The 72,089-nt window shown below is 39.9% G+C and overlaps 2 protein-coding genes across 2 annotated transcripts; both read left to right on the forward strand.

The window, feature by feature from the left end:
* The first annotated feature begins 881 nt into the window (after positions 1-881).
* Positions 882-13,264, forward strand: kcnj16a (potassium inwardly rectifying channel subfamily J member 16a). Its single transcript, XM_079846181.1, has 2 exons — positions 882-961; positions 11,473-13,264. Exon 2 carries the CDS (start codon positions 11,484-11,486, stop codon positions 12,645-12,647), a length of 1,164 nt encoding a protein of 387 aa, XP_079702307.1. The 5' UTR covers positions 882-961; positions 11,473-11,483; the 3' UTR covers positions 12,648-13,264.
* A 2,220-nt stretch (positions 13,265-15,484) lies between these two features.
* kcnj2a (potassium inwardly rectifying channel subfamily J member 2a) lies at positions 15,485-20,526 on the forward strand. Its single transcript, XM_079846171.1, has 2 exons — positions 15,485-15,677; positions 18,505-20,526. Exon 2 carries the CDS (start codon positions 18,754-18,756, stop codon positions 20,035-20,037), a length of 1,284 nt encoding a protein of 427 aa, XP_079702297.1. The 5' UTR covers positions 15,485-15,677; positions 18,505-18,753; the 3' UTR covers positions 20,038-20,526.
* Positions 20,527-72,089: the final 51,563 nt, after the last annotated feature.

The following is a 72,089-nucleotide window of genomic DNA, read 5'->3' on the forward strand; positions in this document are numbered from 1 at the left end:
TTCTGTATTTTGCAGAACATCTACAGTGCTCTTTTACATACAACAAAAAGTGGAAGCTGATTTATAGTGTCAAGCTCCAAAAAAAGCAACATATAATTAGTTTACACAATCCATTCACTACATTCCAAACTACGCAAGCAATATGATATGTGAGGAACATACCAAAAGTCATTTAAAAGTCCTCACCAACAGCTGATAATGTTTTGTTTATTATAAAAGCACATGACGCCGATATGTCCTCTACCACTTTAAATGCTGCAGCTCTTCAAAGTCAGACAGATTTTGATTGGCTGTCAATGTTTTTATTGTTTTCCACCAGCTGTAAAAATTAGAGTGTGATTCTAATGATATTGTTCCTCTGTTTTGTTTTCATTATAGAGGTGGTGTGGACTTCCCTATTCTCAAAGAATTAGAACTTTACAAAACGTTATAGTTATAGGTACAGATATCATCCTTGGTAGGAATGGCACTTTAGACTGCTTAGTAATTTAGCAAATCCTGCACAACATATTTGCTTAAAAGAAGTTATAATATGTGGAACTTGACTTTTTGATTAAGCGGGATCATGTGTTAATATTTATTTAGACAAAAATGTGAGCTTACTTGAACACTGATTTCCTATTGTAAGAAAGACAAGATTGTGCTGAAAGATAATTTATTACACTAATGTATAGATGACCACAAAGCATGGACTAAGAGCCACACTCTAATTTTTATAACACAGTGTCTTTGGTTATTGACGTCTACAACCCATCAGCAGTCACTATGGCTGCAAGCTGAACACATGCTCACACACACAGCGCATGTGAATTTTCTTGAGCATAGGTGCAGGTGGGCTGGTTCTCAATCACACACACTTACCCATTCCAGCCTCTACAGCCAGTGCAGTTTGTGTGCAGTCCTGCACTCAGGTGGAAACTTCAAAGCACACAACACTCTCACAGCAACAAACACAGAGCAGGTAGGCACCATCTGCATTCTTAGTCTGTTTATTTATTCACCAGAAATCAGTTGACCTGTGAGAAGAAATAACTAAAATTATCGTAAAACTTAAATTTGGTGAAAAACAGATCCAGAGTCTTGGTGTTAAATTTGCATGGGTGGTTTTTTAAAGTGCATGAGGTGGACAAAATGTTAGCGTAGTCCTAAAAGACCAGTCATCGTGACCCGAAAAGTGAATGCTATTCCTTGTTTCCTGTTGCTGTCAGACACAGATCAGAAAGAAGCATGTGAGAAGCGATAATTCTAGTCTGATACGTTTTTGGGGCGTTAGAGGAAGGGCTGAGTCAGGATATGGGTGACACTCGAGCTGCTTTAGGGAGGACAAGTCTCAAGCTTTAAATGGGAGCGAAAAATGTGCGTCTAAAAGAACATGCTGTAATCTAAGAAAACACTGGACTCGAATGACCCACAAGCACAAAAGCAGACAGCTGTTTTTAAGGGTGTATTTTTTCCATCTATTGCATTTCATACTTAAAAATAGATTTACATGTTATAAATTAACCATAAATATTATTAGTTAGTAATGTATGTATTGAGCAATTAAAAATTCGTACAAGCGATAATACATGCAGTTCAACTTTTAGACTGTAATAGGGAATTTTCTTGGAACATCTAAAAAGCTGACCAAGCATAAAACATAATGTTGCATAAACATTCCATGCTAATTTGTTTCTATTAATTGTAAACTAATACAATTCTGTTGTCACGTATTCCAGTGACATTAAAAATGTCAACATCTCTGTTTTCAATGTGTGCTTCGGGCAAAGATTAACGGAGCATGGCTAACAGTACTTATGCTAGTAATAAAGTGGCACTTTAAGCATATTGTAATGTGGAAAAGTCCTTACAAGGTGACCAAACAGCTTAGTCCTCATTTCAATTCCTCTACAATCTCTGGGATTTAACTAACATGATTGCAAATTAAATAGTGTACTACACCTGTAACCTGCACGTGCCATCTTCCAAGATCTTTGCTCTTATTATAGGTTTACGTAACATTAAACTTTAGGAGGTTGCGATGGAACTGGTAAAACTTTAGCTAAATAAAGTGCCTCTAACTTCCTGGGAACCGAGAAATTGAAGGTCATTATGGGTGAGACAAGGCCTAGGGCAAAGAAGTTCTGCTCCCCACATACAGGGTGGTTTCGTGCGACTGAACACTGTGTATCTGCATGGACGTTACTAGCTTTAAGTGGGCATGTAATAGTCTTGTAAAGCCCTCGAGCAGTGCAGGAAACATAGCGAAGGTAAGCTGTACTGGGACTCTGACATTTAGAACATTGCCATATGTCCCACATGAGCAGTTTATGCATATGACCTTCTCCCTTAGCTGATTGTGAGAGGATGAATCAATCTTGGATGATCGCACACAATAAGAAACCACACTTTAGACAAGTATCTTTTAGCGATGACATTGACTGTGGCTCTTATGATTGCTTCTAAAACCAGAGCAATGTGCTCCGTGACAATCAAAAATAGTTTGCAGACCAGACACACTAGCATGCAGCATTTCACTATTTTGTACACAGTGAAATTTATCTCTGAATTAATGTGGCAGTCGGGTCAAAACAGTAAACATAGCAGAGAAGGGGGCGGTTTACCTTTCAAAGACACTTACTGTATTACTTGTGCCACAATGATTTGATAAAACATTGGCATCCTTTACTTGACCACATGATCTGGTAGCAGTGTCTGTCATGAGAGACGGTCATCTGAAGGACAAAGCAGAATTACACAATTTTTAGTAAAATATTGTCTGAATCTTTGTGAATTTCCATTCACTGACACAAAAGTGGCCTGTATAGTAAACTGAGAAAATGTTTAGGGAAGTACAAGGTGCAGTTTTTGAGGAGCTGGTTCTGTCTTCTCAGCAGCTTGAAATAATGTAACTGTACATTAAGACAGCTAACCCTAAAAAGAAAAGTCTGTCATCATTTACTGACCCTTATGGCATTACAAAAACATATGACATTTAGATGTTGTTACACTGAACAAGGGCTGAAGCTTCAAGCTTTCTCACACATATTCACAAATATTCAAGCGTCAAGCTTTCTCACACATATTCAAGCTTAGAAAAGATGCAAAACACCACAAACGTGTGTGCTATACTTGTGTGATATATTGCATGTCACAAAACAGCCTTGTGTGAGAAACAGATAAAACATTAACTTCATTAATCACATAATCTCCAGCAGGCTGTTAAATGCTGCTCAAGTCCTGAACAAATTATGCATGGCAATTGGTGAACAAATTATAACAGCATTTGTGAACCATATAAACAAATTGATTCAAAATTGAGAATGATACATTCATGCATGGGACAACACTAATTTAGCAACCATGGAAAATGGTTCCCTGGTTCATTTCCTTTTACAGTTGTGGTCCCAATTATTGGCACCCCCAGTAAATATGACCAAAGATGGCTGTAAAAATAAATATGCATTGTTTATTCTTTTTGATCTTGCATTAAAAAAAAAAAATCTAACCTTTCATTGAAGTAAAAGAATTGAAAGTAGAGGGGGAATCACATTATGAAATAAATGTTTTTCTCTGAAACACGTTGGCCACAATTATTGGCACCCCAGAATTGTTTGTGAGTAAAATATCTCTGAAGTACAGTATATTACCATAAAAATGTACACTTTTTAGCACACCAGGGTGACTAGGAACACAAAATTATCCAGCCATGACTTCCTGTTTCACAGGAGTACAAATATGAGGAAACACAAAGACCAAATTCCCTTAATTATTCATCACAAAGAGTAAAACCAAAGAATATAGTTCTGATGTGCAGCAAAAGATTGTTGAGCTTCACAAAATAGATAGCGGCTGTAAGAAAATAGCAAAAACATTGACAATTCCCATGTTCACCATCAGGGCAATAATTAAGAAGATCAAATCAACTAAAGATGTTACGAATCTGCCTGGAAGAGGATGGGTGTCTATGTCGTCCTAATGCACGGTGAGGAGGAGAGTTTGAGTGGCCAAAGACTCTTCAAAGATCACCGATCGAGAATTGCAGAGAATAGTTGAGTCTTGGGGTCAGAAAGCCTAAAACGAATTATCAAACAGCACCTACATCATCAAGTTATTTCGGAGGGTTTCAAGAAAAATCCTCCTTGCTCATCCGAAAATAAACTCCAGCATATTCAGTTGTCAGACACAACTGGAACTTAAAACAGGACCTGGTTCTATGTAGGGTTGGGTACCGAACTCCGTACTTTTAAGGGCACCGACCGAATTACGCCAGTACTACCGAGTAACGATTCACATTAAATCAATCTGTACCAAATTTCGGTACCTAAGAACGCATCTGGTGACATAGACTAATGTCTGTGAATCTCAAACCACTAAAAGGACTATTTAAATACGAATCCATCGTGTCTCTGTGCGAATGAATGCCGTATACGCACGGTTTACCTCACTCACACACACTCACTATCGCGCGTGACGGTCATATGTTTCCATGCCGTCTCATATGAGGACATGAATGCACGGACGTCATCTCCAGAGCCACTGTGGGTCACTTCATCAGCATTTTACCGTCTTATTTGAGAAAAACTACCGTCATGTCATAAACACACAGAAACTCAAAGGTCTTCACGGAAACCCGTCAAAATAAAAGTTTGGCTAACTAGACATATACATTACTATTGTACAGTAGAATTTAGATACGTCTCAATGTAATAATAATACTAACACTAATGTAATAATAATAAATGATCAAAACTTTATTTTTTAAGTAATAAATAAAAAATGTTCTTCGTGTTTTCATGTTAACCATAAAAAGCTCAGTTGTGCAGCACTTTGTTTGACAAAAAAAAGTTTAATTAACTTAAAAGATCAATTAAATTAATGTCTTTAGTCTTCATTTGATTACCAGAAAATACACAACACATAATTTGTGGGAAATCTTTTCATAGAAATGAAAAAAAAAAAAATAATAATATGGTTGTTTTTATTAATTAAATGAAGTACCTAGTAGCCTACTATTTACTAGTAAATATTACAGTATACAAACATCACAGACAATGGCAGACAGAGACGAGGGCAGCTCTGGTATAATGTCAATAACACTTCTATAAACAACTTACAGGTACTTTACAGTTATTGATGTAAACATCCCTAAAGTACCGAAAAAATTTATCGTTGGGTACCGGTACCGATACCGGTTAAAATGTGAATGGTACCCCACCCTAGTTCTATAGTCAGATGAAACAAAACAAAAAAAGAGCTTTTTGACAGCAAACCCACCAGATGGGTTTGGTGCAAACAGGGAACAAAAGTACCCCATGCCCACATTTAAATATACTGCTGGATTTTTTTTATGTTGTGGGCCTATTTTTTTGCTGGAGGTCCTGGACATCTTGTTCAGATACATGGAATCATGGATTCTAGCAAATACCAAAATATAAAAACAATCAAAACCTGATGGCCTCTGCTAGAAATATTGTAATGGGCCTTGGTTAGATCTTCTATCAAGACAATGATCCAAAACAAACATCTAAATCATCACAAAAAATTACAGACATCTTTGATCACATTTACCAGGGGTTGCAATAATTCTGACCACAACTGTATGTTCTGCAGAAGAAAGAATGGTTAACAGCATCAGGGTGGGTTAATAATGACAGAATGTTTGAGGTGAGCTATTCCTTTAATACATTTTAGGGCCCTAAACTGTGAAAAATTACCCGGCAGTCCGTTCTAATTGAGCTATCTGAAGAGGCCATTGTAAATGTTGCTATTCTGAGACACTGTAAATGGTTTATGCACAACGATTGTCGTTAAGACATATTAGGCATGACGGAAAGTGATGATGTCTAATTCGGAATGTTTGTGATACAGAGACTGCTTTGTGACCAACTCTAGTGCTCTGAATGCCACAACACGACTGTAAATCTCACAGTTCAGTAGGTATGCTTTCAAGTTTACTATCAAATAAATCCATGTATCAATGCAATTATGTATTTAAAATGCTTTATTGTTGACAGTTTGGCCAAACCTACATTGAAAAATCTAAATGATCCATTTCAACTTGCTTTGGTGATGATTTTGTGGTTGTCATTTTTTTGAAGAACTGCAAAAATTATGCTGTGAAATTTATAATTTTTCTTGGTTAAAATACTTTCTACTTTCTCAGTTTAATATGTAGATATAGTAATTAACTAAGTATTTATTGGTAGGATGGTGCACAGAAATTACATGTTTCGCCCTTTAGGACTGACTGAATAATAGTAATAGTGGAAGTTTGCAGTTGTAATTTCATTAATTTAAGGCAATCTTAAAAAAAGGAGACAAAACCACAGGGCCTCTACTGTTTGTATCCCACAGCTCACAAGAGAAGATAATTGTCTTACATTTTGACTATTTCACATGATTACAGAAATATCAATCCATAATCTTAGTGGAACCTGCTGCCCAGTATGGCTGGGTGGAGGTAGCGATCAGTGCAGAGGATGCTCACAGTGGTTTGGCTGTAATAGATCAGTCCACTGCCAAAAGTTCTCCCAATGGGAAGCTTCCATTCCCTTTTCATTTACCTTCTCATGATGTTGCAGTTCAGAGATGCTTCCTTTAATGGTTAATGGAGAAAGCACAGGACTCCACCCAGATAACAGTCTCTTGCTTTCCTGGCTGAGTCCCCTTACCCTGCAGTAAGAAAACACCAAGCTTGTTATCAATATGGAAATCAGCGGGAGGAAAAAAAGAAAGAAAGAAAGAAAACAGAATACTTCACCCAAGCTGAAGACTAATTTACTTATCCTCAACGTTGGTCCAAACCGGTATGACTTTCCTACATCAGACAAATGGAGAAATTCTGAATAATATGGCGGTCACTGATTTTATTACAGTGAAGGTGGACTGGAGCATTTAAACCTTCAAAAAGGATGCAAAAGCAGCAAAGTATGCTATGCAAGTATCACAAATCTACAAATGTTCCACTATAGGCCTATTTCAAGTTGTCTGCTTCGTTGCTTCAGAAGTCTTAGAATACAGCGCAGAAGTCATATGTGCCACTAAGAGTTTCAACTTGTCTTTTTTGGGTTTGGGTGAATTATTCCATAAAGAAGAGTCAATTTAACCAAAATATAAATATCAGTTTGAACCACATTTTTCCCTGACAGAAATTATACAGGTATTACATTTTAAAACTCCATTTAAATGAACTGCTGAACAGATTTCTAGACATTCTAAGATGCTGAATGTTGGTAATGTGAAACGCCTTATAAAACCCATTTAATTCCATAACCTAAAGTATTTGTAAATGAAAGTAGATGTTCAGTGAGGAAAAAAAATTAGGGCAAGACTTTTTGTTATACATCAGGAACTGATTATATCTGGAAAAGTGGGTGTTACAGGACATATCAGAATGGGGTCAGGTGGTTGGAGGGCAAGGATTGAAATAAGAGGAATTGGTGACATCAACTGAAATAAAAAGTATTTTTCGATTCAGAACAAATTATTACATTTGGCTATTTTTATTTATTAACAAATACATTTTCATCATTTTAAATTACTTAATATAATTTTTACATAAAATTTCGGCACTCCATATGAGTCTCTTTTTCAACGCTTCAGTAGCAAATTACAAAATTTGTGGAGGTGAGACAACAGATCTGATGATGAATGAATTGCACAAGATTTAAATTACACTACGGTACTTAAATTACATAAACACATGAAAGAATTACTTAGCAACCAAAGCCAAACTTATGAAGAGAAAAGAACTAAAAAAGACAACCGAGAATAGAAGATATTCGATTTCTCTAAGCACAACTGCTACACAATGTGGTTACGTTTCTAAGAATCCCACAAACTGGAAAGATCACAATGGTTTGTTGCAATGAGGTTTGCATCTCCAGGCAACCAATCTATTATGATAAACTGTATTGACACTGGGCAAAGGGAAAGCTGAAAAAAAAAAAATTACCAAATGATAAACATTCCCAGATTGCCATCTTAAAATAGAACCGGGAAGCCCAAACGTACCAGTCAAACCAACATCCGTCAAAAATTCTGATGAAACACATGAATGAAGTTCTGACACAAAAATAAATCCACAACTGGAAAAATATAGAACTCTTTCTTTCTTTCTTTCTTTCTTTCTTAGTATAGGCCTAGCCTATTTGTCAGTTACATAGCATCAGTGATCATAGAAAAGTAAGAGAGACAAACACAAGTAAATGAATGCCATTGAACAGCAGGAGATTTTCAATTAATTATCTACTTTTCCATGTTAAACATAGACGTTTAATTTATGGTGTTGTGGAAAATGTCATAATTTTTGATGCATCTTTGTGGTTAGGTGTGCGAAAGTGAGTGAGAAAGCATGTGGTTGTTGTGTATGTGCAGAGAATTTTCTTCATCAAGGGCAAAGTTAGTCTGGTCATACTAGCAGATATGTATTTACATTGCCTCCCATTCATAAATGTAATGTGTGTGTTTTTTGTGCATGGGTGTTCGTGTTTACGCTCGTGCGTAAAACCGCAATCAAAAGTCTGTACATCATCCTACTCAAGAGGGGAAAGTCCACGGCGTGGTATTTCTGTTTAGCGTTGACACAAATGATGCTCAAAAACAGACATAAATGTCTACCGTTACACAGGCCATGAAGTGTCTAAATCTGTTCCAGAACATCTGTTTGCATAACTAAATTCTGTGCAAACATTTTAATAAGCTATAGCTAGTATGTCTTAACAACAAGGAAACATAGAGCACTTTGACTTGATGTAAAAGGGGAAGGCATCTGTCAGCTGCTGTCTCACAGAACTAGCCAACATGCATGTACATATGTATTGACACTAAGCCGTAAAGTCAGATTTTATCTTCTTAGTGAGATTTTTCCTCCCCCTTCTCTTTCTGACCCCCGATTTTAGACCCTTCAACAGGGTACAATGTGGATTATGTCAAAAGATCCGGTCTCTGTTCTACTCCAGCATTCCATATGGTGTCCTCAAGTTGAGCTTGTGTTAAGTCATCTCCATAAAATGGCCAAGCCACTGACCGCAACCCGTTTCTTGTTCCACACATCACCACCCAGCCTTAAAGTTGGCCCTAACACAAGTGCGCTTGGCGCTTATGACCAAGAGACAAAGTATGGTGGTGTTTAAAAAATATTTTCTCGTAAAAGTTTGCAAATACTACATTTAGCATTGTGTCCTAAACCCCAATACCACACTGTGGGCAAGTCTTATTTACTTCTTATATCAACAAAAACATCCAATTGAAGCCATATTTTAAAAGATAATATGATACAGTGTTTACTGATAAACCATGCAAACAAAAAGCCAACCTGCCACCTTATTAAGCCACCTGACAACTTTTGATTTTTACCTGTCCAAGACCCCCATCAAGATACATTGAATTTTCAGAGGCATGTTCGACTATATGGAACACAACATTTTAAACAAAAAGTCACCATGACAGTTACTATCACAAACAAAGATGAGTTTAGTGTAAATAAAAATTATTATTGCAAAAAGAATTGTTCACCGAGTGTGGCCAGCAACCATCAAATCATGTTTCATAACAGTGTTTTGTGTAAGCACTGTGAAGGCCCGTTCACACCAAGAATGATGACTATAAACAACTATAACGATAATGATATCAGTGTCCACACCAACATACGATATCGTTCTGTTTATTCTAAGCTCATGCTGCAGTTATGCCATCTGCCAGTTTTAAACACTCGAGCTCAATAAAGTCTTGTGGATTCTGATTGGCTATCATTACAAATCGTAAAAATTGTTGTGACAGTGATTTGAGTATCATTTCTTTTTTTGCCGTTTTCGTTGTGGTGTGGACTTTCAAATATTGAAATTATTTTTAGAACTATATCTTTATCATTAGTTATTGTCCTTGGTGTGAATGGGCCTTAAAACTTTTCGTACATCTATGTGGTCAAAAAGACTCTGAATCTGGAAAATCCCCTGAAGGCATCATTAAATTCTGTGTCAATATCTTTAATGCCTTGTATATTGATTTATCATTTTAGGATGAGATTTACAGATGCCCTGAGAGGCCATGCATTTTGTGTGTGTGTGTGTGTGTGTGTGTGTGTATTATTGTTTTCTGCCTTATTTTCTCAGCACAACAAAAGTTGTTTTCTCATGATCTCATGACAAAAAAAAAGTTTGTTCGACCATTTCTTTGGTCAGCCATAAACCATTTAATCGGCGTCTGTCAAACATCATTCTATAACCATGTAGACGTCTGATCCCTTAAGTTGGCTGGAAATGAAACTGAACACATGTTCAGAATCACTATTGCGTAAATAACGATAAAGCTGTAGCCCACTTCTCAAGTTTCGGACACTGATTTTTTTTACATTGATGAGATTGAATGATGTATCTACACTGATCAGGCATAACATTATTATTGTGTTGGTGCCCCTTTTGCTGCCCCCTTTTTGTATGGTCTGCAACAATGCTTAGGTTGGTGGTACGTGTCAAAGTAGCATCCACATGGATGGCAGGACCCAAGGTTTCCCAGCAGAACATTGCCCAAAGCATCACACTGCCTCCGCCGGCTTGCCTTCTTCCCATAGTCAGTGCATCCTGGTGCCATGTGATCCCTAGGTAAGCGACGCACCCGGGCATCCATTTGATGTAAAAGAAAATGTGATTCATCAGACCAAGCCACCTTCTTCCATGCCCACTGTTGGCGCTTTTGGCGGTGGACAGGGGTCAGCATGGGCACCCTGACTGGTCTGCGGCTGTGCAGCCCCATATGCAACAAATTGCAAAACACTGTGTATTCTGACACCTTTCTATCAGAACCAGTGTTAACTTCTTTAGCAATTTGTGCTACAGTAGCTTGTCTGTTTGATCGGACCACATGGGTCATGGGCCTTCACTCCCCACATGCATCAATGAGCCTTGGCCGCCCATGACTCGGTTGTCGGTTCACTACGGTTCCTTCCTTGGACCATTTTTGATAGATACTGGCCATTGCAAACCGGGAACACCCCACAAGAGCTGCAGTTTTGGAGATGCTCTAACCCAGTTGTCTAGCCATCATAATTTGGCCCTTGTTAAACTCGCCCAAATCCTTACGATTACCCATTTTTCCTGCTTCTAACACATCAACTTTAAGGACAAAATGTTCACTTGCAGCCAAATATATCCCACCCACTAACAGGTGCCGTGATGAAGAGATAATCAGTGTTATTCGCTTCACCTGTCAGTGATCATAATGTTATGCCTGATCAGTGTATCTAATCATACACACACACACACACACACACACACACACACACACACACACACACACACACACACACACACACACAAATCTCAAGTAGTGATCACAACAAAACAAGACAGACAAAATATATAAAAAAGCATGGCCACTCAGGGCTTCCGTAATGATGTGATCTGTATATGTTTGCATGATTCTTCTGGTTAATGTATGTGGAATGTTATGGGTATACCTGTGAATCTGACTTAGAATTTCTCTCATCTCTAGACTAAGGCAGCATGAACTCAAGCACGGTGCAGTATTCCGGAGTGAAGTGCAGTGACAACATTCCTAGTGTGCTCACCGATGACGGCTATTACACTAAGAAGAAACGATACGTAAGAAAAGATGGGAGCTGTAACATGGTTGTGCACCACATTCCAGAGGAGTGGCTTCTCTGGGTCACTGACATCTTCACCACCCTGGTGGAGATCCGCTGGAGGGTCATGTTCTTGACATTTGCCCTCTCCTACATATTATCATGGCTCTTTTTTGGAATTTTGTTCTGGATCATTGCACTGACCCACGGCGATATGAAAGACCCCAACAATGAGCCATGTGTTTATGAGGTGCGAAGTTTTACAGCTGCTTTTCTATTCTCATTAGAGACCCAGACCACCATTGGTTATGGCTTTCGGGGCATGTCGGAGAACTGCATGATCGCCATCATCGTTGTTACCATCCAAGATGTCATCAGTGTCTTCGTTGACACTTTTGTCATCGGCATTGCCGTCGCTAAGATGGCATCTGCCCGTAAGAGAGCCCAAACAGTTGGGTTCAGCAATTGTGCAGTGATCAACTTACGTGACGGTCACCTATGCCTGTCGTGGCGGGTCGGGGACTTCCGAAGGAACCACATGGTAGAAGGGACAGCTCATGCACAGCTGATACAGTACCTGGCACACATCACAGGGAAAGTTGATGTTACATACAAAGACCTCAACATTGAAGAGAACAACTTCATCCTGGCCACCCCAACAACCATAGTTCATAAAATCAGTCCTGGCAGTCCTCTCTACAAGGTGAGCTTGCAGGACCTGAGGAAGGAGAGCTTTGAGCTGGTGGTCTCTTTCACCTACACAGACGACTGCACGGGCATCCTTCACCAGACACGGACATCCTACACTCCAAGCGAGATTCTGTGGGGCCAGCACTTTCAGGAGATGATCAGGGTCACCCACAAGAACTACAGAGTGGACTACGCCCTGTTCAACCACACAGTTAAAGTCCTGGTCCCAGAATTAAGCGCAGAGGAGTATGACCTAAAGAAGCACTCTCAACAGCCAAAACACAAACCACTCCACACAAGTTCTCCAACGCCAGCTGTGGAATTGGTTAATGGGAATAGTCTTGAGACAGAAAAAGCATCCACTAGCAGTGCTGTCCAAGAACATGAGCTATAACAATGGCCTTGATACATCCTGACTCTGCTACAGCACTTTGAAACAGGGCTTCCTCAAAGGCATCACTAGTGTAAGAAATAGTGCACTTATAGTTAGATTTAGACTTGTGCTGTCAGTTAGCAGGAAGATCTTAAAAGGCCCTTCTAACAAAGATAGTATCCTGGGCAAGTACTGGAATATCACATTGAATTCCTGTAGGTACTTTGGCTTTGATGAGAAACCACTTAGAGCACTACTTTCAAAATAATATAAAAGCCATGTGTTTGAATAGTATTTTAATTATGTTCTATATATTGCATGTACTATTAAGCAGCCTTGCACAAAACTGCTAAGATATCTTTGTACACAATGCACATGTGCATTACAGACTCTTCTGTGACCTTGAAGGTTCTTTGATATCCAGAGAAAAAAAGACCTCCTTGATTAAATTATGACCCAAACCCTCAAACTACATAAGAGGCAATGTATCAATTATAATGACAGTGACGTTAACCTGACCAAACTGTGGTCAGTCAGTGTGTCTCTTTGGCATTAGCTGAGGAAGTGCAGAACATTGTTCCACCTTATTTTGCAAAGTGGTTAACCTTTCCGTCCAAACAACTAATAAAATCTTTTGGAAAAAGAGCCCCAGTGACAATTTTCAATATTTACACAGCATGCATCCACTTACCCAAAGGACAATCTGACGGATGATAAATGATCATTTAGCCCTCATTGTATAGTCTACAATGTATGACTGTTGAAAGACCTCCTCTCTCTCTTTCTATACATACTTTTTACACTGGTATATATATATATATATATATATATATATAAAAGTTTTATGTAACAACTATCAAAGATGACTAAGATTTTTAGAGAAAAAATTATTTGTTATGTAGTTTAGTTATATTGTTTTAACACTTTAGTATGGGGAACACCACATAGTCACTATTAACTATGACTTTTGCCTCAATTATCTCCTCATTTAATGCTTAGTAATAGTTAGTAAGGTAGTTTTTGTAGCGTTTAAGTTTAGGGATTGGGTAGGATTAAGGGATGTAGAATAAGGTCATGCAGCATAAGGCATTAATATGGGCTTTATAAGTACTAATAATATCCTAGTAATATGCATGCTAACAGGCAACTACTTAAAATAACCCTAAAATAAAGTGTTACCATAATTGTTAAGCCATACACTGATGTTATCACATTGACCACATACAATAATTTAGCATGACAGAAAAGCTCAAGATGTCCTCTTCAAGACAGACCAGGACTTTAAACAGTGGCATGTATGGTCTCAGAGATATTAACAAAAAACATATGTCTACTACAATGAATAAAATTGCTGGGTCTCTGGAGGTTTTCCTGAGAAAGTGAAGTCTCCAGCCCTCCACCTTGTGGTTGGATGCAGTGCTGTCCAAGCATCGCCCTAAATTAGGCTGAAAGGTAAACAGAGGCCGGACAGCTCACGTACCACGTTTCGCCTATAAATAGTCTGTATTATTTATAGACTTGAACAAGAAAGTAACTAAAATAAGCACTTTGCAACAGCTTCACAAATAAAAGTTTAACACGGCTCATTACTTATGACAAGTAAGCAGTGTGTGACACGCAGCAGCCAGGAGGGCAAAGGCCTGAGGAACACTTACTGCTGGGTTTTCATTGGACCACTTATAAAGAGATGAAGAAACATTCCTCTGATTAAACAATAAACGATCATTCATTTCTTTCACAATGGGCTGATTACCAACAATGCAATGTAAGAAGCTGGAAATTAAACAAAGCCAGAATAAAATCTGAGTAATGCTGTGGATATGCATACTATGAATCTTAGACTAACCATTTGTTGATCAAATTTTATAATAGCAAAACACAGAAAAACACATTTCAAAACTGGATGACCTCAATGTTTTGGTCAATGGCATAATATAGGCTAAAAGGCCACAATTGTCTTTCATGTTAAATTATTAATAGCACAAAACATTTGATTAGTGAAACAAGTGTCAAGAAGTGTTTGGCTTAAAGATAAATGGTCTCCATATTGCATTTGGTCTCACTATCAACAAATTGTATAAAGTGTGATTTCTATAGTAGGGCTATGTTTGTTGTGAAAAGAAGTAAGTTAGGCCTATGTTCCATAAAATCACAAACTAAACTGCAAGTCCCATTTTATTTCAGTAAATGGTCATTTACGTTTTTCCCAATGGCGATTTTTTAACACTAAATGTATTTCATAGTTAAATCTCGGAGGTCAATGTTGGAATTGCACAATGTTTTTTTTTTTTCAGAGGAGTTGATGTTAGTGTAATTTTCAAAGCTAAACCTGTCGACGTTTCTCCCGCCCAAACAATTTTGCCTGTTGTCGTCACGGGTCACTGACTGATGTTTTAGATCACATTTATGACTTGTAAAACAGATAATGACCGTGTGTTTTGTCAAAGTAACCCCAGACATTGAGAAAATAGTACTGTTGCTAATGATTACCTCAGACGAACTCGACTTGTGTTTGTCAACGTCTATTTACCGCATTCTGACTTTTAACTTAACTGTGGTGGTTACTGAAAGTATTGTTTGAAAACTCTGTTTAAACATATACTTCTGAAAGATCACATACTTTTTAGACACCCGCAGCCTTTTGTTTTGGCTTCCTTTGGGGGATTCAAGCCTTAGTTCGCACGCTGCTGTTCTCTATTTCTCTTGCTGTGTCTGTGTCTGTGTTGCAGTCTCTCTGAGTGGAACATTGTTTTATCCGCGCGTGAAACTCTCCCTCTCGTCGGATTGGTCGGCTTTCAGAGAGGGGGCGTGACTAGCCGGTGCGTGTTGGTTAAATGAGTTTGAAGCCTAGAAGAAACAGCACATGAGTTACCGCACGCCGCAAACAAGAAGAGAAACGTGGAGATTGATGTTCCTATACTTCATATCAAATGCTATTAATACATTACGTGGAGAGAAAAAGATCAACGAGAAGACAGTGTGGATAGTAAAATAACATTCGTTGGATATGTATATATGACAACTGTTTCGCGTTCATTTACAAATGACCAGGTAAGGTCATACATATATTTGCTGATATGTTGTTATTGTATGCAACTGTAAATAAATTCGGTCTATTTGACGATATGAAGTGTGTTGTGCTATACAATTTAACTTCATTTCGTTAGGAACGATCTCGCAGTCCTCAGTTATATTTGACTTTTGATAGCTGACAATATAAACATAGTTTGAGGACATTCTTGAGCTCTCTATTGAAAGTCTATAGGAGACATGATCTCAGAAGAAAAAGCAGAAGACTTAATAAAAAAGTTAAATGTTGCTGTCTAGCAGAAACTGCAAAGAGTTGTCACTTGTGGTCTTACTGGGATGGTGAGGGTTTGTTAATTAAAGTAAATTTCTGACCTTCAGGCACATGACACTACAATGAAAGATATAGGAGTGTGATTACTATTTGCTTTTTATTTTCTCTGAAGACAAATACACAAGGTGACGCATAATCTTAATTGTCTTACTACTTTTAGCACTTCTTATGTAGTCCTTTAAAAGAAAGAAACTGGGGAATAAGGTTTAGACTAGAGAATATATTTTCCTCGCACACCTGTTGACTTCTCCATATGACAGACTTTGCCTGCATGACAGATTTGCCTTATAAAAGTAACATACAGGGTTTAGTACTCCAATATGTGCATTGTTGCATGCAAACACATGAGTTTAATTGTTATATAGCCTAGTATTGTTTTTTAGCAGTATTCTACTGAGCTCACTGTTGCTAAGTGTGCATTTGTCTAATATATTTGGAGCACAGCTGCGCTCAGCAGTTGTCAGGCGTCAGTCGGCTGACAGACACGCAGATCCTCTTTTCTGCCTTAAACACTCAGGGACTTTCAACTGGCAGCTAAATTGGTGTTTAACTTGTTTGTCAGGACCATGCACACCACATAGTGTAAACTGTGTCAGCAATAATAGGGCAAAAGGAATTTCCCTAAAATATGCACCCATGTTTTAAAAATATTAGTCCTAGTTTGATCACTCAAAAGAATGTAGACTTTTATGTAACATTTTCCATTGGTCCTCACTGGTCCACGCCATCAAAATAAACATCTTTCCTGGATATAAACACTGTCATATTATGTTTCATGTAAGAAATAATGGCATCTATCAACCTGCTCCTTATCTGAATGTCTGTGGGGCCACAAGTGGAAAACAGTCTTTTGTAAAAAGACAAAATGTTAAACCGAAAGAAATAACTGTTTACTTTTGTTCTAGATGGTAGAAATGTCCTCGCTACTAAAAATACTGAAGTAATTTCTGTTTTAAATACAGATATATCCTTTTCTCATGCTCTCTCTCACTCTCATTGATTGATTGTGTCATTCGCTTGCTCTCTTTTTCTCTCTCAAATCCTTCTGCATTTTGTGCATCTGCTAAATAAGATAAAATAGGACCTTTCTTTTCAGTTATGGTTGCTAGGAACATTGAGGGCAGAATAGGAGCTTTAATGAGTAGTGTTTTAGTCCTCCTCGGAGAATTGTCACAGGGCTCTTATTATACTGCTGAGAGAGAAGATGAGGTCCCAGAGGACAAGCTCTCAAGTCAACAAGCCTTGTCTCAGTCCCTGCTCTGCACCCTACTGAAAACCAGTCTTAGCTTGTTTTTACCTTCGCTGATGTTTATGCAAAAGTTCAGCATGTTATGTACTTTGAGAAATTAATTAAGGATACATTTGATCAGAATGCATGATTTTTGCCACTGACTAAATGAGTCTTTCCCTTTTTAGAACACTTAATCTTTTAGGGAACAGGTCTTATTTTATAGCGCTGTTTTTTTAATGCAAAAGATCAGCAGTTGCGGCTTTTTATGTGGAATATTTGTGAAGACATCTTGCAAGACACAATTTAAAAGCATTTATTATTGTTCAATACTCTAAAAATATAAAACATTACATTTACAGAAGGTAGAGCTTTCAGGATGCCACTATTGGTTAGAAGAGTTTTTGCCAATTTAAATTAGTGCGTTGGTAAGAGACATACATGACTGAACAAAGCAATTTTTCCATTCACCCATACCCTGATTATCACAGTATGTGAAAACGGGTATTATTAATGGTCCTGTGGGCAATTACACTATATGGCAGAGCACATAAACAGACATTGGTAGGCATTGCATTGTCAAGTAATCTAGGGCACTGCTTGGTAAAATATTGTATTTAATAAAATAAAATACAAATTTACTTTTTTCCTTTAATTAACTTGATGAAACTGTTGGTGCAGATGGTAATTAATATTATCACATGATGTAAAAACATTGGATGTTGCCCAAGAAAAAATATGTGTCTTTCAATGTATCTTTGCCAACATCAATAAAACTGACGATCAGTAATACAATTTAGTTAAAAAAAAAACGGATGATCAAACAAAAAAAAACTTCACTATTTACTTCACAGCCTCACTGAGCAAATGATTTAGAGAAGTCCGTCTTGGGTTCTGTTGGCTAATACTGCTGTTTTTTTTTTCTTCTCAGTTTGAAAGGAATGGACAGGGTCCTCTTAAGTTTCAAAGTATGAGTTTTTGATTAAGCACATACCATGTATCAAAGTTAGTATTATTTGATGTGATACTAAATTCACAGGGAAATGTTAACATTATGATTTAATCAGGGTAGAAATTTATCAGTTCAAGCTGAGACCTGCATGAGAATGCGTGAAAATTATGTGCATCACGTTGGTCTCAGAGACATGTGCGCTGTTAGAGCCAAAGTCGATTTTTAGTGATTAAGTTAATTTAGCAACTGAGACTGAAACAGATCTGCAGTGAGAATGCTGAGTTTACAGTCTGTGCCAATTAACGTTAACGTGTATCTTGTTTCTTGTTTTTGATAGGACACTTGATTGATGATATCACCAGAGCAGATGAGAACGGAGTGATCGCCCCATCCTTGGCCCTTTCTGTCAATCAAAAGGTCCAACTGGAGCAAAGAGACGCCTCCTGCGTCCGGCTTTGAACAGCCCCACCTTTTTCTGCTTGTGTTGGTCCCCGTGAGTGTTTCAAAACTGTTTCTCCAACGCTTTTTCCAGAAACTAAGACTGTTTTCCAAAGCAGAAACAGCACAGACCTCCCAGACTGAGGTGATGGGAAGTGTGCGGGCCAACCGCTACAGCATTGTGTCATCAGAGGAGGACGGTATGAAGTTGGCCACTGCTGCGGTGCCAAATGGGTACGGTAACGGGAAGAGCAAAGTTCACACCCGTCACCAAACCCAGAGCAGGTTTGTCAAGAAAGATGGACACTGCAACGTGCAGTTCATCAACGTCAGTGAGAAGGGTCAGCGCTATCTGGCCGACATCTTCACCACGTGCGTGGACATTCGCTGGCGATGGATGTTCGTTATCTTCTGCTTGGCCTTTCTGCTGTCGTGGCTGTTTTTTGGATGTATCTTCTGGCTGGTCGCAATATTTCACGGAGACCTGGAGAACGGCAGTCCCAAATGTGTCTCCAACGTCAGCACCTTCACGGCTGCCTTTCTCTTCTCCATCGAGACGCAGACGACAATCGGCTATGGCTATCGCTATGTTACAGACGAGTGCCCCATCGCGGTGTTCATGGTGGTATTTCAGAGCATTGTCGGCTGCATCATTGACGCCTTCATCATCGGTGCGGTCATGGCTAAGATGGCAAAGCCCAAGAAGAGGAACGAGACGCTGGTGTTCAGCCACAACGCTACGGTGGCCATGAGGGACAATAAGCTGTGTCTGATGTGGAGGGTGGGCAACTTGCGCAAAAGCCACCTGGTCGAGGCCCACGTTCGGGCTCAGCTCCTCAAATCCCGCACCACAGCCGAGGGAGAGTTTATCCCTCTAGACCAGATGGACATCGACGTGGGCTTTGACAGTGGCATTGACCGCATCTTCTTGGTGTCACCGATCACCATCGTCCATGAGATCGACGAGGACAGCCCTTTCTATGACATGAGCAAACAAGAAATGGACAACTCTGACTTTGAAATCGTAGTCATCCTGGAGGGCATGGTGGAGGCTACGGCCATGACCACCCAGTGCCGCAGCTCCTACGTGGCGAGTGAGATCCTGTGGGGACACCGCTTTGAGCCTGTCCTCTTTGAGGAGAAAAACTATTACAAAGTAGACTACTCTCGCTTTCACAAGACCTACGAAGTGCCCAGCACCCCACTGTGCAGCGCGAGGGACCTTGCTGAGAAAAAATATATCCTATCCAACTCAAATTCTTTTTGCTATGAGAATGAGGTGGCCCTTTCAAACAAAGAGGAGAAAGAGGAAGTGAACGTGGACAGCTTGGGCCCTGGTGGGACAAACACGGACACTAGCTCAGACTCTGACCACAGCCAGGCCACCGTTCCCTTAGAACCGCGGCCTCTACGGCGGGAATCCGAAATATGACTGTGCAGAACTAACGGGAAGGTTTAATAGACACCTCTTCATACAGGCACATTGAGCTGAACTGAGCCCCTCGGCGAGGCAGACTCAAGCTAACGGTACAGTTACGAGGAGGAATCGACAGAGAAACTGTACAAGAGTGTTCTTACGAATATGCATGGTTAAATAACAGCATAGAGGCACTGCACAGCTAATGAAGAATGCAAGGGAGGAGAAGTGAGAGTTTCCCAATTAGGCAACACTACCTTTTTTTAGACCATTGCTTCTGAATGGCATGAAGCAGAGAAGATGTAACTGGTTGGCAAAACTTGAAAATGAGCAGGCATGTGTCCATGTGCAGTTGTCAAACGATGCAAGAACGATTCAGACCAATATAGTACACTCATGCTGCTACCAAAGTTGATAATATCATTATTTATCATGCAGATATTTAGTTCTGTAAATTTAATTAGGCGATTGATATAATAATAGTCAACTGAAATAACATTATACAAATGAGGAAAAAACACAGCCAAGAGTGTTAGTCAATGTCTTAAGTATCATTAACAAATCCTGTTCCTACCGTCTAGTTAATTATTCCATTATCCCCTCTTTTCCTTTTCTATTTGAGTCCGCTGGCCTTTGTGTGAGCCACGGGTATTTCTGGAACAGTCTTGCGGGGGGCTTAGGTGGGTGATCTCTATTTAAGAATATAGACAACTCGGTGTCTGTTCTTTTTTTAAAAAAGACACATTAAGTTGGAATCCCTCCGCAGCACATTTCAGATTATCTGAAAAGAAGAACGCACAGGAACATGCCTGTTTATTGCGATATATCGGACAGGGTCTTTAGATCAGTATCAGAATGAGAATCACAGTCGTCATGTCCGCAGGGACAAAGAGAGTGAACGTGTTATTGAATGTCTTTCTACAAGTGCTGCTATGTTGCATATTATATAGAGTTTTAGACTTTTAAACCAAAGAGTATTCAAAATGATCCTTCATAAAGAATGCATCAAATTCTTTTATTAGACATAGGACAAATCATGACTTGGAGTAAAAATATATATATTTGTAAGTGAAAAGAAATGTTTTTTGTTTGCTTACGCACATACAGCTCTGGAAAAAAACGAAGACACCACTTAACAGTGATGTTGAGTGCTCTCTTCATTTTTTCCAGAGCTGTGTATGGTTTATTTTTAGTGATTATTTTCTTATTCTAAGCCAAATAAAGACTATGAATAACAAAGCCCATTGGAAATAAGACTGCTACAGGTTAGCTTGCCTTATTTTCAAACCGCTACTCCCTCCTTTTCTTCCCATAACTTCAGTGTTACTGTGCTACACAAGTGTTTGGGTTGGAAAATGTTGCTAGTAGAAAACCTTCAGATTTAAGGTTCTAATTGCATGGGTTACATATAGTTGTGTGACTGTATAATGGCTGAACGCTTTGGGTTTTATTGCAAAGATACAGGACAGAACACAGAATCCACTCTCCCTTCTGACTTTAAACCTCTCTAATAATTAATTGTTTCTCAATCAACTCTAACCTCTTGTCTTGCCTGACAAACTGCAATACGACCCTAATGACTTGTTTGGCAGGTGTACCAAGGACTGTGTATGTAGGACTGGGTAATTAGACTGAGATCATGGTACTGTGATCCAATGACAATCAGAACACAGAATCTGAGCTCAGAACCGCACTTGCACACAAAATGTGCTCCTGAGATGTCACTTGACGTTTGATTGTGATGTCTAACTTGTCTCCTCTCACCTTTTTGTTTTGTTTTGTTTTTAAATACCTGAAGTAACCCAAAACAGCCACTAGAGCACGTTCTCCGGAAAGCTCTATAAAAGGAGACAATAAATTTAGGGGATATTTATTTTGAAAAATACTGCACGTTATACGGCTGTGTTAAACTTACAAAAGAGTATAAATTGCTATTAATGCTGTTTTATCTATTTTTCATTCAAATTTCATTGATGAACAGCCAATAATGCAGTAAACCTGGTTGGCACTGGTCTACTGTTGACTCGTTCGAAGGAAACACTACTTTTAACAACTGTGGGTCTATAGGCAGTGGTTCTTTCTCTTTGTTGTAAATATCCCCATACTTTATGCAGTTGCTTTTGTACCAGTCTTCCCTATTGTACTGAAAGAAAACAATGGAATGTACAGATTTTTATATTATGATAAATATTATTGTTCTTATTATAATTATTATTATTATTATTATTGTAATTATTATTGTACATGCTATTTTATTTCTTTTTTCAATAAAACGAGATTGAATGGTCAAAAGTCATTGTGTTCCTTGGGTAACTTGGATTGGTAAGTTCTTTAAATAAACATTGGAAAACACTGAAAAGACTAACCATAACACATAAAACAGATATATAACCTGAATTTTGTGACCTAAGGACAGCTGCTATAAAATTGTCTAAAGCTGCTATAATATTCTTTAAAGGCTCTTCACATAAAAATACATATTCTTTTATTTATGCGTGTTTCTTCAATTTAAGGCACTTTTATGTCTCAGGGGTTGATTTCAACCCTTTTTTCTTTTTGTCAAGGTCACATAAAACTGTCTTGGAAACTTTGTACCATATATTATATTTCCATGTTTTATGTGGAACTTTCCATAGACAATGATTTTTATACTGTACAATACTTAAATAAAAAAAAACATAATTTTGTATGATTTATAAGCAGGACCAAAATATATCCCCACAAGGTCAAAGATTTCTGGTATTGCTGTCCTTGTATTACTACCACATAGGGGATACCAGGACCACACACAAATACACACACACACACACACACGCACACACACACACACACATACACACACACACACACACACACACACATTGTTACTTTTAAAATGATTTATATAGACATTGCACTACTGATAATGATAACCACAGAGTGAAGATAACTGAAATCCTGTCTGAAAAGGATTTAAAACATTTTTAAACAGCCATTTTGCACCTAATAAAGTTTTTTTTTTTTTTTTTTAGTTAGCATTACCAAACGTTAATGTGGGTGCATCAGATACTGGCTATGAAAATATAGCAAGACAAAAGAGTCATATTATTCAAAATAATAACAAATGTCAAATTACAAAAATTACAGAATTCTTCTGTGATGTATTCATGTTGACTGTTATTAGTAGACAATTCAAATTATAGTGTATGAAAAATGTATTTTAAGAGCGTTTAAATTCTAAAAGGTCCACAAACCAATGGGTCCATGTCTTAGTACTTTTCATGAAAAGAAGACTCTCCTATTCATTCTCCTATTCAAAAAATGTCCTTAGAGGGGAACTGTATCCCAGGGCGGGTCATGTCCACAACTTACATAAAACAGCCTGTTGCCGTGAGATATAAAGCAGAGGCTAAATATCCTCACGAAATAACGCACTCACACCATTTCTTTTAACTCAAAGCAGCTCTTTGTCACATATTACCACACCTGTATCAAGCATACAACCTAAAACAATCAATATTATTACAGTTGGGATTACAGTTTTTCTCGATTGTTTACACACATTTTCTGAAAGCATGCCTCATATTCTCAGAACTCTTCACACAAATCCAAAAACACACACACACAATGGGCAAAACCCCTCAATTCTCCTGCAAAATGCAACTTTACATTCAAAACAATGTTATTTCTTTTCAAAATGGAAATTTGTTTTCAAATGACACACACAAACCATCATATGAATAGACATTTATAAGAACCAGTTGAACACTGATGTGCTCAATGTAAAACACTATGATGAATGGAAAACACTTCTTCTCCTTTCATCATAATGACTTAGGTCTTTTTGGTTCAGTGTTACACTTACAACAGACAGTACATACATAAGTGTTGTAAAATATTTGAGAATATTGTTTTCATACTCAGAACACACAAATACACAGTAACAAATATATTTTATTTTTCCCACAAAAACAATGTACACAGTGTACACCCCAACCATCACAAAGTTGCACATACAGTGGTCTACATACAAAACAACAGAATAACTTACTGTACAGTTACAGTAAAAAAAAAAAAAAAAAAAGATTTAACTATGCTGCATCCTCTCTTCGGTTTCTCACCTTTTGCCCTTTGATGCTAAAGCTCTGTTTGCTAATTGTAAAACTGCGTGACAGGTGTTTGCCCATGTGAAGAGTCAGTGTGCATATTTGAATGGCAGTGTGTTCCTTGTGAAAACAAGAGATTTTCTGCATGAAAACTGTGCCAAATGCATAGAATTGTGTGTAGTGTTTTGAAAAAAGTGTGTTTTAGAACTGCAATTTGAGTGTAAAGCAGGAATTGTGCTTGTAGTTTAGCAGAATTGGTTCAGGGGGTTGGTGCATGAGTTACATGTTGTGGTCATTGTGTCTCAAGGACCAGTATTTGTGTGTAAACAATTGAGAAAAACTGTAAGTGAAAAGTGAACGCATGAGGAAAAAAAACCTGGTGTGCGTGCACTTGTCATTGAACTGCTGGGGCGGACGTCTGGAGCTTTTATTACTATAAAAATGATTGACATCAAAGTGTCACTTCTTTTTTCATAAGGTGCTACTAACAAAGCACTCACCGGGCTCTGTATAAAGCACCACCATTATGTCAAGATGAGAAATACCAGTTTGTTAGGGAAAGGAAATGAGTTCTTTAGTAATACCAAATGCACTGTCGTGCTCTGCACATCCAATACAAGATTTGTGTTTAAGAAAAATGATGGAGAAACTAGATTCAGATTAGTGCCATGGAAAAAATCTCTATACACAGGAGGCTTAGATTGACACTAATGTCAACTGAGGTAGCCTGGATTTCTGGAGCAATGGAAAAGGAAGGAACTAAGTGTGTGTGTGTGTGTGTGTGTGTGTGTGTGTGTGTGTGTGTGTGTGTGTGTGTGTGTGTGTGTGTGTGTGTGTGTGTGTGTGTGTGTGTGTGTGTGTGTGTGTGTGTGTGTGTGTGTGTGTGTGTGTGTGTGTGTGTGTGTGTGTGTGTGTGTGTGTGTGTGTGTGTGTGTGTGTGTGTGTGTGTGTGTGTGTGTGTGTGTGTGTGTGTGTGTGTGTGTGTGTGTGTGTGTGTGTGTGTGTGTGTCACCTCATCTGCTCTGTTCGTTAAATAGTCATTAGCAGATCTTCTGATGATGCAGATATGGACAGGAAGAATAAAGTAATAAGAACAATGTGCAAAAAAAAACAAAACAAAACAAAACATGTTTTCTTCAAGGTTTCTGACAATGAAATATTTTACATATAATATTAAAGATTTTCCACGGTATTAGCGGTAAAATGAATTATGTAATACAAGAGCACTTAGATGTTGTAAGGTTCACGTCCTTAAACTTAAAGCATGGCACAGGACATTGCGTTAGTTCTCTTCAATATTTCAAAATTGAACATGTACATGTTTTAAACATGCATGAATAGTTCCCTGCAAAACAAACAAACACAGTGGCAGCAAATTTTGTGGACATCATGTAGACATAATCCATTGTATTTTTACAGTGGTGTCATAAATTTCATTGAAGTCACAGTATACAGTTGTTTATAAAATTATATATATATATATATATATATATATATATATATATATATATATATATATTAGGGATGCAACAATACAGTTAGTCCACGGTTCAATACATACCTCGGTTTTTAACCACGGTTTTCGGTTCGGTTCTGATGGCTTGTCACATACATTTTTTGCTATTCTATTCTTAGGCGACAGGAACAGCAAGAGGTTAAAGAGAAAAAAAGACTATTTTTTATTGCAATACTCTTTCTTTATTTTACTTAAAAGAATTGAAAAACCTTACTTCTTAAACTTAAAACTTTACTTAAAAAAAAAACATTGTACACATTCCTAGTGTATTGGATAATATAAAATAAATATATATAAAGATTTACACTGGCAGCTCAGAGCTGTACAGCAGCATTTAAGTATGAAATTGAATGAATGAATGTAAAAAATAAAACACTACATAGACTTCACTATAAAATATACACTGATTCTTAGCTAGTGTATTAGTTTTTCAGTCAAGAGCAGTGAGTGATTTTCTCTTTGTCTTTTGTTGTTGTATTAACATTAAAGGGATATTTCACTCAAAAATGAAAATTCTGTCATTGAGAAATGAATACAGGTTTGGAACAACATTAGAGTGAGTAAATAATGACATAATTTTATAGGTGAACTGTCCCTTTAAGGACCGCGTGTTCATTACTGCACTGTTGTCAATTTAAGTCCTGCGTGCATATAATATACAGACACGATTGCGATTTTACTTTCACTTTAGACATAACCGACTGTGTTTATGTTAACCTTGTGTGTATTTGACAGTATTAGCGCAGTAAGAGTACTTAGTCCAGTAATCACGTGTTTGACAGGCTTTTAGTGCGTGCGCTCTGAAAAGCGCATGTTAAAACCGCGCAAGCGAATGAGCCGGCAAGGCTTTAAAACGCATCCAAATAATTAACTTTCGTGATTGTGAATATCTATAGTGTTCCGTGAGTATAACTCTACCACTAACGTGTGATGTGAATGTATGTCGTGTTGTTCAGTATTGGGATGGAGGCAAATTATAGAATTTGTAGAAAAATAATTAATTAAATGCGAAACCGAAAAAAACGCAATTCACAAGCGCGTATTGAACCGTGAATGCCGTACCGAACGGTTCAATATTATATTGAGAATTGTGGCATCCCTAATATATATATACAGTGAGGAAAATAAGTGTTTGAACACCCTGCTATTTTGCAAGTTCTCCCACTTAGAAATCATGAAGGGGTCTGAAATTGTCATCGTTGGTGCATGTCCACTGTGAGAGACATAATCTAAAAAAAAAATCCAGAAATCACAATGTATGATTTTTTTACTATTTATTTGTATGATACAGCTGCAAATAAGTATTTGAACACCTGTATATCAGCTAGAATTCTGACCCTCAAAGACCTGTTAGTCTGCCTTTAAAATGTCCACCTCCACTCCATTTATTATCCTAAATTAGATGCACCTGTTTGAGGTCGTTAGCTGCATAAAGACACCTGTCCACCCCATACAATCAGTCAGAATCCAACTACTAACATGGCCAAGACCAAAGAACTGTCCAAAGACACTAGAGACAAAATTGTACACCTCCACAAGGCTGGAAAGGGCTACGGGGAAATTGCCAAGCAGCTTGGTGAAAAAAGGTCCACTGTTGGAGCAATCATTAGAAAATTGAAGAAGCTAAACATGACTGTCAATCTCCCTCGGACTGGGGCTCCATGCAAGATCTCACCTCGTGGGGTCTCAATGATCCTAAGAAAGGTGAGAAATCAGCCCAGAACTACACGGGAGGAGCTGGTCAATGACCTGAAAAGAGCTGGGACCACCGTTTCCAAGGTTACTGTTGGTAATACTGTACACTAAGACGTCATGGTTTGAAATCATGTATGGGATGGAAGGTTCCCCTGCTTAAACCAGCACATGTCCAGGCCCGTCTTAAGTTTGCCAATGACCATTTGGATGATCCAAAGGAGTCATGGGAGAAAGTCATGTGGTCAGATGAGACCAAAATAGAACTTTTTGGTCATAATTCCACTAAACGTGTTTGGAGGAAGAAGAATGATGAGTACCATCCCAAGAACACCATCCCTACTGTGAAGCATGGGGGTGGTAGCATCATGCTTTGGGGGTGTTTTTCTGCACATGGGACAGGGCGACTGCACTGTATTAAGGAGAGGATGACCGGGGCCATGTATTGCGAGATTTTGGGGAACAACCTCCTTCCCTCAGTTAGAGCACTGAAGATGGGTTGAGGCTGGGTCTTCCAACATGACAATGACCCGAAGCACACAGCCATCCTGGGATCAAGGAGTGGCTCTGTAAGAAGCATAAGAATCAAGGTTCTGGTGTGGCCTAGCCAGTCTCCAGACCTAAACCCAATAGAGAATCTTTGGAGGGAGCTCAAACTCCGTGTTTCTCAGCGACAGGCCAGAGACCTGAGAAGATCTGTGTGGAGGAGTGGGCCAAAATCCCTCCTGCAGTGTGTGAAAACCTGGTTAAAAACTACAGAAAACGTTTGACCTCTGTAATTGCAAACAAAGGCTACTGTACCAAATATTAACATTGATTTTCTCAGGTGTTTAAATACTTATTTGCAGCTGTATCATACAAATAAATAGTTAAAAAATCATACATTGTGATTTCTGGATTTTTTTTTTTAGATTATGTCTCTCACAGTGGACATGCACCTACAATGACAATTTCAGACCCCTCCATGATTTCTAAGTGGGAGAACTTGCAAAATAGCTGGGTGTTCAAATACTTATTTTCCTCACTGTATATACACAGGTGCTGGTCATATAATTAGAATATCATCAAAAATTTGATTTATTTCACTAATTCCATTCAAAAAGTGAAACTTGTATATTATATTCATTCATTACACACAGACTGATATATTTCAAATGTTTATTTCTTTTAATTTTAATGATTATAACTGGCAACTAAGGAAAATCCCAAATTCAGTATCTCAGAAAATTTGAGTATTGTGAAAAGGTTCAATATTGAAGACACCTGGTGCCACACTCTAATCAGCTAATTAACTCAAAACACCTGCAAAGGCCTTTAAATGGTCTCTCAGTCTAGTTCAGTAGGCTACACAATCATGGGGAAGACTGCTGACTTGACAGTTGTCCAAAAGACGACCATTGACACCTTGCACAAGGAGGGCAAGACACAAAAGGTCATTGCAAAAGAGGCTGGCTGTTCACAGAGCTCCTGTGTCCAAACACATTAATAGAGAGGCGAAGGGAAGGAAAAGATGTGGTAGAAAAAAGTGTACAAGCAATAGGGATAACCACACCCTGGAGAGGATTGTGAAGCAAAACCCATTCAAAAATGTGGGGGACATTCACAAAGAGTGGACTGCAGCTGGAGTCAGTGCTTCAAGAACCACTACACACAGACCTATGCAAGACATGGGTTTCAGCTGACATGACTTGGCACCTGCACACAGTACCAAAGCAACCAGTACCTGGTTTAAGGACCATGGTATCCCTGTTCTTAATTGGCCAGCAAACTCGCCTGACCTTAACCCCATAGAAAATCTATCGGGTATTGTGAAGAGGAAGATGCGATATGCCAGACCCAACAATTCAGAAGAGCTGGAGGCCACTATCAGAGCAACCTGGGCTCTTATAACACCTGAGCAGTGCCACAGACTGATCGACTCCATGCCACGCCGCATTGCTGTAGTAATTCAGGCAAAAGGAGCCCCAACTAAGTATTGAATGCTGTACATGCTCATACTTTTCATGTTCATACTTTTCAGTTGGCCAAGATTTCTAAAAAACCTTTCTTTGTATTGGTCTTAAGTAATATTCTAATTTTCTGAGATACTGAATTTGGGATTTTCCTTAGTTGTCAGTTATAATCATCAAAATTAAAAGAAATAAACATTTGAAATATATCAGTCTGTGTGTAATAAATGAATATAATATACAAGTTTCACAAGTTTTGTATGGAATTAGTGAAATAAATCAACTTTTTGATGATATTCTAATTATATGACCAGCACCTGTATATATATATATATATATATATATATATATATATATATTGAATATTAAATTGTAAAACGTGAAGTATAGTAAAATTACTATGAAAGTACAACAACTAGAAGGCAATTATTTATTGTAAATACACTAATGTTTTCCAATGTAGATGCAATGAATTTTGCCAAACTGAAGATTTAGGCCATTTATACAGTACAGTATGAAATTGGTTGTTTTATTAGTTTACATGCAGCAGAATCTAGAACATTTAAAGAGAAACAGGATTAGCTAAGCCAAAGAACAAATTAAAAAGGTGTAGTATAAATGTGGGGGAAAAAATTAACATTTAAAGAGATTTCGGGAAATGAGGGCACACTAAATCTCAGAGGAGAGGGGAGGCTCTGGAGTCTGGATCGTATGGAACAGGCTGTCACACTGGTGGGAAAATAAGGAATAGGGTGTCACCTTTTTCCGGTCACACCATTTAATATTCCATTTATTTATTGAATTATTCAATGCGGTGACCAGGAAAGGCGCTTTGAGTCTGTGCTTCCTGTCTGAAGGGATCACATTGTTGGGCAAGATGCATGAGTAACACTGCTTAGTAGGTGAGTTTTTTTTTTCTCCTGCCTCTATAACTCCACCCGCGATTTTTAGATTTCCCATGTCGAACATGCTCCAACAAAACTTCAAGAGAGCTCATCTATTTAGATTGAAAATTCCACATTCCTATTGGTCATTTACAGGTATGTATCAAAGGAATCTAATATGATTAATTATTCATTATCAATGGTTCCATCTAATGCAATTTTATTATTTAATCCTCATATTCTGAAAACTATCATTTTCAACATCTTCAAAATCAATATTTTAATCGTTGACAGCTTCTTCACCAAGTTCCATCATAGTGACGCTATTATTTGATTGCGTTCGGTACTTGCTCTGCTTTTGCGCAAGTTTTGCTGATGATACTTCCAATTCTTTTGTTTCCTGCCTGCGGTAACTATGAGTGAAACATCACTTCATCATTGTGTAACAGACATGGTTACTTTGTGGAATAAATGTGAAATGCACTTATTCAGGCCCCGTCCACACGGAGACGCGTTTAACTGTGTGTTTGAAAAATTTGTACCGTGTCAGCGTTTCGTCCACACGGATCCAGCATTTTGGGAGCATGAATCCGATATTTTTTTAAACCGGGTCCCAGAGTGGATAAATCTGAAAACGACACCCTTGCGTTTTCGTGTGTGCAGCCAATCCGTATATTTTGTGAAACGATGATGTCATCACACCACGTCCCGCACGGGAAAGACTAGAAAGGAATACAACTACTGGCACTGGGCATGCCCAGTGTATTTCTAGTGTATTTCTATGGCCAAATTACAGCTACACATACTGGTCTGGCATGTATACATCGGTTTGAGTTGGTTTCAGCGCTCTCGCGTGTACATGAATATTTCTTGAAACGAGGGGAAAAAAAGATTGGATAGGGAAAGCTCTGGCTTCGTGTGGACGGGGCCCTCAGTCATCAAAGATTCAATTATTGTTGTGCAGAAAAAATATACTTATACTGTTACACGCCTCGAGTCGTTAGCAACCCTACACACATTTTACAAAAAATTTAAAGGAAAACAGGCATTCTTTTATAATTTTATAATTGTTTTCCTTGTTGGATTGTTTATAATGAATTGATTGAGGAATACTAAGAAGGTTGATGTCTAACTTTAAAAAATAAAATGAGGAGGGATGTAGTGAATGGCATCCCGTGGCCTGCAAGATCAGGAATTGCAGCATGCAAATCGTGTTCACAACTAATTTTGCTACATTACATGATTTGGATAACTCCTTTAGAGAGCAGCAGCCACTAAAACAATGCACGTTCAAATAAACAGTGTTATCAGCGGGCACCCAGTGTGTTTTCATAGCAAATTGAATCATTGTATCTTAGAAGATCAAGGAAAATATTATTCCTCATGATATCCCCCCTTTAATCATTTTATTTATTTATTTATTTATGTGGAAAAATGTAAGTGCCTTTTTTTTGGGGGGGGGGGATTTCAAATGTCTTTTTGTAAATGAAGGAATCTCGATTGTGTCCACGCAAAGGTTAATGATTTTGAGGTCTGGTTTAAGTGGATCTGCGTGTATTTGTCCACAAATAGGTGATTTTCTGCCCAGCTGTGATCTGAAGGGAGGGTAAACAATGCTGAACTCAGAAATCCCCTGTCCAGGCAACACAAAACAATCCGTGTATCAAACTATTACCGGAAAAAACCTTCTAACAAGCCACCGTCTGGGAAACTGCTCTATCAGACACTCCGAGCTCTGCCGTAAGCCTGTGATCTTCACAGTGTTGTGTCTGTTTATTGAGAACACTATTCCGGTTTCACACGATCTCCTGCTCTGCAGCAGCATCCTACAATAAATAGCTGAGACCTGGAATTCTGTCTGAATGAAAACAGGTAAAGTACAGTTTCTCAAACAGTTTTATGAAGTATGCAAGACATGACAGAACATGAACTTGGATGCAAATAATGCCTATACTGAGCAGCAGACAAGAGTTTCGAGTTTGCCATGACATGAAATCTGTCACTTTCATGCCAAAACCCCCTAAACAAAGTCAGGAAGGTCATATCAAGGAACATATTGTGCAATCAGAAAGTGAGAATGAAAAGAAGAGAGAAAAGAAACTGCCAATACCCCATTTATTAGACACTTTTAATATGACCTTTATAAAATAAAAGGAGAAAAAGGTTGAAATCAACCACTGGGATGCATATGAGTTGCTTAAACTAAAGAAACATTCAATTCAATTCAATTCACATTTATTTGTATAGTGCTTTTCACAATACATATCGTTTCAAAGCAGCTTCACAGAAAATGTTTGCATCTACATTACAATTTAAATTGATTTGTCCATGTTATGCATTTCAGAAATGTTCATATACAAAGCAAATAGATTAGCTAACAATGTAATATTAATCAATATAATAATTAAATTAAGGCACAGGGAAATAGGAATACATGTTGTTAATGATTAGGGTATATGGAAAATGAGCATGGGTGCGTGTTGATGCAGAGCTGCGTCATCTGAAGTCCTCGCAGGAGTTGGAGTCGTCTCTTCACAGGTGTTCCTCTGAAGTCTTCAAGAGAGGCTGGATCCAGACTGGAGCTGGCACTCTCTAGTTACCTCGAGATGGGCGTCCCGAGATAAAACAGAACAGGAAAATAATTAGCGTAGTTGCTGTTCAAAGCATCAAGCAAAGACAAACATGTGCACTGATATAACTGGAGTACAAGGTTATGAGATGCATTATGTGAATGCTTGGCTAAAGAGATGCGTCTGCAATCTAGATTAATATAGATACAAGTCTTTAATCTAGAGAAACAGGCATAGATAAATGAACACATATGTTTATGTGAAGAGCTGAGGATGTCTTTCAAGAATATTATTATAGCAGCTGTATTTCATACTGTATCCGTTTTATTCTTACAGTAAAACATTAATATCTAAAAGCAGGAGTAAATATCAATGCAAATTTCTTTTGTTAGCCAAACATAGGATTTGTTAGTCAGAATTTTCTGCTCTGGAAAATATGACACCACATACAGTAAAGCACAGGCATAAAATATAGTGATTTAACCAGTGTTGGTAAACGTTACTTTTAAAAGTAATGCATTACAATACATTACATTACTTTTTCTTTTCTTAACTATTTGAAAAAGTAACTCAGATATATTAGAGAGAGAGAGAGAGAGAGAGAGAGAGAGAGAGAGAGAGAGAGAGAGAGAGAGAGAGAGAAAGAGAGAGAGAGAGAGAGAGAGAGAGAGAGAGAGAGAGAGAGAGAGAGAGAGAGAGAGAGAGAGAGAAGATCTCTGCTGTCACTGGGCAGCATGTGTCATTTTTAGCCTCTTTCTCAGAAATCTTTGCTTTAATTCCAGTCTGCTTCAGTTTGTTCTCTGTGGCATTTCGTGAAGCTCACTCTGCCCCTGCCCTGTCATATTATTTGTTAATGAAAATATTTTGGCATAACTTGAGATGGGTGGGAGACTTGTCGCTGATATGGGTGCAACTAATTTTCAAGGAATATTGCATGAGTAAGCAGAGTGAAATGCCTGGAAAACAGCTGTTGAGATGAATAATGGAACCTGTATCAGAGGATGTGCCCTATAAGTGGGCTGAACTGTAAATGATACAATCATATAAATATTCATGAGATAACCTAATTGCTAAAACTTTGAGAGAATAGGTGTAGCCCTTGCATAACGCAGCAGGCAGCATATGACGACAAAACATCAATTCCCTAAAGTTTCTAGCATCTGCTGGGTGGATGAAGCCTCAGGCTGCAAACAGTTTGCTGGGAAATGGATTTTACTGTAAAAAAAGAAAAAATAAGTAGGGCACAATGTACTGTATAAATATGAAGGAATTTGGTGTTTTACCTGTATTTTGAATTACGCATTGAATTGCATTGTGTTGTGTTCTAGGTTTAACGGAAATTTCCATAAAATTACAGGAAAATGTCCGGTAACACTTTATTTTGATGGTCCCTTTTGAACATTCTGTTGTCTATAAGTAACTTTGCTACTACATGTCAACTAACTCTCACTAGAGTATTAGTAGACCGTCTGCTTAATATCTGCTAACTCTTTATTGTGATGGTCCTCCAACAGACATTACACTGACTATAAGTAACTTTGCAACTACATGTCAACTTATTCTAACCCTAACCCTACCAGTCTACTAATACATTACTAATATTCTATTGAGAGTTAGTAGACATGTAGGTGCAATGCTACTTATAGTCAACAGAATGTTCAAAAGGGGCCATCAAAATAAAGTGTAACCAAATGTCCTGGCAGAAAAGTTTTTATTTTTATTTTACAGTCTACTGTATGGCAACATCTGAAAGGTAATGTCACGCTGAAATATAATAATTAACTATTTTTCTTCTGAGGCTTGATGTTCATAGGAAAGCAGTGCAGAATTTAGTGTAAAAAAAGTACCATAAAGATCTGGCAAAGCCATTACCAGTTTCAAAGGAGAATGACCCAGTTTTACACCAACCCAGTGTCTGAAAAACCATACATTTGACTTTAAAGCTTCCGTTAAAAAGGTCAAATGCGCGGATACCCAAAGTTTTAATTCCATGTTCCGTCTGCTCTGTTTCACAGCATCCTGTTAAAAGTAACAAGACCAAATATTTAGCTCTGGCTCAAAAACCTTATAGCGCTATATATCAGTTATAAAACCAGATGATACCTGGACAATTTTTACACTTGGCAGTAACTGACAGCCTCATAAAAAAGGACATTGAGAATATTTTTGCACCTTAAATAGGTACGTCTGTGGAATTTCTCTGTACTCCTTTCAATCAGACTTGAGGAAACCTCGAAAGACAACTCTGTCAAGAATGTTAGTCATTTTAAAGGTAAGCAATGTAACTTTTTTGTTCAAAATGAACTAAAGTCTATACGTCATCAATCCTAAAACACGTTTTTGTCTTACCCTGATAAAATATGGTGAGCATATTATCCGTGTTTATATTTTAGACCTGACTGGATGGTTTCATCCGTGAGTGTCTTGTCATATCTGTAAATAGAGAAAAGTTGCTCCGGCTACTTTGATGTGTGCGTATGGTGTGGAGTGGCAGAGGTAAGTTGTCACAACGAGTGAGAAATGTTAACATTAAGCTCACAAAATCTCCAACCTCCGGGGAATTACCCGTTTAAACAAACGCAGTACTTTTTGCTGGCAAAAAGAGGATGTGCCAGAGCTTGTAATAAAACAAGAATCAACATTGGCTTGGCTTTTCGGAATTGACGTAAACTTAGGGATTAAAATTGTTGTAAACGCGATGTGGAGATGACGTTTTTATTACACATCAGGAGAGTAAGTATTGAACAGATAAAATGCCATATGTAGCTCTCTAACAGAGTTCATAGTGAAACATTTTCTATTATGAAGGCTAATTTCATTATGATTGTTGTAGCGCTGTGAATTTATTTTCAAGGAAGTAGGCCTACCGTGTCTGTTAATGCATAGCACTAATGTCTTCAGCCAGTCAGATTGAGATATTTTCCATCTAAACTGGTTATATCTCTTAAGCCTAGTGAATGTTTTATGAGCCGTAGTATAATCTCTTTTTTTTATTATTCACTCTTTCTTTAGTTATGAAAATGAACCATATTCAGCATGCGGTTTTGTTTTTTAACCGCTAGAGGGTCAAATATTACATATATACCTTTAATTAAAAATGGTTTGATAATATATACTATATGTACTGTATATTATTGCTATCAAAATTAGTGTGTTAACGCATGAAATAATTTTTTTTAGTTTAACGTGAAACAGAAAGATGCGCGCCAGTAGCTATCGCACACACAGAGTGTAAGAATCGATTTCTCTTTCGCGCTTGAACGAACAACACACAGAATTATGCCAAAATTCCCATTTTGTTGAGTATTCTCACAAGAGCAGTCTTGAATTAGTTAAATAACGTCTTAAATTAACTTAAAGATTTGTGAGAAAATTAGATGCACGTGACAGTGTGTCAGATCTGCGTCATATTCGGCAGCGGCAGATCTTAAAGTCACAGCAGCCTAGTTGTTGTGATGTCTGTCATTAATAGACTAGGTTGGCATTACTGGGAATTCCCACAGAAATGTCATATTCGTTTATGCCGGGGGGTGGGGGGATACAAGCTATTCGAATGAATATGCGTAGACCTTGTCAGACGCTTGATCGATACTTTTTAATGATTACGATTGTTAGTATAAAAAAAAACGCGATCTGAAGTTTTATACTGCCGAATAAACAGACGGAGCGGTTTGTCAATTCCAAAAGCCTGTGCAACACGTCCATTACAATTAAATTAATTTACAGTACATGATGCTGCATTATTGTAAAGATGAAAAATAAGAGATTTCATTAATTGCAATGGCAAAAGTTTGTTTAACAAAAATGGCAATATAGTCCTACTTGTCACGGGACTCGAACTGCGTCAAAAAACAGTCAACTTATAGTTAAAGGGTCTTCACGATGAGCTATCAAATAGCGACAGAATGCGTGAGGTTATTGATGTACAAAACATTCAAAATTCTTCTTTATTTCACTATAGGAAAGGCTGGGCTTACAAGCTGATATAGTCACATTACATGTACAACACTTGAATGACATTTTCTCGTCAAAATGCAAGCTGCTCCCCCAAATATTACACAACATAATAGCCTACTACTTCATAAAACACTAAGTCTTTTGATGAAGCAAATTAAAAAAAAACTTTTGCTATTAAGCTATTGTCAGTCATTTGAAATATAAAATTGTGACATTGACATGTCAACTCCACATTTTATTTGTGAAATGTAAATTCTGAACTAATTCATTCGTGCATGGCTGTCTACTAACCAGAAAAACGAATAAATAAACAGATAAAGTAACATGCATGCATGCAAGACGGATTTCTAAACTTTATCTAAACCCGTGTCATTGATTCCAAACAGCTCATCATATAACTGGATTTTAGTCTTTTGACAAATGTTTGTTGAAAGTGCTGCTGCGGTAAATGAACGTTTGACAGTAGACGCATTTCATGTTTATATTCTAGCCCAAACAAAATTATACAATAAATAACGCCCTTTGCATTGCACACAACATATTCAGAAATATCTATTTCATAGCACAAGACAAGTTTTATGATCATTTTAAAACCTAAAGCTGCAATATGTAAAATTGTTTCAGTAAAATATCCAAAAACCACTAGGCCAGTATTATATGTTTAGTTCAGTTGAGTACTTACTATATCCCAAATGTTTTCACCTATTTGTAAATGGTGAGAAGATTGCTATTTTACCCCAGATGTGTGAGGGAGTCGCCTGTCGATGGTGTTATATCTGCGTTACCCTCGTTTCTGGCTTTATTTTGCAGAAATGCTTTACTCTCACTGCAGTGTGCAACAAGTGTCATAGCAGCCGCCGAGCTAACGCACAAAGTAAAGTCATAACATAATTTTCAACACACTCCGATTTATCTAATATGATAAACAGAGCTGTGTTACCTCATACTCATGAACGGAAAAGCGGAAATGGCGCCTGCAACTGTGGCATAACAAAAGTCCCACTGCTCGCGAGGCGTGTGTTGCGTTCATCTTATTAACAATCGCTCCAGCGGCCTTGCTCAGCTCCCACAACACTCGGTCCTGCTCTGCTTCATACCACAGTAACGTTAATAATCGCATCCATGAACATGATTTCTCCCCAAGTCCTATCCCGAGTCTTTTCCACCGGCTGTGAGGTGAAGACCACATGCCCCAGGATTCTGCGCTCAAACTTGGCGTCATCAAACTACGCCTTTGTTTTGAATAGGCGACCTCTAGTGGACGGAAAAGTTACATAATGCACCTTTAAATGTATGTAATACATTTTTAAATCCATTAAATTCAGGAACATTGAATAAATGTCTTCATCTAAATGACTAGGTGATTTATGAGTCGTGTAATATTTGTGGGAGCATCATGCATTCTGGCGAGAAAATGACACCTCTGGCCATTGCGTTGGGTTGTTTGTCCAGTCAGAGATAGCTGCTGTATGGGCAATCCAACCCAATATGTCTCAGTTTTTCTATGTATCTTGCTCTGTCGAGTGGCAGAAGTGATTCTATAGGCTATACTGGGTTAACACCATGCTTTTCCAGTTTGGGGGAATGGATGGTTTTCCCCATGCCACAGCTATGACATGACGCCGACCAAGTCTATGTTAATCAAAGAACAAAGGTAAGAGGGAAAATTGTAGCTTTAAGGAGTATATTTAACTTATAATGTATGCAAGTAAGACTGTAAAGTATTTGATAACATTATTCAATTTCTGTATATTGATTATATATGAAGGCCACAGGTAAATATGACATTTAGCGGTTATAATGGGTTTATATGAAGATTGTTTTAAGTTCACATAAATTACAAGTTGTTATTTTTTTAAAGCCTAATAAATGTCCAAATTGACAGCTTTCAATTACACTGTAATGTTGAGTGTCTATGTCATTAATTTTTAAAAAAACATCAGTAGCAGTATTAGTATCAGTGATACTGGCCTTCATTCATAAAAAGATGTCATTACAACAAATATTTAAAATATACTGTCCTTACAAACAGACAGGCAGGCAGACTGGCTGACAGACAGACAACCATACAGATAGATAGTGAGACAGACAGACAGACTGGCTGACAGACAAACACACAGATAGATAGTGAGACAGACAGACAGGCCGATAGATGACAGGCAGATAAATAGAGCTCCTGTGTAGGACGGAATTAGCCCTGATGGACAGGAGATAGACCTGGTGCATACAGACATGACCTTGACGAGACAATCCCACAGTGTGAAGCAGAGTTCAGGCCTTCAGCAGCTGGTCTCTGGTAGGCGATCTGGACCTGGCACAGGAGTTAAAACCTAACAAATGTTCCCCTGGTCATTCACATTTATAAACTGCAGCTTTTAGATGTGGGATAAAATAAGAACCGGTGATGTAGAAATGATTTTGATTAGTATTTTCAAGTCCCTGATCTTCAAGGGATATGAGAGGCTGGGAAGTGTTTTAGGTCGAAATTTTCCAGCAAAAACAAGGCATGTCTGATTTTAATTTAATCTCGAGTCTTTTTGTGGCTGCCACAACATTCTTTCAGTAGTTCAAGAGAACTTGAGAACCGCTGTGATGTCTCTCAAAGTCCACTGACCTGCGGGCTGGAACGAAGACCTGAAACGCCATTTATCTGTCCATTCATTTTCAGATCTAGATGGGGTTATTTCCTCACTGGATCATCTCATGAGTCACTGGGGTAATGTTAATAAAGAGACATTGAAGTTGTAGGTTTTTTCCATCATCTGTCTCACTATAATACTCCTGACTGAAATAGATCTGTGTTGTAGGGAGAATTTAGTCAGCGCTGGGCAGCTGCAATATTATAGCTCAAGTGTTAATCCCACATATCTTCCTATTCTGATAAAGATAAAGGAGATTGTGAAATTCTAAACTGGAATGCACATCCAGGTTTTCTCTTCCTTATTTTCTTTTTTTTGTGTGTATCAATCAGCTGGTATTTATTGGTTTGTTTATTTTTACCATGCACTGAGCTTTCTGTTTTTTATCACGACAGTGGAAATCATCTTTGCTTTTAATTCATCAGTGTTTATTAAGCTTCATCATAGTTCCAACCTCTGGACAAGGCTGAATGAGGACTCAAATAGCACAGAGGTTTTCATTTAACTGCATACTTGTCCTCTTTAAAACTATTCAAAAATTCTGAGGTTCATATTAGCACAAATCAGGAAAAAATTATGAATTTTTAGCAATAAATAATAAAAGCATCTCTTCCCGGAACATTTTTGTGATAAACAGAAAAACATTATATTTTAAGGTTTTATGCCTTAAAAGAAAGTTCACCCAAAAACGAAAATTAATTTACTCATCCTCATGTTGTTCCAAACCTGCAAGACTATTCTTTTTTTCAGTGGAACACAAAATTCCATGATTCCATACAATGAAAGTAATTTAATTTTTGTCTCTATGTAAGTAATTGAACGCAAACTCTTTTAGCTATAGTGCCCTCCATTCATATCAAATATGAGCAAAGATGGCTGTGAAATAAATTAAATAAAAAAAATTCTCCATTGCATGTTGTCCACAATTATTGGCTCCCAGAAATTCTTATTATTAAAATATCTAAGTATATTCCCATTCATATTTAGTTTATCTTTTCTTTTAGCACACCAGGGTGACTATGAGCATGAAATTCTCCAGCCATAACTTCCTGTTCCACAGGAGTACAAATATGAGGAGCACAAAGGCCAAATCGTCCATCACAAAGAGTAAAACCAAATAATATAGTTCTGATGTGCAGCAAAAGATTGTTGAGCTTCAAAAAATAGAAAGTGGCTGTAAGAAAATAGCTGAAGCATTGAAAATCCCTGTTTCCAACAGGACAATAATTAAGAAGTTCCAATCAACTAAAGATGTTACAAATCTGCCTGGAAGAGGACGTGTGTCTATATCGTCCTAATGCACGGTGAGGAGGAGAGTTGAGTGGCCAAAGACTTTCCAACGAAGACAGACGGAGAATTGCAGAGATTAATGAGTCTAGGGGTCAGAAAGACTGAAATATATATATAAATCAAATAGCACCTACATCACCACAAGTTATTTCAGAAGGTTTCAAGAAAAAATCTCCTTGCTCATTGAAAAATAAACTCAGCATATTCAGTTGTCAGACATGACTGGAACTTCAAATGGGACCTGGTTCTGTGGTCAGATGAAACAAAAAAATAGCTTAAATACATATATATATATATATATATATATATACATATATATATATATATATATATATATATATATATATATATATATATATATATATATATATATATATATATATATATATATATATATATATATATATATATATATATATATATATATATATATATATATATATATATATATATATATATATATATATATATATATATAGCTGGATCTCTAATGTTGTGGTCCTATTTTTTGCTGGAGGTCCTGGACATCTTGTTCAGATACATGGTATCATGGATTCTAGCAAATACCATTAGATAAAAAAATCAAAACCTGATGGCCTCTGCTAGAAATATTATAATTGGTTGTGGTTGGATCTTCCATCAGGACAATGATCCAAAACAAAAATCAACACAAAAATCACCGAGCACAAAATGTAGCTTCTGCCATGACCTGAACCCTGTAGAAAATGAGTAGGGTGAACGGAAGAGGAGAAGCCCCAACATGGATCTGGGAATCTGAAGGATCTGGAGAGATTCTGTATGGAAGAATGGTCTCTGATCTCTTGTCAGTCCAAACTCATCAGGCATTAAAGGAGAAGACTCAGGGCTGTTATCTTGGGAAAAGGAGGTTGCAATAATTGGGGGCCAATAATTGTGGCCAACGTGAACTAGAGAAAAACATTTATTTCATAGTGAGATTTTCCCCCCACTTTCAATTCTTTTACTTCAATGAAAGGTTAGAATTTTGTGAAATTTTTGGATGAAAGATAAAAAGGATAAACAATGCATATATATATAGGCCTACCTTAAAAAGCAATGTAAATTTATTTGGATAAAAGTGTCTGACAAATGCATAAATGTTGTGTAAATTATTTTAGGGCCTTTGCTTCACCTTTTTTTTTCTCTAAGAAATGTGTCTGTCATTCAAATATTTAAACTCTGTGTTAAACCGCACCAACAATAACAATGTTTGACATCCTTCCCAAAAAAGCAGAATAAACACTGTCATGTATCTCTCCTCATCCCGATCTAGTAACGCTAGAAGTAATAATTCTTTTGTCATGACCATTTTGGTCCTGTGGTCTAAAGCTTGTGTTTTTCAAACTGCAGTATGGTCCAGTGACAAACTATGTGATGATCTGCAGCCCTACTCTCCATCTCCTTCCATGTGCACAGCCCCATCTAACGACAGGCAATCAGGAAGAACCATCATCATCATTATCATTATCCAGCTAGATTCTAATTTAATCCGGCCACCCTCCAGTCTTATTTTAGAACGTGACACAACCCCCTTCCTACTCAATGGGTGAGATTACATGTTGCTAATTGAATTTCTTTCCGTTCTTTTTGACCAGGTTTGTTTTCTATTACAGCGGTGTAATGGAAGAAAATACAACAGTGGAGCATAAAAAATAACATATCCACAATAATGTGCAAACAGATGTTAAGTGTTTTGTAAATAGGAAGCACGTCTGCCTTAGTGACTAAGCTGCACGTTTGAAATGTGTTATGTGTGGCTCAATTCCCAGCATGCACTGCTGCATGACTGTAAAAACGCACGAGCAGTTATTAGATTATGTGCGAGTGTTTGCAAGGACACAACATGTTTTCGAAAGCCTTGTTGCCAAGGGGAAAAAAGAAGATGATTCTGCCAGCATCAAAAGAACATCACTTTTAGGGGAAAAAGCTCATCCTACGCATTTATTAACACACTGCAGACACAAAAATCCAAGGTACTTCGGTTCCTGGAAACACAGAAAAACCACCTGTTGTACTCATAAATAGGGTTATGCAACATTTTATGTCTGAGTGCGCTCTTACAACCGAGTTGACATTACGCAGCATTAAGTGTGGTCACTTTTAAAATAGCCCTGTCAGAACAGTGATTTGTTTTTCACATCCCACACAGTGCCGACACTGATGCATGGGTGGATGCAAAGTGAATGACAGAAATTTCAGCCACCAACCTGTTGTGCTCCATCTCCTCCTCGTCTGCGGTGAGTATGTGAGATCTCCAGACTTATCTCTGACTATGTCAAATAGCGTTCATGCCAACTGGGCTTTTCCTGAGGTTCGTTGTGATTACAGCATATTGCTGAGTTGTCACATCACCACGAGTCATTGATGAACATTTTTACACTGCAAATTTTAAGCACAAAAATATTTTTCACATGGAAAGAATATTTTTTACAAAACTGTTTATTCTACTGAGGAGAAGACTTGACCAATGTTGAAATTTAAAGGGATATTTATTATCACTACTCACCCTCATGTTGTTTCAAACCTGTATGATTTTTGTTCTTCAGTAAAACATAAAAGATATTTAGATTAGGGCTGTCAAGCGATTCATAATTTTTGAATTTTATACATGATGTGCTGATTAATTAATCTAATTCATCACAAAATACCCCAAGAGATAATTTAAAGTCATTATTGTGTTAAAGCCAAAATATGTAATTTTTTGCCACTAGAGGTCGCTTATTCAAAACAAAGGCGTATCTTGATGATTCCTTGATTTCGTGGAGCTTTTATTATGCCGCAGACGAGCGCTTCCGCTTCTTTTGTTCATGCGTATGTGGGGGAAGGCAGCGCTGTTTCCTCATATTAGATACATTTTTCAGTGTGTTTAAAGTTATGTTATAATGCTACTCTTTGCATTCGCTCTGCGGCTGCTATGAGACACTTGTTGCACACTGCAGTAAGCTAGATCGATATTAGTCATGGTGAAACATGGTACTCACGTTAAATCAAGAAATCGAGATTCAAACAATAAGACTAAATGTGTTGAGCTGTATAACAATGAATAGTTTTCTGTTGATGAATGCATCCAAACACTTGCTCACCTGTCTAATAAAACACATAATATATTAAAGCGTCTTTGGTGTTTCCATGGTTTCTACAAAATAAAAAATGGAAATGGAGGGTAACACGGGAATGAGGTCATTGATAGTCGATGCACGGACACTGGGTCTGTGTTCTGGTTAAAATTGCTTATTTCTCAAACATTCAAACATTTCTGGAAACATTTGGGATAATGCAAGTACACAAGTCAACAAAATATATAACATTGTTCTAGTGGTTTTGGGATATTTTAATCCAAAAATCTTACATATTGTGTCTTTAAATGAGAAAAAAAAACATCAAATAGACATTACAAAAGTAGCTTTAGAAAGACATATTTGATTTAATTCAATAAATATACTTTTAGGCTACAAGTTACCTCAGATATGGATTAGATTAATGGTATTAAAGAGATCACCCCAAGTAAAAATAATTCTGTTATCATTTGCTCACCCTCATGTTGTATAAAGCCTGTAAGTTTTCTTTCTTCTGTGGAAAGAAGATCATTTGAGAAATGTCTTTTTTCATACAGTGGTAATCAAAAAGGTTTGGTTTCCAACATACCAACCACTGAATCATTGTTTCACAAGATTCATTCAAAACACAGATTCATTCAGAAACTAAACACCGCTGTGTGTTGCTTGGAGACGCACAACAGTTCTGCACTGACTTTATTGGCAAAATTGAGCAAAAACGGTCAATAATGTGTCACATTTGCACTCCTGCATTCCAGAGCAAAAGCAGCAAATAGGATAGCTATTGCTTAAAGGCACAATATGTGAGATTTTTGGATTAAAATATCCAAAAACCACTAGAACAATGTTATATATTTTGTTGATGTCACATTTTAGTCTGTTTTGGTTGGGTTTCTGATTTGTCACATGTTCCATGAACCTGTGGGTGGGGCACATGTGGGTGGGGCTCTCGATCCACCATGGCCGCCCGAGGCTCCCGATCTGCTCCAATCTTCCAAGTGCCCACTCCAAGTCTCCTGGATTCCGCTCCAGGCTTTCACGTCCCAGCTCCTAGTCCGCCCGAGGTTCCCGATCCGCCATGGCTGCCCGAGGCTCCCGATCCACCCTGGAGACTTCTCAGACACCTGCCACAGTGCCCCGCCACAAACTTTTTATCTTTTGTCAAATCAACTTAGATAATGGCGACAAGGGCGACCACAGCGACTGTAACAACTATCGTGGGATCTCTCTCCTCAGCATCGTGGGAAAGGCCTTCGCCAGGGTTGTCCTCAACCGCCTGCAGGTACAGGTACAGGTGTGTATCCCGAGTCACAGTGTGGGTTCCGGGCCAAGCGATCAACCATCGACATGGTGTTCTCCCTCAGGCAGCTGCAGGAAAAGTGCTGCGAACAGCGACGTCCCCTGTACCTCTCCTTCATTGACCTGACCAAAGCGTTTGACTTGGTCAGTCGGTCTGGCCTCTTCGCCCTCCCCCACAAGATTGGATGCCCCCCAAGCTTCTGAAGATTGTCGCGTCATTCCACGACAACATGTCTGGCATTGTTCAGTACGACGGAGCGTCATCGGACCCTTTCCCAATCAAGAGCGGCGTGAAACAGGGGTGTGTCTTGGCCCCGACACTTTTCGGCATATTCTTCTCCCTGCTCCTGCGCTACGCATTCAGCGAGTCCGAAAATGGCATCTTCTTTCACACACGGAGCGACGGGAACCTATTCAACCTTGCCCGCCTCAGAGCGAAGACCAAGGTGCGCAAGGTCCTCATCCGGGAGATGCTCTTTGCCGATGACGCGGCCCTCACTGCTCACATGGAAGCCGACCTCCAGCGACTCATCACCCTCTTCGCGGAGGCATGCACAGAGTTTGGCCTCACCATCAGCCTTAAGAAGACCAAAATCATGGGTCAGGATGTCAGGACCACTCCCATAATTACCATCGGAGATCACACCCTGGAGGTGGTGGATAAGTTCACATACCTCGGCTCTACACTCTCCAGCAACCTATCCCTGGATGCCGAGCTTAACGTGAGGATAGGCAAAGCAGCAACTGCCATGGCCCGCCTAGCGAAGCGTGTGTGGGACAACCCCATGCTGACCCTCAACACAAAGATGAAGGTGTACCAAGCGTGCGTGCTGAGCACCCTTCTGTACGGCAGTGAGGCTTGGACCCTATACACGCACCAAGAGCGAAGACTGAACGCCTTCCACATGCGCAACCTCAGACGACTCCTCTGCATCACCTGGCAGGATTGTGTCTCCAACGCAGATGTTTTGGCCCAGGCAGGCTTGTTAAGCATGTTCGCCACCCTCTCTCAGCGGCGCCTGAGCTGGCTCGGACACGTATGCAGGATGGACGATGGCCGCATCCCCAAGGACATCCTCTATGGCAAGCTCGCCATCGGTACACGGCCAACCGGTCGACCCGCCCTGCGCTACAAGGATGTCTGCAAGAGGGATCTGAAGTCATGTAACATCAACCCAGCAGATCTCGAAACAGTAACTTCCGACCGCTCTAGCTGGCGTGCAAATGTCATAACCCGCGTCAAGCAGGCTGAGGAGAAGAGAGAGATCCAGCGCGAGTAAAGGAAGAGCCGCAAACAGCTGAGAACCCAGCCTACCACTGCTTCCCCCATAGTACCCACCACGGACTACACTTGCAGCAAGTGCGGCAGGAACTGCAGCTCCCGCATCGGCTTATTCAGCCACAGCTGGCGCTGCTGACCCACAATTAAATAAATACTCAGGTGCAGACTCCATTGTCTCTAGAGACAGAAGGATGCCATACATTTATTAAACCAATCTTCTTTGTTGTATTAATTAATTTTTTTTATTAACGTTTAAGGCACCCAGACAATTTACTTTTTTAAGTTAACCCAACAAAAATGTTTTAATTGTATATGCTACATCACGCAGTGAGTTGGGGGTGCGTTAAATACGTTAATTATAACATGTCATTTTCTCCCCATTAAATTAGTTAGCCCTAAATTAGATATATAGAAGATAAAGATATTTACAAGAACAATGACTTTCATGGCCGAGTGTGGACAAAAAATACAGACACTTTTGTCATAGGGCTTTTGAAGGCATGGAAACAATGACATATTTTGTATTTTTAGGTAAACGATGTCTTTAATTGCAGTATGTGAAGATCGATCTAATGGAGTAATCTAATAAAGATGGTTAAATAGTTTTTAATTTTTCTCTTTGAAGCAATAACTGGCATCTAGTCTGTGGCGTGTCTATGGTGTGTAAACTAGTGGCCAGACCCCTGACAGCTGGGATCGCAGAGCCGACAGTGTGGGTGGATCACGTCAAACAGAAGGGGTCATGAAGGGTCAGGAATTTTATGAACAATAGGAAGAGCTTATTCTGTCTGCGGGAGCCTGGCATGCTTTTGATCGAAATATAAAATGAGGATGTGTTTAGTGCAACAACTGTTTGGTTGCACAGGTAGCAGACCTGTTATTTTTATATTGGTGTTGATTAGCTTTGGGTGGCATCATGACTTCATTTATTTGAAAGAATGAGGAAATAATTTGCATTTTACTTGTATTTTTGTCATTTGCAACCACTAGAAATTCTCTCATGATGACCCAGATTATATTTCGTGAGGACAAGAGAGAAAGAAAGTATGTCATACAGATGAATCCGTTCTCTGGGACGGATCTGAAAAAGATGCACGGCAGCTATCAGCTCAATCACATGCGCTAGAGTTGTTCTTTTCTTTTACATGGCTCACTGCTCGCAGACTAAATGTTTTAAATGAAAACAGATTCATCAGCAACGAGGGACTGGTATTCATCCCGCCCAGGACCTGATTTATAAAACAAATGTTGACTACACGTCTAAAAAATAAAAAAAAGTGAATTGGATTGAGGAAGCATGTCATATCGTGTAATTGAAAGGGCGCCATCACATTTGCATTGCATTAAAATATCATGCAGAGTACAGTATATGGATCGACTTTTGTCACCCCAACCTTCTAATAGATAAAATGCATTAGAAATGCTCTTTAATATCTCCTTTTGTGATGGATATATTTTAATTATCTGAATTAAAATAATTTTTATATTTTTTTGCGCACAAAAACGTCAATGTATAATGAAAAAAAAAGTGTAGCATAATTTTATCATAAATATTTTTGATTATTATGAGTTAAAGGGATAGTTCACCCAAAAATGAAAATGATCCCTTGATTTACTCACCCTCAAGCTATCCTAGGTGCATATGATATTCTTGGGTTGCTGGGTTTGTGTAAGAAAAATATCCGTATTTAAAACTTTATAAAGAAAATATCTAGCTTCTTGTGGACTGCTTTCCGTATTCAAATTACGGAAAAAGTGTAACGCCTCTCGCAGTTCAAAATGCTTACGCTATGTCCGACGTCATCGTCACGCCTGTTACCCTTTTTCCTTTTTACTTTATAACATGTTAAATATGGATATTTTTCTTACAAAAACCCATCGATTCGTATGTCAGAATGAATGTCATATAATACACCTATAGTAAATCATGGGGTAATTTTCATTTTTGGGTGAACTATCCCTTCAAAGGCACAATATGTAAGATTTTTGGATTAAAATATCCAAAAACCACCAAAACAATGTTATATATTTTGTTGACTTGTGTACTTACATTATCCCAAATGTTTCCAAGACAGTTTAAAGCAACTTTGTTTTAAAATAAAAAAAATTTTGTTCAAGATTTACAAAAATTATATGAGAATGTATAACATGAATCCTTTATTCAAACTGTGTTTTTGTCTTACCCTGAATCATTATGGTACACTTATAATAAGTGTTTATATTGGGACAATTTCAGGCCGGTCTGGTAGGAATTGCTGCATGACTCGCCATAGACATAAACAGAGAGAAGTAGCACCGGCTGCAATGTTCTTCCGCAAGCATGCAGTTCTGTTTATTAACCGCTAGAGCACAAAAAGTTGCGGACTGCAGATTTAAATCCAGAGAAATAAGTAATTTTAATCAGGACATGGGCCGTGTCCGTGCGTCGCCCGTCAATTACATCATACCTGCTTTACCCTCGATTTCTGGTTTTATTTTGTAGAAACCATGGAAACACAAAAACACTTTAATATATTATGTGTTTTATTCTAGCGGCAACCTCCCGCAGTTTCTCTTGAAGCCAATACGGAAGTGACATATACTGCAATTCATTGACTGGCCACTAGGGACAGGCTCCAGAAGGGAGCAGAATCTCATTAAGCCCCCTGTTAAAATACCAAACTTTACAGCAGAAAAAAACATGTTTACAGCCTGGTACAAATTGTGGTTTTGGTGTAAACAGCTTATTTTGCCCTTTATGACAACTGTGGGGGGGGGGGGGGGTAATTTTTTTTCAGTCAATGAACTCATTCATTTACATTATATAAAGCATTAAAGTTCTGCATAATTAGGGGGTGGCCACTTCGAGTGACAGGTGGATAGCCGTTTATCTGCTGTCTGTTAGTCATCGCGTCACTTCAGCTCCGCCCACGTCCCGCCTTTTTGCCCATTTTCTGTTATCCGGGAGATCCAAGATGGCAACGGCCAGCTCGTCCCTACTTTACGCTTCAAAACCGCTCATCAGAATCCTATGGGTGACATCACGGACACTACGTCCATATTTTTTTGCAGTCTATGGTTCTATTAGACAGGTGAGCAACTGTTTGGATACATTCATGGACAGAAAACGAATCATTGTTATATAGCTAAACACAGTTAGGGCCCTATTTTAACGATCTGAAACGCAAGTGTCAAAGCGCGAACCGCAAGTAACTTTGTGGGCGGGTCTCGGCGCTGTTGCTATTTTCCCGGCGGGATAAATGGCTCTTGAATGGCTCTCAAATCTAAAATGGGTTGGTCTGAAGTAGCTTCATTATTCATAGGTGTGGTTTGGGCGTAACGTGAATAAACCAATCCGAGCGTCATCCAACATTCCCTTTAAAAGCAGGTGCGCAAGTTCCATTATGGATTGCTATTATTATGGCGTATTTACCAGGCGCACGCCAGGAGCGGTTCACAGCCGAGGAGACTGATGTTCTTGTAAGAGCAGTGAAAGACATTATGGTAAAGGTGATTTCACAGTCTTTTTTTTTTCAGTCTTTCAGTTTTTTCAGTTTTTCAGTCGATTTTTTTTCCTGATTCTTGACGGACAAACCAATTTGTCAGATGTCCTTATATACATATATGTCTTGCCACTATTGGGCAAACAGGTCTTATCCTTAATTATTACAATTAGCCTGAATCATTTGTAAGCTAGATTTATGCCTATTTTTTCACATCTTCGTGGCACACCACAATGATTTCCGTCATCTCATGTGTTAATATTTTTTTAGTGTAACAATTTATGATTTGCAAAAATAACTGTTGCATCTGTGTAGATTACATGAGCAAAGTGTATGCGCGTTGTGTGCACGCTATACATTATGGTCAAGCATGCGCCCTTAAAATAGCATAATGAACGTCTCGGTTACGGATGTAACCCTCGTTCCCTGAGGAGGGAACGGAGACGTAACGTTAGTGACTAACGAATGGGGGTTTTGCTTAGAAGCCTATCAACTTCGAGTTTTGAGAAAACGCCCAATGGCGTGCCAATGCCATGGGGCATGCGGAATTTGCATACGTAGCTCCGCCTCACTGCGTGAGTATATAAGGAAGTACGAGGCAATATCGCATTATGTTACCTGCTTGAGGAGCCAAGACTGAACTCCTGCGTTCCAGGCAACACAGCTCGATGTGGCAAGGGGACGTTACGTCTCCGTTCCCTCCTCAGGGAACGAGGGTTACATCCGTAACCGAGACGTTCCCTTTCGTTCAGTCACTACGACGTAACGTTAGTGACCAACGAATGGGGGTCCCAATATAATCCCGCCACTCAGCTGTCTTCCAGTGCCCTGCGTAAGTGTGAGTACCCTGTCGTAAGACTAGTACGGACGAAGGACTCCCACTTAACACAGGAATACCGAGGTACACTGGGAAGCATATCCCAGTGAGGGAATGCCAAAGATGCCTACCCGTGGGGAGGACTTAAGAGACACATATGACCCGGAGAGGGTTGCATATGGAAGATCTCTAGGGTACCAGCCGAAGGTGGATTTTTAACCCTAGGGGTGGCGGGGACACGCCAAGGGAAGAAACCCGCTCACTGCGGAGACTTACGGTGAAATACACATGTGGGGGTCGCCGGAGGGAACCATGCACATGGGGCACCTGGCCGGACATGAGGGTCTGGGCTCGAGAGGGCAGACTGAACTGATGTCGGCGTCGACAGTGCTGGAGGAGCTCAGGGCTCTCGGGGAACTCACCTGAGGAAATATCGCACGTATCCAGTCCGTGGAGTGGAGTGGCGAGCAAGCGAAGACACCTGAACCTGGTCCTTACCGGCCCCTCGGGGGATCGAGTACATAGTCGGACACTGGCTCCACTCGGAGATTATAGAATCTGGCGAATGTGTTGGGTGTCGCCCAGCCTGCAGCTCTGCAGATGTCTGCTAGCGAGGCGCCATGCGCTAGAGCCCAAGAGGAAGCCACACTCCGGGTGGAGTGTGCCCTCACACCAAGGGGACATGGTCGGCCTTGCTGCTGGTAAGCCAAAGCAATGGTGTCCACTATCCAGTGAGACAGCCTTTGCTTTGAGAGAGCACTTCCCTTCCGCTCTCCACCATAACAGACAAAGAGCTGGTCTGAGGTCCTGAAACACTGCGTCATGTCTACGTAGGCGCGGAGAGCGCGTACTGGACAGAGCAATGCCAAGGCTGGGTCTGCCTCCTCCAAAGGCAGCGCTTGCAGGTTCACCACCTGGTCCTTGAACGGAGTGGTGGGAACCTTGGGCACATATCCAGGCCGGGGTCTCAGGATCACGTGAGAGTTAGCCGGCCCGAACTCCAGGCACGCTTCGTCAACCGAAAATGCCTGCAGGTCCCCGACCCTCTTGACTGAGGCCAATGCGGTCAGCAGAGCCGTCTTCATAGACAGAAACTTAATATCGACCGACCGCAAAGGCTCAAAGGGAGGTCTCTGCAGAGCAGTTAACACTACTGCGAGGTCCCAAGAGGGTACGAGAGGAGAGCGAGGAGGATTCAGTCTCCTAGCTCCCCTCAGGAACCTGATGACCAGGTCGTGCTGACTTACCTTTTTGTTCTCCAAGAGATCGTGGTGGGCAGATATTGCGGCCACATATACCTTGAGGGTGGAGGGAGACAGCCTTCGCTCCAGCCCCTCTTGGAGAAACTGAAGCACGGACCCGATCGGACATTTCCAGGGGTCTTCTTGGCGGGAAGAGCACCAGGTGACGAAGAGGTTCCACTTCAACGCATAGGCATGCCGAGTGGACTCTGCCCTAGCGGAAGTGATGGTGGCGACCACCGTAGGTGGTAGGCCACTCAAACCTGCCGGGTCCCGTCTAGGAGCCACACGTGGAGGTTCCAAAGGTCGGGACGCGGGTGCCAATGGGTGCCCCGTCTCTGAGTAAGGAGGTCCGGTCTCAGAGGAATAGGCCAGGGAGGGGCTGTCGCAAGGAGAATGAGTTCGGGGAACCAGGTCCGGCCGTGCCAGTACGGGGCGACCAAAAGGACCTGCTCCTTGTCCTCCCTGATTTTGCACAGAAGCTGTGCGAGTAGGCTCACTGGGGGAAACGCATATTTGCGTAGGCCCCGCGGCCAGCTGTGCGCCAGTGCATCCGTGCCGAGCGTGCCCTCGGTCAGGGAATAATACAGGCTGCAGTGGGAAGAGTCGTGGGAGGCAAACAGGTCTACCTGTGCGTCGCCGAACTGTTCCCAAATCAGCTGAACCGTCCGGGGATGGAGTCTCCATTCTCCCGGGAGAGGCTGAAACCGCGAGAACTCATCGGCTGCGTGGTTCAGGACTCCCGGAATATGGACAGCACGAAGGGACCTCAGGCGCTTCTGACTCCATAAGACGAGATGGCGGGCGAGTTGAGACATGCGGCGGGAGCGTAGACCGCCCTGGTGGTTGATGTACGCTACTACGGCCGTGTTGTCTGTCCGGACAAGCACATGTTGACCCTTCAGCAACGCTCGGAAGCGGTGCAGGGCGAACCGTACTGCCAGCAACTCGAGGCAATTGACATGCAGGAGACGCTGGGGTCCTGTCCAGGAGCCCGCGGCTGCTTGTCCATTGCACATGGCACCCCAGCCCGTGGCAGAGGCATCCGTCGATACGACAACATGCCTGGAAACTCGTTCTAAGGGCACACCGGCCCGTAGAAAGCTGAGGTTCGACCACGGGGTGAGTGTCTGTAAGCAGGCCCGAGTCACTTGGACCCGGAGCGTGCCAGACTGCCATGCCCATCTCGGGACTCGATCGCGAAGCCAGTGCTGAAGCGGTCTCATATGAAGCAATCCGAGCGGCGTTACCGCGGCTGCAGATGCCATATGCCCCAGGAGCCTCTGAAAAAGTTTCAGTGGAACCGCATTCTTGCTCTCGATTTGTCGGAGGCAAGTCAGCAGAGACTGCGCGCGCTCGCTCGAAAGCTGCGCGTACATGGCGACCGAGTCGATCTCCATACCGAGAAAAGAGATCCTCTGCACGGGGCAAAGTTTGCTCTCCTCCCAGTTGACCCGAAGGCCCAGACGGGTTAAGTGGTGGAGAACCAGATCTCTGTGTCCGCAAACCTGCTCTCGAGAGTGGCCTAGTATGAGCCAGTCGTCGAGGTAGTTCAGGATGCGGACCCCGTGCTGCCAAAGGGGCGCAAGGGCTGCCTCGGCGATCTTCGTGAAGACGCGAGGGGACAGAGATAACCCGAATGGGAGAACTGCGTACTGGTATGCCCGCCCCTCGAAAGCAAACCGTAGGAACGGTCTGTGTCGAGGAAGGATGGAGACATGGAAGTAGGCGTCCTTCAGGTCAATCGCTGCAAACCAATCGTACGGACGAACGCATTCGAAAAGGCGTTTCGCAGTCAACATCTCGAACGGAAGCCGGTGAAGGGATCGGTTCAAGATGCGAAGGTCCAGGATTGGCCGTAACCCACCGGTTTTCTTGGGTACAATGAAGTAGGGGCTGTAGAACCCCGACCTCATTTCGGCTGGAGGGACAGGCTCGATCGCACCCTTCGCCAGTAGAGTGGCAATCTCCGCACGCATGACGGGGGCATGGGCCCCAGTCATGGTATAGCGGACTCCCCTGTAACGGGGAGGAGCCTGCGCGAACTGAATCGCGTAGCCGAGCCTGATGGTCCGGGCAGCCCAGCGGGACAGCCCCGGAAGCTGAAGCCAGGCTTCCAGAGACTGCACCAACGGGGTCATCCGGACGACAGACGTACCCTGGGTGGGGCAGCGAGGCAGCGTTACCGGCGCGGACAGGGGAGGCTGTTGGGCGTCCCCGGGTCGGAGCACGGTTAACGGCTGCGCCCTGACAGAGGAGACCAGGGAAGGACTCGCGTTCCACTGGGGTCTGCTCTGCCAGGGGGCTGGCGACAGAGAGGTATGCGAGTGGCGAGACCCGAGGGTGGCGCGCACTGTCATCACCGGTCTCTGGGTGCTCAGAGACAGGAACATGAGTTCTTCCCAAGCGCTGCTAGCCCGGGGGCCAGCAGCGGAAGGATTTTCCCCCGGCCCTCCACCGGGGGAAGGAGAGGCCCTGCTACCATCCCCTGGGAAGAACTGGAACCCATCTCTGAGTTGTCCACCTCCATCCTGGCGTTTAACCAGTCTGGGGAGCGGACTGGGCGACATCCTCAACCACCTCCACGGCGCGGCCCAGGTGAAGGCTGCTGCTGGGGCCGGGCGGGAAGAGGGAGGGCGCCCTCGGCGGCGAGCGGACTGAGGCGACTGGGCCGGCGGCTGGTGCAGCAGCTGGCCGCCGGGGCAGTACGTGTTGCAGCCTCAGTCTGCTCTGGGGCGGCCGAGAACTGTTGGGCGCAGTTCTCAGCCGCGCCGCCGAAGAGGCCAGCCTGGGATATGGGTGAGTTGAGGAGGCGGGCCCGCTCAACGTCCTCCACATCACCAGGTAAGGCCTGGTGTTCTCCCGGACCACAGCTGTGGACATCGCCCGACCCAGGGAGCGTGTGGCCACCTTCACCGCCCGGGGGCGGGGTCAGTTGCGGCACGCAGCTCAATGAAGAGCCCTGGGTCGGCTCCACCCTTGTGCATGTGCAAAGGGGCGGCGGCCTGCCCGTAGCACTGCGGGACCACGCCACCGAAGTAGACGAGCCCACAGGCTTTGGGGGGGGTGCTTAGGACAGCCACACCACGCCACGTCAAAGCCCTCTGTGGACACCGTAGTGCGCAACAGAGAGTTCAACAGTGGGGGGGGAGGGGGCCCCAGTGTACCCTAGGCCGCGGCCCCATCAAGGGCAGAGAAGGCGGAGGAGGCCACCAAACGGTCGCGAGAAGCACGGGGACTTCCGGGACCGCGTGATCTCCTCATGCACCCCGGGAGCGAAAGGCATTGGGGGCGGGGCCCAACAGCTGTCGGGTGCCGCCCCCAAAAACCAATCGCGCAACCACGAGCACCCGCGACTGGGCGGAGTTCCACACCAGCGCGAGACTCGCGGCTGCCCGAGATAACATGGCTGTCAACTTTAGGTCAGATCAGGCAGTGCTGACACACCCGGAGGCGGAGCACAACCTAATCGTCATCCCCAAAGGACTCCAGCCCACCTTGGGATGCGGCGACCGACATCTCACTGCTATCCGGAGCGTGAACTGAACGAACGGGGCGTCAGAGACGGGCCGTAGATTCAATCCAACACTCGCGGAAGCGATGTATAAGAGGGGGGTGTGGCCCGAGGAATGAACGTCGGGGTTCTTAATACCACAGCACCGCCCTCAGGTCACCCTGGCCACCAGCCAAAGTACCATCTCACTCGGGGACGGTAGATTGGGGTGTGGCAGAGGGGACTCTCTCTCCTCACGGAGATCATTGAGTCTCGACCGTGACATCGCGATGGTCACGCCCCCGTAATGGAAACGTGACACATCCGCAAACACTGCCCGTGCGCGCTGAAGCCCAAACACGCTCGAGCAGTGAATGCGTCCTCAGACAGCAGCGGAAAATCGATCGCACCCGGAAGTGCACGGGCGAGCCGTCTTGAAAAAGACGTGCCACGCGCAAGCTCTTTTTGTGAGAGGAAAACCTTGCAGTCGATGCCGAAGCGCCCAGGGAAACACACACCAGCTGTCAGGCGGACCACTGCACAGATCAGCAGGCAGGAAGTATGCGATCACTGGAACGCGCCGTCACACCAACACCGACTGGAAAGCTGCTCGTCTCGAAGAAGCTGACAGAGTCTCAGAAGGCTGTAGGAGTGAAGAGGTAGGTACTCTTGGCTCCGAAAGCAGAAACATAATGCGATATTGCCTCGTACTTCCTTATATACTCACGCAGTGAGGCGGAGCTACGTATGCAAATTCCGCATGCCCCATGGCATTGGCACGCCATTGGGCGTTTTCTCAAAACTCGAAGTTGATAGGCTTCTAAGCGAAACCCCCATTCGTTAGTCACTAACGTTACGTCGTAGTGACTGAACGAAAGGGAACAACGCGCAACGCGCCACTGACTTTAGACTAGGTTTTTTCTGGTCAGTGGCGCAATTGTTTAATGGAACAGCAAAATAGCACCAGGGATTGTTTGCGCCGGAACACGCCTCCTTTTTTGCGCTGAACCGCCCAGGGAGCGCAAGTGCATTCACTAGTTTAGCGACGTGCTTCTGTGGAGGGAAAAGCGCGCTTTGCGAGGGTGCAAAATAGGAATGACACATGCGTCGGTGTACAAAGTCAATTGCGCTGGGTGCAAGATAGGGCCCTTAGTCTTATTGTTATCATGATTTCCCACGAGTACCATGTTTTACCATGACAAATATCGATCTAGCTTACTGCAGTGTGCAACAAGTGTCTCATAGCAGCCGCCGAGCGAACACACAGAGTAGCATTATGACACAACTTTCAACACACTCAAATAAAGTATCTAATATGATAAAAAAAGTGCTGCATTTCCTAACATACTTGAGCTGAAGAAGCAGAAGCAAAATTAAGCCGTCATCAAGCTACACCTTTGTTTTGAATAAGTGACCTCTAGCGGCGAAAAATTGCATATTGTGGCTTTTATTCCAACAAAAATGACTTTGTGTCATAATTACAATTTCTGAACTCATGAGTAGACATTTCCTAGGAACACATGAACTTGCAGAAACATCACGAAAGACTGCATTTCTATGTATGTCTATATGCATTTAAAATGAGATTTCTTAAAGACTCATATATCTTTTCGCATGACCATTCTTGTTACTTTACCTGAGGCAATAAATGGAATGCCAGTAAAAATATGTTAGTGAAATGCAAGAATCTCTTTGGTGACAAGTTTCTTATTTATGAGAAGTTAAGCTGTTCCCAAAGTACCCTTACTGTAAATGAGCTGCATTTCAGAAAACCCTGCCAGTAAACTGACCTGCATTTAAACACTGACCCCTCATTTACAGCACATTAGCATGTGTGAATTTCTATGTGATTGTGTTGGTTGTATACAGTAGTGTTTGTCTATAGGGTTGCCCAGTTGTGAATGCATGTCTGTTTATAATTATAGGTGTGTATGTGTCAGTCAGTGTGAGAATTTATCACTTCTTTCTCGCATGCGTTGGCAGAGTCCGATCTGAGCTCCATTTGACATCTGCAGAATTCTTGGCATCTCTCAGCACACACTATAATTTGAGGCACACAGTCTCTCTTCAACCTTCTCTCTTGGTCTCTCTCTCTCTCTCTCTCTCTCTGGTTTTGATATCAACCAGGATTACCCACAACGCATCTGATACTTTTATCAACGGTGACAACAGTCACTTAGGCGAGAACAGGTGCCACTTGGTATTAAAACCGATACCTTGGATAACTTGGATAATGTCAAGGACACGTAGGTTTCTCTATCTATGAGAGAAGCCATTCTGGAAGGATTTTGGGAAATGTACTTGTCCTTCCAATGCTAGCCATCTAGAGCTAACACAAAGCTGTCAAACTGATCCCCACTGACAGTAAACAACACGTAGGTCAGGCTGCTGGAAGACTGCCTTTGTGTGACTACATTAGAGGTTAATAAACCTCTCTCAACCGATCAATATATTTGTCAAACCAGATGTAATCCCGTCTTCTAGTTAGTGCAGTCTGTAGCTGTTTGAAGTCCCGATGTAAACATGTAATTCTGGTTTTGAATCTGTTTAAAAGAATGTAAAGTGTGTGAGTTGCCCCTGTTGCTGAGGGTGAGAGTAAAAATAACACAGTTGCCCTGATACTTTCTGAGCTGCTCTAAAGAGTGAAACATCCGCAACTATGACTGTTAATATGAAGAAAACACATATGCTCATTCAGTATGTTTACATGAAATGCATGGAAAATAGCAAGACAAGAATGTGCATGTTTATTTTGTATAGGCTATTCAAATAGATGTTGAATATGTGAACCATATGACCTATCCACATTTCTCATTTATTTTCTTCGTGATTCAATTTCAAGTACATACAGGTACATAACTTATTCTGAAAGTGTTTGAACTTAATATCGTTTTTTTTATAGTATTGTTTTATGGTATTGATTATGATATGGTAATGTGTATAATTTTATTTTTATTTGATAAATTATAATACCATTATCATAAACAAACAAACAAAAATCATTGTTTATGATATGGTATTATAATTGGTTAAAGGGTTAGTTCACCCAAAAATGAAAATTCTGTCATTTATTACTCACCCTCATGTCGTTCGACACCCGTAAGACCTCCGTTCATATTCGGAACACAAATGAAGATATTTTAGTTGAAAGCTGATGGCTGAGAAAGGCTTCAGACAGGTCTCCATTGGCATTCAGTACATTGACACTTCCAAGATCCATGAAAGGCACTTAAAACGTTGTTACAAAGTCTATCTCACCACAGTGGCTCTACAATAAGTTTACGATGCGACGACAATAGTTTTTGTGCGCGCAAAAAAAATCAAAATAACACCTTTAACCAACTTGTTCTCGACTTCCGTGTGTGCCTCCACGACACATGCGCGAGAATATGACGTAGCGCCGGCGTTGTGTGAACATTTTGTCCTCAAAGTTGATGTGTTAGAGACAGGAAAAATGGGCAAGTCTAAGGATTTGAAAGAGTTTGACAAGGACCAAATTGTGATGGCTAGACTGGGTAAGAGAATCTCCAAAACTGCAGCTCTTGCGGGGAGTTCACGGTCTGCAGTGGTCTGCAATCCATCAAAAGTGGTCCAAGGAAGGAACAGTGGTGAACCGGCGACAAGGTCATGGGCGGCCAAGGCTCATTGATGCACGTGGGGAGCGAAGACTGACCCGTGTGGGTCCTGCCATCCATTTGGATGTTATTTTGACACATACCACCTACCTAAGCATTGTTGCAGACCATGTACACCCTTTCATGGAAACGGTATTCCCTGGTGGCTCTGGCCTCTTTCAGCAGGATAATGCGCCTGCCACTAAGCAAAAATGGTTCAGGAATGGTTCGAGGAGCACAACAACGAGTTTGAGGTGTTGACTTGGCCTACAAATTCCCCAGATCTCAATCCAATCAAGCATCTGTGGGATGTGCTGAACAGACAAGTCCGATCCATGGAGGTCCCACCTCGCAACTTCCAGGACTTAAAAGATCTGCTGCTAACATCTTGGTGCCAGATACCACAAAACACCTTCAGGGGTCTAGTGGAGTCCATGCCTCGACGGGTCAGGGCTGTTTTGGCGGCAAAACGGGGACCAACATGTTCTAATATGGGTCGCGGGTATGCTAGAGCCTAGCAACTATAATATTATTAAAGTAAATATAAAAAGTAAAAAAGTAAATAAATAAATGTTATTTAACATTATATTTGAAAGCCAAATATATGAGCAGTGAGTGAGAACATTCTCAATAAAAATCAGTTTCAGAAGTATCAATACTTTCAATTCAGTCCGATTAGTAAAACAGATGATTTTTTGATGTCTGAAGAAACTGATTGACAGTTTTAGGCCATTCAAGCAAAAATGTATTGTTTTATTAAATGTATTCAAACTAGCTACATAGCCAATGAAAGTATGTCAGTCAATGTCAACATGTTGATGTGAAAATCTGGTTCATTTGGGTAACAGGAGCTCTGTGCAAAGACACGATATGGGAAGGATGGGGCGTGGAGGGAAAACAACAGCTGTAGCGAGGATGGGATTGTTTTGGAGAGTAAGTTCAGTGTGCCAGGACTCTGGCAAACATCTCTGATCACACCTTTTGTGTGGCCATCTAACCGGTTTCCTGGGTATATCATCCAGCTCTGACACTGCCGGTCTGCAGCAGACATATATGACAGCTGCGAACACGGAAACATTCCCATCGCAAACTACCGTGGGTGTTGCTTGGGGTCCTGAATGAAATAAACAAATAAATACATATTTCATTGTTCGCATAGCAGACACTATTCAAAGCACTCCATCGTCAGATGAGCATTTTCTAAAATGTCAAGAATTTGCATTTCAATGAGATGGTGCTTGCTAGCAGCAATTTCCCTGAGAAACTTGAATTATAAACTTGACATGTATTCATGTTCAAACTGAATCACTCCCACTTGTGCAAGTCTTTGTTACTGTGGAAAATACACCGATAGTATCGGAGCACCAACAACTGTTCTGCCAGCTAATTTAGAGTTCCTTAGAGACTGACTTAGCCACCGGAGAGAGGGAGAGAAAGCGAGAAAGGTGATACTGGTTAAAGAGACACAGGAGATAAATCGTCTGATGTTCAGTTACAGAAAGAGAGAAAGATGCTAGAGGTAAATTTACAGATCAAGAATACAGAAATAATAGAGAATGATAGACAGGTTTGAGGCATGCTGTAAGAAGAAGTGACAGAGACATCTGAATAATAAATACATGAATAAAAGAATAGGTCATCTTTAAATATCTGATAAGCCCTGAGTAAAGCCTGAGGGTTGTAATTACATACGAGCAAGAGAACAGGCCTGCACATGTTTTATTCACTTCTTTGATATGATCTATATATATATTAAAGGGTCACGTTTTCATATTCATCCTATTCTAAAAAATCTTACACTCAATATTGAAATTGTTTATGGAACTTTCATAAAATAAAGCCTGAAATTACATTACACAATATAATAGATGAAAATAAATAATTACATTTTTTTTCTATATATATATATATATATATATATATATATATATATATATATATATATATATATATATATATATATATATATATAATGTTGTATATTAATTATATTGTTAAAATAAATCTGTGTAATTACTTATTATATAAAAAATAATGCAATTATATATTTTTTTATATAATCTAAATTTTTATTTTTATAATAATATATACATGATATTATAATAAGTTCTATTAATTTTATAAAATAAAAAAAATGTATTAAATAACATAAAATATCACTCAAATACAAGATTTAATATCTCGTTGTATTCTAACACGTGTGATAGAGGCAATTCAATTATAAAAATGTTCTTATATTCTTCAGCTGTGTGTATGAGACCATTGTGTAGGTGTAAATGAGAAACACAGGCCACCTCTGGACCACCTCTTATAGATGTCAGTGAATCATCATCTGAACTGTCGTCATTGGCTCCGTGCAATAGTGCCACTGAAGGAACCAAGGCCTCCTCCATTCTCTTCAACCAATTAACCATCCAATAATAGCATAGACAGCGCCACGGCAACACATAGTCTGCCGTGAGGGTTGAGGTGTGGGAGGGTAAGAACAAGGTGAGGTTAAAATAAGAAGAATAAGCCACACGTGAGGCTAATAAAATAGAGAACAAAAATGTAATGATGTACATTCAGGCTTTGCTTAACAGAAATGCCTAACTCAACCAACACTGCAGAATGTTCTATGAAGCTAAAACTTTTCTGATGCACAAAGTTTGCAACAGAGTCACACTGACATATTCACGCATGCAAACACACACTTGGTAGATGAGAACAGGAGCATCTTGTACACTTTCTCTAAGTGTCCCTACTTTACAGGTCTGAGGTAGATTAATGTCGACACGGTTTTAAGCACTAATGGTTTAGTATGAGTGTTTGCTCCCATCACCTGACCTCTTCCACTGCTGTTCTCACCATCAGTTCAATCTCCCTTCCATCAACCATCACACACACACACACACAGCCATGACAACCAGTCGCAAGGGAGGTCAGGTAAACACTGCACTCACCAGCACTCAGGAGAGAGAGCGAGAAACTGTGAAGAAAAGTCAAGAAAGAGGCGGGCCAGTAAAAGTGCTATAATGAGTTACATAATACATAATGCCACTTCTTGACCGAGTCATTATGTCAGCTTGAATGCTAGTATTTGACCTGTATACTTTTGATGGCTGCTGAAGACATGAAAAATATATACATTTTCTTGCAGGTTACTTTTATTAATTTTTTTAAATGCACATGCACAAGATCATCCATGAGGAATATTTTTACAGAAATGCAAAGGAAAGTTATTTTCTGAACAGGGGCAGCTGTTCATGTAATGGTGGGGTTAAGTGTTAATGCATGGTTGTGTTATATGTAAAAAAATATATATATTGTAATGCAACAAAAATCTGAGACCACTGTTGGAAAAGGTTCTGTTTTGTTGCATATTTATAATTTAATAAAATGTATAAAAACAAGTGCTGGGTGGATTGCTGATTATTTGTAATCTACTAAATACAAATTACATGATAAAAATTGTAGTTAGTAATGTAATCTATCACATTACACATTTGATGTAATATAATTTGACAGCATTTTGAACATTTTTAGATTACTTTTGACCTAACTTGTTTATAACATTGTTTATAACAAAATATATATAATAATTATAATATAATTTGAATAGTATAATCTCGTACAATATTAAGTTCATTAAACATTACATTATCAGGGTTTCGTAAATTGATGAAAAGCTTATAATTAATTACATTTAAAAAAAAATTTAATTAAAAGAAGTAAAATAAAAACTACAATTTCGCACTAACTAACAAAATAATGAAACGTTTTTGCCACTATGAGCCTTTCACTGAAAGACTCACACAGCATTTTGTTTTATTTGAATAAAAAATTTGTATGATTTAATTACTTAATATCTTTTCATTAAACGTACGAACCCCCTGTAGTTCCATCACGAAACCTGGGAACCCTGACATAATATCATAATTGTCACGGATGAAGGTAGACGAAGGCAGCTTCACAATAATAAACATTGTTTATTGATGGGTAGGCAGAAACGCAATAACGTACAACACACAACCTGAGTGTACACGAACAATAACTGACAAAGGACTGAACAGAACAGGGAGTATAAATACACATGGTGAAGGAGGGAACTAAACAGGCACAGGTGGAAAATGATGAACTAATCAGGGCCGAGCGAGCACAGGTGCAGACAAGACAGAACATAATTGTGACAATAATGTGCTCCTCAAACCATTCCTGAACCATTTTTGCTTTGTGGCAGGGCGCATTATCCTGCTGAAAGAGGCCACAGCCCCCAGGGAATACCGTTTCCATGAAAGGGTGTACATGGTCTGCAACAATGCTTAGGTAGGTGGTACGTGTCAAAGTAACATCCACATGGATGGCAGGACCCAAGGTTTCCCAGGAGAACATTGCCCAAAGCATCACACTGCCTCCGCCAGCTTGCCTTCTTCCCATAGTGCATCCTGGTGCCATATGTTCCCCAGGTAAGCGACGCACGTGATGTAAAAGAGAACGTGATACAACAGACCAGGCCACCTTCTTCCATTGCTCCGTGGTCCAGTTCTTATGCTCACGTGCCACTGTTGGTGCTTTTGGTGGTGGACAGGGGTCAGCAAGGGCACCCTGACTGGTCTGCGGCTATGCAGCCCCATACGCAACAAACTGCGATGCACTGTGTATTCTGACACCTTTCTATCAGAACCAGCATTAACTTCTTGAGCAATTTGAGCTCCAGTAGCTCGTCTATTGCATCAATGAGCCTTGGCCGCCCATGACCCTGTCGCCAGTTCACCACTGTTCCTTCCTTGGACCACTTTTGATAGATACTGACCACTGCAGACCGGGAACACCCCACAAGAGCTGCAGTTTTGGAGATGCTCTGACCCAGTCGTCTAGGCATCACAATTTGGCCCTTGTCAAAACTCTCTCAAATCCTTACACTTGCCCATTTGTCCTGCAACTTACACATCAACTTTGAGGGCAAAATGTTCACTTGCTGCCTAATATATCCCACCCAATAACAGGTGCCATGATGAAAAGATAATCAGTGTTATTCACTTCACCTGTCGGGGTCATAATGTTATGCCTGATCGGTGTATATTTTCTTTCTCTTTGTATTTTTATATTAATATGGTACAAGATTATCCTATTCAAATAAATGTGATAAATGTGATAAACGAGTTAGGTATGTCAAAAGTAATCAAAATGTAGTTAGGCTATATTACTTTAAATGTGTATAATGTTATGGATTATGTTACTGACTAAAATTTTGTCATGTAATTTGAAATCAGTAACTGACTATAATTTGTAAGTAATACCCAGCAATAAGATAAAAAAAGGTTTTTAAAGTCTAATTCTCACACACACAATAAAATTTAATTAAAAACCCATTAAAAAAACAAAAACATTTTTGATCGAATTAATACAGCCTTGGTGAGAATAACCTTTTTTTAAGCTTACCGACCCCTAACGTTTGAACAGTATATGTATATCTATTTAATTTATATCAGGACGTTTTAAATCATAATAATATTTATTTCTAATGATTTGATTAAAAAACATTTTGACGTGTTCTCAGTCATTTGCACCCCACTACACTTGAGACTGGAAGTGATCCGAGCACCAGTCTGAACTGGATTAAGCCTATTGCATTGTAAGTAATCATATTTGTAAAATGACAAGGCAATTCTGCTCATTAACAGCTCACTTGAATTTTCCATCAATTGAAATCACAGTACATGGCACATATTAATTTCCTGTTAAGTACTATTAGATAAAAAAACCTTAAGTAAATGTTTGCACTGCTGGTCACTGTAAGAAGTGCGGCAAATGGATTGAATTTATTGATACCTGACACCATTGTCTGTTACTGATGTATATCATATTTCAGTGGAAACAATCACACCGGTGAATGAAAATGTGGTTCCAAAGCTGGGTGGCTAAAGTAATGGTGATAAAATATATTGCACTGATACAGCTCAGCAAACGATGAGATCCATCTTATTTACACAAGCCTTTGTTGATAAATGAAAGTGCTTTTTCCATGCAGAACAGACCAACACACACCCACTAAGTTAATGTAATCTGTAAATGTAATGCAAACTTCATTGGCCCAGACTGTGTATAGAGAATCCCATTAGATAAGAGCAGTGTGCAAGATGCTATAAAGGTTGGTTTTCCACATCTAATCAGCAAGCAGGTAACAGGAGAGGCCAAAGAACACGGAGCTTCCCTGTGTTAGCGTGTGCGTCCGTCTTTCTCTGTAGAAATACACTATCAATTCCCCTACTTGTGCTTTCATGTGGAACAGCTTCCTGGGTCCCTGCAATACATGAGAAATGTGTGTGTGTGTGTGTAAGGTGTAGGGTTCAAGCCCTGACGTGAAAGGGAAATTGAGAGAGACCCAGTTTCATCACAGCAGTCCTTATTCAAATGTTCTCACATCCTTACTTACATTAGCTTGCTAGGATGAATTACATAGGACCTTCAAGCCTTAAAGGGTTAATTCAGCGATTAGCATTAAGCTTTGCATCAGTAGAAACCCGGTAGTATATTCAAATTATGGTACTTTTCCCCCTCATATCCCTCTGAGACGAGAGAATTCTGCATTTTATTTCTGGAAAAAATCCTCCGATGATGCAAATATCGTCATTTTGCGTCATCTGAGGATTTTTTGGCCAGAGGCTAGAGACTACAGGAGCTAGTTCTGCATGTTTTCAACCAGCCCACGGGGGAGGGATCTCACTAACAGAATGTAAATGCGCATGGCCGCTCAGCTCGGGCATTAATAACAGAGCGGTGTGGCGCAAAGTGAGTGTTTCAACTTTTCAATGAATTCCTATGAAAGTTTAGCTTCTATAGGCATGATCTGAAAATGCACCAGACTGGACAAGCGCCGAGAATGACTGCCGCGCTTACCTCAGCTCTTCACTCTCGTGATGAATGAAATCTGACTCCTGCTGCGTCTGTGATGTGACTTTCGTTCGGCTCACTCACACTTTACACTTTCAGTTTTTAATTGTAGTGTCTGTTCTCTAACTGAACGAAATTATTGTATTACTATGAATATCAAAACAATGGTGGGGTGGAGCCGTGGTGGGCAAGTGATAACCAATAGCCGTGGCTTTGGGAGTGGCCTCGTAGGGCAGCGAAGCAAGTGAATTCTGGAAGTTGTTGTCTTTCATCCACATGAGACAAAAATACATTTTCTGTCTTTTCTCAATCTAGAAGGCACCACATTGAAAAACAATTTTACATTTCTACTAATGACCCAGTTTAAATACACATTCATCTTCTCAGTGCTGAAAAAACCCTTTAAAATATGCTGTGTATTATAATATTCAGTGTGGATGGAAAAAACATTGAACATATAATATTTTAAACCTTAAAATAACCAGTTTTATTTTGAAAAAAAGTTGAAAAAAGTAAAATGATAATAATAATATAAAACAAAGAAATTCTGCATTATGAAAGCTGCATTATTTTAAAGTCACTAATCAAATAAGCAAACGTGTGACTCATTCAAGTTGTTGTGCTAATAATAAATATAATTTGTAAAATATTACATTATGAAATAAGTGTTTTTCTCCAAAACATCTTGCCTAAAATTATAGGCATTTTTTTTTTATATCTACAAGTATATTCCCATTAAATAACTATATATCTATAAGTATATTCCAATTAATATTATTATTTTTTTTAGTATACCAGGGTGACTAGGAACATGAAATTGTCTAGCTATGACTTCCTTTTCCACAGGAGTATAAGGAATACAAAGGCCAAATTCCCTTAATCATCCATCACATAAGTAAAACCAAAAAATATAGTTCTAATGTGCAGCAAAAGATTGTTGAGCTTCACAAAATAGAAACCGACTGTAAGAAAATAGCTGAAGCATTGAAATTCCCCCATCAGGGAAATAATCAAGACGTTCCAATCAACTTAAGATTGGGTTTGGTGCAAACAGGGATCAAAAATACCCCATGCCCACTGTTAAATATACCACTGGATCTTTAATGTTTTGGGCCTATTTTTTTGCTGGAGGTCCTGGACATCTTGTTCAGATTCATGTTATCATGAATTCTAGCAAATACAGCAGATAAAAAAATCAAAACCTGATGACCTCTGCTAGAAATTTTATAATGGGCTGTGGTTGGATCTTCCATCAGGACAGTGATCCAAAATAAACATCAAAATCAACACAAAAATGTGTCACTGAGCCCAAAATGAAGCTTCTGTCATGACCATCCCAGTCCCCTGACCTGAACCCTGTAGAAAATGGGTGGGGTGAACTGAAGAGGATAAGCACCAACATGGATCTGGGAATCTGAAGGATCTGGAGAGATTCTGTATGGAGGAATGGTCTCTGATCTCTTGTCAGGTGTTCTCCAAACTCATCAGGCATAATAGAAGAAGACTCAGAGAGGTTATCTTGGCAAAAGGAGGTTGCAATAAGCATTTAATAAAAGTGTGGTAATAATTATGGCCAACATGTTTTGGAGAAAATAATTTGTTTCATAATATGACCCCCCCCCCCCCCCCCCCCCACACACACACACACACTTTCAATTCTTTTACTTCAATGAAAGGTTAGATTTTTGCAAATTTTAATGCGATTTTTGCACATTTTAATGATAGATCAAAAGGATAACAATGCAGATTTATTTTTACAGCCATCTTTAATCATATTTACCAGGGTTACCAATAATTCTGGCCACAACTGTACATACACACACACACACACAGTATGGTTACTGTGTATTCTACTGACTACATGTCAAACAACTCTCATTAGAGCATTAGTAAACTGTTCGGGTAAGTAGAATAAGTTGATGTACTTGCAAAGATACTTAGAATGGCTGTTGGAGGAGCATCAAAATAAAGTGTTAGCAGATATTAAGTAGACAAGATATCTTTGATTTTCCCCACTACTCAATTTAAAACACCAGCGCTTGAAAACGTATGCTAATTTGCTAGCTGCTATTTTAAATATTCTTTTCATTTTAAATTCACTTTTCTTGCTCCTCAATTTCCAAGAATGTCACTAAAGCCAGTGCAGTTTTTATTCAGCTACTTCGCAGTCACTCTCTGTTACTTTGTATCTTCCTTTCCAGACTCACGAAATGTCTGACAAAAAACGCATAGCTTAGTAAGCATTCCCCTTACGTTCTCCACAAGGAAGAAAAACAAGAGCAGCGTAGTTCTGGAGAGCATCACATTAAGTGCTGTGCCCACACAAGAGCTGGGAGCCGCTCTTGCACTGGTCTCCATGACAATGGCAGCGCTAACGTGCCGTTAGAGTGTTTAGCTAATGGAGGTTAATGAGACATTAAAACAAGCTGACAGTAAGCTTCCGTGCAGTCATGTGGTAGAGTCGGTGTGAAGGGTCTGGGAGAAAACCAACTGAAGATGAGTTATAACAGGCTAGGTTTTTATTAAATCACAACAGCTTAATTGTTCTTGATATCACTTGCTATAAAGCAGCATTCATGTCATGCCAGATCACCGCCAATATTAGTATCTGTGGCACTTAATTTTGTACATTGACCACATTAATAATGTCATGGCCCACATGGAAAACTCTGCAAATTTACACAGAATTCAAATGATCTGGTAACACTTCGACTAATGGTCCACTTTGGATATTCTACTACTATAGTAAAAACTACATGTCAACTAACTCTCATTAGAGTATTAGTAGACTGTCTGCTTAAAGGTAGGGTAGGCAATTCCGGAGAGGCTATCAACGAACAAGATAGCTTTGAAAGCATAAGATCCCACCCTCGCTTCGGAGCTTTCCAAGGCCACGCCTCCTCCAAAACACATGAACACACACAGCAGAGTTTGAAGATGGTCTTACCATTAACACCATTATTATCTTCATTCATGCCCACAAGAGGCCGTATTTATCGCATGAACCAATCATATTCACTCATAGTGCGATGGAGGCATTGCCTACTCTCACGTAGAGATTCGCGGTATACCGGTACTGGGAAAATACCGGCATATATTTTATTTCAAACGGTACAATATCATGATTTTGCTCATTTCGGTATATGTCGAAGTTCACCGCTAGGTGGCAGTGCGCTACCCAAACTGACGTGAAACCGGCAAATGTGGCAACATAGAACAAAATGAATACAGCAGTTGAATTTCACTCAACACACCCAAAACTAATTAATAAAGAGAGTAGACGTGAAATTTGCAATTACTTTGCTTATAAAATTGCTGAAGAACATCAAACCTTGCTAAGCATCTGTCACTTGCCATTCCTGTCGTGTACAAGACATTAAGAGATCGACAGGTGAGTGCATAATTCAAATGATCTAATTTAGACATTTATTTTCTTTTAACACTGATTAACGCACATAAGATCGTACCTTTTAAATATAAAATTATAATACTGGCGTTCGATTTCAACCAGTAACGTTTAGATTTCATAATATTTGCACGCATTATATTGCACTATGTGCATTCGTGAAAGACATAACCAACTGTTTACGTGACTACTCACTAAAGATGGTTATTTTTTACATAATTTGTATTTGACTAAGGAAAAACAACTTAATTTGGAATACGCCAGCTCTTTAGGCTTGTGTGTTTGTTGTGAAAACTCTCTCAAAGAGCTCCCATACCATGTTTTACGAAATGCTATGAAATCGCTTGCATGTTCAAATTGGCAAGGTTTAAAAAGACGCGGGCAAGTGATTTCCATCAGCTCTCCTGAAACGGCAGCGAAAGTGTAGAATCTGAGCGCGCAGATTGCTTTTATAGTGCAGGTGCGATGTTTTTTGAAGCCAGAAGCAATTCGCATATTTTGAGAGCTAGAGAAGGGAGACGTGCAGTATTGCTGAAATTACTTCTCACAAGAAAGTTTCCAAATGCCCGATTTGATGTGATAATCTTTGTTGATTCATTTAATAATAAACATTTGTGGTAATTTCCCGCTTCATAAACCCCCAAAATTATGCGCAATACCCGCACCAAAGTTCAGACCCTGTATGGTATCGATTTAATATCTGTACTTCGGTATTAGATTGTGGTACCGTACTGAAGCCAAAATTGTGGTATCGAGCCATCCTTACTCGCACGTGACTTTCCACCATTCATTCTCAATTATCCCCTATCAAACTCACACACGCTTTGGGGGGGTCTGTTAAAAGTCAATGGGCTCAGGGGAGGCAAGCCTCCCGCTGTAACTTTACATGTGGATGCCCCTGTTGGACAGTGTAAAAATGAGTGACTTTTACACTTTTTAATTTCACATTTTGTAATATTTGCGTTGCTTTATTTTTTGTAATATAATTATATATTATTTTCTCATGCAGTTTTTTGGAGGAGACTGCCTCCCTTGCCTCCTCGAAGGAAACGCCCTTGGTTGATAATTAGAGGCCTTAAAGTTGTGCATCAAATATGTTAAAGTATGCTTTATAGGCTTAATATTTAAAGATTATTTCTTAATTATATAATCTGAAGTGCTCTCACGAACACCACCATGAATTTGGTGAATGAATTTCACTTCTGCCATGAATCAAACTGTATTTTTTTTGTTGTTGTTGTTACCATCCCCTACCATCCCCAGAACTTTATGCTTTTATGCTGTGAATTTTCCATTTTTTTATCTAATTGTATATACTTGAGCTCCTTCAAAATGGAAATAGGCTTTTTAACAGGTTAAGTGTATCACAGCAATTGTATTCAAGGCCTATTTGCTGAACAAAGATATTCTAAAACAGGTCTGTGATTAACATGTACCCTATTTTCAATCTGAATCCTAATTATATCTTTACTGGTACAAGGTCACTAGGACATGTTTTGTGCAGAAGATGCATAACAGATGCTAACCTCCTTCATTGTTTAATTTATGTGAGTTGAGCCTGACCAATGGTTGACCAGAACTGATGGTTACTTATTGGCCGATAGAGCATCTTTAGCAAGAATCAGATTTCAGGCACTTGGGGAGTGTTTTAAAGCTAAATGGTCCCAGGACAAAGGTTTGATACTCCCAAAGGAACCTGAGGACCTGCTTCAGACTGTCATTTTACCCTGTCCTCCAGATTGATCTTTTTTTAAGGGTGATTCTAGCCGTAACTTTGACACAATGCTCTCTTTAGACAATTGGTTTGGAGAACTTCACTGCATGGAAACTCCAGCTGAGGCTGTAATGTGAAAGACAACGACATCCCTCTTCACTATACCCAAATAGGTCCTCTGAGGTTTGTTTCTGGACACTGAAAGGAGCAAATCTGCAGTAATCAAGAACATAAGAAGACAGATGTCATCTACTTAAGAGCAGGGAGTTTTTGTGGATCACGAACACCATGTGGGAAAATAATAAGATATTTTGGAGATGTCAGTTTGCTCTGCAACTTTCACTTTCAGATATAATTCCTGGAATGTCAGTATTAACCCTTAAAATTCATTTTGTGGGTGAGAATCATTAAATACATTTTAGATACATTTAAAAAAAAAACACACACAATAGATGTAGTTCCAATGCAATGGAAATGCAATTTTACGAATGAATGAATGAATTAATAAATGTTATGCAGGCATTCTCCACACAATAACATTCCCATGACTTTTACGAATGAATGAATGAACGAATGAATGAATGAATGAATGAATGAATGAATGAATGAATGAATGAATGAATGATTTGATGAATTAATTAATAAATGATTGATTGATTGATTGATTGATTGATTGATTGATTGATTGATTGATTGATTGATTGATTGATTGATTGATTGATTGATTGATTGATTGATTGATTGATTGATTGATTGATTGATTGATTGATTGATTGATTGATTGATTGATTGATTGATTGATTGATTGATTGATGTTTACATTTAAAATAAAATAAAAATAGTTTATGAAATCAACTACAATAAACCATTATCATAAAATGAAAGAGGTATAGGAAGAGATAAAGTATATTTTTCAAAATGTCCAAATATTCATAAAACCCTTTGATAAAAAATATTTATATATCCAAAACATGTTCCACTGACTAAAGATAGCCATGCAGGTTTAGAAAACCAATTACGGTAGAATTTTCATTTTTGGGGATGTAAAATCTCTGAAGATTTGAATACATTATAGTTTTACATGGAATATAAGAGACAGTATCAGTCAGGTCACTGAGTAGGCTATATTCTCCACTATGGAAAAGTTCATTAATACAATTAAAGGAAGACCCCACTTTTCCCCCTGAATG

This window comes from Gobio gobio (assembly GCF_949357685.1).
Source record: "Gobio gobio genome assembly, chromosome: 20".
Classification (NCBI taxonomy): domain Eukaryota; kingdom Metazoa; phylum Chordata; class Actinopteri; order Cypriniformes; family Gobionidae; genus Gobio; species Gobio gobio.

What these genes read in the sequence shown, in the direction of transcription:
- kcnj16a (XM_079846181.1), top strand. Translation starts at nt 11,484, where the DNA reads ATGAACTCAAGCACGGTGCAGTATTCCGGAGTGAAGTGCAGTGACAAC.
- kcnj2a (XM_079846171.1), top strand. Translation starts at nt 18,754, where the DNA reads ATGGGAAGTGTGCGGGCCAACCGCTACAGCATTGTGTCATCAGAGGAG.